We start from the raw sequence: 72089 nt of genomic DNA, 5'->3' as shown, positions 1-72089 counted from the left end.
TATTGAATTAGTCCAGGAGCTTTTGCTAAAGGAAGGCTGTATTGCCATGTCTTGGCAAGTCTTTCCGACAAGGCAAGATACGAAGATGAACCCGTGCCCTTTCAATGGTGTAAATGTGTCGTCGGGAATGGAACATTGATGATGGGTTGCTGACTGGACCAGAACTCAATTTAAAGAATAACATCGGAACTTGCCCATGTGGGCATACAGGATATGCTGATAAGTTAAATAAAAAACACCTCTACGTGATCTTGGGCGTAGATAAAAAATGTACTTTACAAATAGACACAGAACATTCGAAAGTACATCGTCAAGAGTTACAGCCATGAATCTTTGGGCTTTTTATTTTATTTATAATTTACGGCAAACCATGATGACTGAAACAGCTGCACTCTCCGTAAGGCGCGTGGATGTTTCAAATAAAAGCTTCGTCTTTATCTGTAAATCTTACCATTTCTTATCATCTTTGAAATCATAGAAACTTCCGAGAAGGTTGCCGAAGACATAGAAATACAAAACATGGCTGAAGAGTTATGTAGTGAACCGCCAGAAGGGCTTGGCGTAAAGGTAGGACACACAGACACCTGTTGATGCAAACTTGGCAATCGCATTTCGATGTCAGAAATGAAATCAACTAGCAAGATAAATGCATTCTGTCCTTATTTTTTAACATCTACTTTCGTGTATTGTAATTATCACATCGTTTTAGTTCATCTTATGTCCGCGTTCGAAAAGCAACTTCAACTTTGTGTAACCTAATGATTACAGGTGACCTTTACCACCTTGCTCCTGTAATCATGGAAACGTTTTCAGATGAAGAGGATTTAAAGTTTCTTGTCGATTTCAGGGTGTTCCAGGAGATGGCAGTTTCACTTCATGGGAAGATTAGATTACTGTACTCACATTCATTATATTTAACTGTACAGTCGGTCATTCGGCAACGAATTACACCCAATACAATGAGTATGCTTTCCCGCCAAATTATCCAGCTTATCTACGTGGTAAACCACCAAAAACCAAGGTCAGTATAAAATATTGCTAAATTTTTGGCTTGAAACAACTAACATAGTCATTCAACTGTACATTTTTATCCTTCTAATTTTCACCACGACAGAAATGATGAAAACAAACGAATAAAGCCTTGGTCATACTGCCTCTACAAAGATGAGATCAAAAGCAATGATACTACGTATAGTTTGTCATTTACATTACACATATGGAGCATTCATAGCAATGACAACTGTAGTTCCAAGTTTTTGCCTTGTAAGAAATAAAACCGGGATTCTTTTCGCCCTAACATGATAATTCCTTGACAGTGTCTTATTAATATGTTTTATTTTTCTCACTTCAGAAGATTATTTGATATCGTTGAGAATTGCTCTTTTAATAATCTACAGAAGGTTGCCTTACATTATACAAGACATCTGGATTATACAGTCTTGCCGAGCTTGAAATAGATCGCACAGAAACTATCCGTACAACAGCTTCGTTGCAATTTTCAATCCACACTTTGTTACTATTAAAGGTATACAGTCACCTGTAATCTAAATATGCCCATATATGGTCAAAGGGGTGTTCCCTGGTATTCAAAATGCCCATGTGAGGGCGTTGTTTTTAAAAGAAGCCACCCGCTTAAAATCTGTGATTGGTTAGATTTTCTCTTTCCATGGTAACTTTGGCAAAATTGGAACAGGTGACAGTATACATTTAAGGTTTTTGTCATATTTTGGAACGATACTCCTACCCCACAGGAAGTGTTAACGGAGAGTGATGTCCTTGACCATGTACCAGTGAAGGAGATGATGTTGAATATTATGGCGATGACGTATTGCCTCAGCGCTCCAAGTGCTGATACATTGGGTAATAGTGCAGTTACAACACAGTATGACTCCATTGGTGTCAATGCCTATCAGAAGTAAGGGTCTTATTGACTACAATAATTGAAAGTATAATGTACTGAAGTTTGTTGAATTTTTAAAAAATTAAAAAGCCATTTATAGGATAAGCTCTTCTAAATTTAGAGAGGAAAGCGTGGCTGTTTTGGTAGGCACTTTCATTTCTTACGCGAGGAGTCACGTTTTTACCTGCTCAAAGTTCCTGTGTGGTAAATGTTTGAAGGCTAATAGTTTTAGTTTTTAGTTTTGGCCTTTAATTCTTCAATCTTAAGATGGTGGACCTATTTTCTAGAAAACTTACTAAACTTACTAACAAAAATTACTACAAAACCAGTGACCTCTATCAAGGTCCATGTGTAAAAATATGACAATAACTACTGACCAATTTTCACGATTTTGCATGTATTAAAAATAATTACACAACGTATAAAATTAAAAATGAATTCACTTCAGGAATTAAACATTATTTAATGTTTTAATATTACTCATCAGATTTCTTGAAGAATTGGACGAAATCGGACAAGTGATCGACGAGCGCAATGAGACAAGAAGAAGAAAGTACCCATACTTGCAACCAGCTAGTGTTGCCAATTCCATCAACATTTAGAACGCGAATATTGATGTATTGGACTGGTCTGATACTCTCCAAAGCGAATATTGATGTATTGGACTGGTCTGATACTCTGCAACGCGAATATTGATGTATTGGACTGGTCTGATACTCTGCAACGCGAATATTGATGTATTGGACTGGTCTGATACTCTGCAACGCGAATATTGATGTATTGGACTGGTCTGGTACTCTGCAACGCGAATATTGATGTATTGGACTGGTCTGATACTCTGCAACGCGAATATTGATGTATTGGACTGGTCTGATACTCTGCAACGCGAATATTGATGTATTGGACTGGTCTGATACTCTGCAACGCGAATATTGATGTATTGGACTGGTCTGATACTCTGCCTATTCTTCCGGTCCACTTTGCCGCTGACTGTGTTTTAGAGAATTATGTTAAGCTTTGTATTTGCAGTTTATGTCATGTATCATGGAAATTGGCCAGTTTCAGAGGCTCTACATTTGTTGTGCGCATGCTCCTTCCAGCACATTTTGAAACAAAGAATTGGGTTATCAGATGGAACCTTTGACCCTTTGGAAGCTGTCAATCGTTTATATATTCAGAACATTGCAAGTTGGAGAAATAGCATGAGATAGCATTCCTATGAACTATTAGCCTTCAGTTTGAAATGCAAAGTGCAAACCCGTTATAAGAAAATCGCAAAAGTCTAGCTTGCTATCGCAGAATCTCTTGATATTTACAAAACATACAGTAGCTAGCTTATGCGGCAATACTTGCTAATACGTTTTATTAAACTTAACATACTTTAATCAAATCTATGTTCATAAAAGTGAGAAGGTAGTTAGTTGGAACATTTCAGGTGAAGACGTATAAATTGACATAATATCCACTCTCTTATATTTAGAAAAGTTTTCAACAGGCGTCCTTGAAATGTTCAAGGTTCCACATCAAATGTTACGAACACAATCAATATAATTGCCCCGGAGGCTGTCAAAGTTCATCATCTCACAATTTTGATTACATTACATTCCGGCTCAGCTTCTCACTAGATAATAAAAAAGTTTATCAAAAATTATATGCAAGGCTTTAGTGTTGAAGATGATCAATATTACTATGATCCATCAAAGTCAAGTTATAATTTTGATGGAAGAAGATTGAGTTGTACTTTGTTCGAATGTAACAATTATCAATTTTTTTATGAAACGATGTCTTGAAAACAACGTGCACATATCATACTTCATCGATTGACAATTCTATTGAAATCACAATACTACCTACATTGTATTTACTTGAATTATTTCAGAGGATTGTCAAATATGAAGTTTATTGGGAGTTTATTTTTAGTCTTTTTACCGTTAGTACTGTTGGGTTTTATGTGCGAATCTATTTAAAATAGAAATGCAAATTTGAATGAAATAAAATTTCAAGTCAAGATCTTTACATACTTTTTACAAACAATGTCAGTTTTCAAGAAATATTCCTATTCTGTAACCACAATGATATTAAAATGGGTAACCCTGATGGAGTTTACACCCCTTCTCCAGACCATCCCTTAAATCAACAGCACCGATAGCGTTATACAGCTTCAAGCACTATTTCTACGCATATATTGATAATACTGTCAGATCACATGATTTACATGGATACCACTTGATTCGTTCATTTATGGAAAGCATTGAAAGTCTAGCCATTGATACAAATAAATCATGTTAGAAAACGATTATCACTTGTCATATTGCATTATTTTTCTGAAATAGACTTGATGACCCAGAGGGATGGTGAAGTGACTCAAATTTCCTACATTTCGAGACTAACATTCGTTAACAGTGTAATTTTTATTTTCACCGGTAATAAATTTAAACGCATATTGCATTACGATTTTCTTTGCATAAAAGATAGTTTCACATTTCTGTAAAGATGCACGTGACGAGACTGGGCAAAAAATGAAGAAAATCTCACTTGTCATTGAAAATGAGTACTATCCCCTTTTCACTGAGTCATCGAAATAATGAGTGTTAGAATGTCATCAGCAATATATTATGACTAATTATTTTCAAATTTATGCAAAACAAAATAATCATTTTGAGTGATAACAGATTTTATCATTTGAGTGATATCAAGCCTTTCCTGTTCATAATGTTGACTAGTTACCATGCTTCGAACATCCATTAAAGTACAAAGTTAATTTTCCGATCACACTATTACTCTTTACTGGTGTCGACCTTCAAGATTCGACGACATCCCAACCAAAACTCTACTCTTTCTGTTTGCACATTTCTAGGTTTCAACACTGGCCCTGGACTGTGGTTTAGAGATGCTTGGGTCACGTTTTTGGATTCATCATTCAACAAATTCAGAGTCCAATCATTCATTGAATCATCACGTAAAGTATTGGCGAGTCATGTCACTGTTGACTTGAAATCTCAAAATGTTAGAAGTTGATGCGTGGATACTTTTCCTCGTATTAACTTTACCTCCATTCAAAGTAATCAAAATCGACATGAATCTCAGAGAACAATTTGTAAATATCGTAAAACGATCATCAAATGCTATTATTTGTTATATTTCTTGTAGTATCATCATTGTAGCGTTGACATCGTTTGGATCTCTGCACAGCGATGTGTTGTGTTTACAGGAACCAGGTCGATGTTTGTAAGCCGAGCCAACTAACTCTTTCTATGTAATTATCATACAGAGTTTTTACACATGGATAAAATGGCGATTATAACTTAGCTGTAATATAAAACAATGTAAATAAAACCAATTGAATTATTTTCCACTTCACTCAATTGCCCAAAATACTAGTAGTCCAAATGACGCTAATAGCAATTCTTTAAATTACTAAGGCATCGGTCAATTTGTCGCAAATTATTGAGTTTGAGCGAAATATATTTGCCTGTGTTTCTGACCACACACAGCATTCAGAGTTTCGCTAGTCACTGGACAACACCCAAGGTACAATGTTACCAGCGCTTGATGTGTGGTACACATATGGTCAATCCGTATGGTCAAGTCGATGAACGGGCATCAGTCAAAAATTCGAAATAAGTAGCTGCAATGTTTCATGTCAGTCCTTGCAGCTACAGATGCAAAAAAAATCTGAGCTCGTTCAGGGAACGATGCAGCGCATCGAAAGAAAGCTGTGAATCTCAAAATTCCGACTGTTGTGTACTCATTTTAATTTTGTTGCTCGTGAACTTGACTTCTTGGAGAATCAATCAATCAAACAGTAAAGTAGAAGTTGATATTGCGCCAAAATACAGAACAGTGCTTTGTGACACTTTATGGTTTGACCGCACTGTACGCTCTGCTGAACAGATGAGTTTCCAAGCTGGTTGAATCTCTGATGTAAAGTGGGAGTGAGTTCCGATGTGGCCGGCCATTAGACACGTATGGCTGGCCACTGGACCCTTGACGGTGAATCGCAGGTACACTAACGATTTGGGACTTCACAAAAGCAATTTATTTGCAATCTGTGAGCAGTTTAGTTATTTTGGTATGCACAGAATGAAATCGAGTTGATTTCGGCCGAAAATAGAAAAGGTAGTTTTTCGTGCGCGGTCCAAATCGGGACCGCGGTCGCCGTGTTTTCCTGTGAGAGTCAGCAGGGCTGTGGTTAGTCTGGCAGAGACCACAGGCGCTCCGTAGCTGGTTAGTCTGCTAAGTAGATCGATTTTCGGCTCGATTTATCGATCCCGTAGTCGATATGCCCGCCACTGCAACCTAAATACTCACAAGGTGTGCACACAATCACTCAAAAACACACCACCCGATTTGTCTACTGGCCGTGCGCTCACACTAAATATTCAGAACTACATTCCCATATACCTAGTTGGATCACAAATTTAACCATCTCCTCGAAAATCATGCCAAAGAGCATGTTACTCGCGTCATCTTGAAGAAATCGGCCGTGTTTTGAGATCAAGCGGGGTGAAATGCAATCTGCAGAACGATTCTACCATATGATGTAATTTTTTCCACTGCTGATTGGCTAATCAAGGGCCAAAACAAAGGTCACTGCAAGACGTCACTGGCGAAGTACAGTTGAACCAATCAGCAGTGGAAAAAATTACGTCATATGGTAGAATCGTTCTGCAGGCTGCATTTCACCCCGCTTGATCTCAAAACACGGCCGATTTCTTCAAGATGACGCGAGTAACATGCTCTTTGGCGTGATTTTCGAGGAGATGGTTAAATTTGTGATCCAACTAGGTATATGGGAGTGTAGTTCTGAATGTTTTGTGTGAGCGCACGGCCAGTAGACAAATCGGGTGTGTTTTTTGAGTGATTGTGTTGCACACCTTGTGAGTATTATGGTTGCAGTGGCGGGCATATCGACAACGGGATCGATAAATCGAGCCGATAATCGATCTACTTAGCAGACTAACCAGCTAAGGAGTGCCTGTGGCAGAGACCCTGGGATTCGCGTTCTTCCTTGTTGGAAACACGCGCCCTTCAGAGATGCGACGCGAACCCAGGCCGGTGTCTAGCAGCGCGTGCTCACAGCAGGCCCATCGTCATCAGCATCGTGGGCGCGCACAAAACAAGGCACAGCGACTGTGGAGAGTCTAGGCTGTGGTGAGAGGTCGTATAAGGCCGGGAACACACAGTATGACACGCCGGGCTTATCTGAGGACCTCAGTGAACAAGTGGTAGTATAATTCTGGAGCAGATCATTGAACATGTAGGTGTATGGTTGTAAATAGACTTGAAAGTAAACAGCAGAATTTTGTATACAATGCAAGATCCGAGGTACATGAATATTCCACATTGATAAAGAAAGGTCATTAGCATAGATTTTAATACCGAAACAATGCTCATTAATGTAATCTGCATATTTGAATATCATTATACCTCGCATCTTGCACTAATAGGAATTTTGTAGTCAATCCTAAAGGGAACAAGTAACCAATGCAACTTGATGAGAAATGGAGAGATTCAAGTGATTGATTACTCTAGCAGCGGTATACTGAGCTCGTTCAGTGTAGTAGACATGCAGTATTATCTAGCGGTCCATATTGAAGTGAGTTACAGTGGTCAAGGTATTAAAGTTTGACAGGTATCTTTAGTGATGTACCGTCGAGTGGACCCAGTCTGATGACTATAGATAGTTTTACCAGTGTACTTTATGTGATCTCTAAACACGTGGTCACTGTCAAAGATGACGTCAATGTTTGGAGCTGATGAAACACTTCATATCATCATTGCATATGAGGAAACACTCTCCTCAATCAGGAACAAAAGCTCTCACCGATGAGGTGCGACGAAGATTTCGCTCGTTACAAGAATACAACTATAGATGTTGTTTACAAGTCCGCCAAAAGAGCAATGTTCAAACCCCCCGCCCCCGAATATGAACAAGCCCTCCCCTTACTTACCTTCTTAAAGCTTACAAATATTAATTACAAGACAGTGATTTTCAAGTAGACGCTACGTCGACATACACCGGCAAACTAAGGACTGTGTCTTATCATTGCATTAGATATCTCACTATTGACAAATATCAACTGTGGTTAGTGAATGGAAGGGAACTGAGGGCAAAAATCAGGTAAATCTCACATCTGTGCAACTTATCCTGGTATATCGATCAAACTGACACTTGTCTCTGTCATAGGGAAGGACTTCGGCAAGTAGGACCATTAAACGTCTTTCCATGGAACATATTCGATGCATCACGAATTAGCAACCGCCCCAAAGCAAAACTAATGTTTTAAAGTTTGTGGACAAAAGTGATTGTTAATTCTTGTTAGAACAAATTCATAGGTGTTCAGGATCGTTAGCACATCAAATGCACGACAGTACCACACCTCAAACCTCTTCCACAGTATCTGTCGTGATTCGTCGATTTATGGTCACGTGATATCCCTCATTTTGGCGCTCTAAAATGTAAAACGCAAATATCAGAACTTGCCCGAATTAGAGCCTAATGCCCAGGCCTACGGCCTTGTGAAACACGCCCTCCCAGCCAGATGATAATAGAAGGTATTACAACTCCACCTCTTACCGAAGGATGACTGGGCTCTTACGTGACATTCATCGTCTAGTCTAATCATTGCAACAATGACAATTACATCGGGAAGTGCACAAATTGCAAATGTACATCGCATACTTTTACACATTTGATTCTACTTTGCTCACGTTATCAAAGTTCACACACTGATAAGCACTAAAAGATGCTGCCAGTAATTGGTACATGGGGTCAAACACTTTCTGCAAATAAGTCTTCACTATTTGCAGCTATTTCTACTGTTTTTACTTTGTTTTCTCTAACGCAGGTATGAAAATTCAGAGAAAATGCTAGACTTGGTTAGCACTTATATGACTTTTTGATGACTAAAGGACAACACTTTCTCTGGATTTTATCACCAGGGTTGATGAAAATGAAGGCCAAAAATGCTACAAGCAGCCGTCAGCAGTCTACTACACACACTGTAATCATACTATGAGTACGAGCATACCATACTTTGCACGTTGCTCAGCACAGGTAAGTTAGTGATATTTGCTGACGCCAGTTTTAACCATCAAAAGTAAAAACTTATTTACCTTTTCATGACAGCATGCAAGTCATTTATTAAAAATGTAATTTTCTACATCATTTTTGCCAGCTGACAAGACCAATCTGAGTATAGATAAGCATATGAACATTAACCGTAGATTTTCGGCTGAAATACATACAATGTAAGCACAACAGACAGACAAACGTAAAGGCCTGTGTTGGCACTTGATTGTCTCATCAGAAAATTCACCCAAAGATTACAATTTCCATTGAAAACAAAAGGCTATCACACCTCAATAATCCTCTTACAGACTAGAACAAAGCGATCCCAGTGATCTCAAAAAAGGCCTTTAAGTGACTCATGCATTAGACACTTTGGCTACCCAATGTATCTCAGGCACTCGGGGCGCTAAGATTGCAGCAAATTCTAGGACCAACAAGTCGCATGGCTGCTATACAATATTGTATGCGCCGATTTAGATAAAATATCGCCATTGACCTCGTTTCAGCATAAAATCATCGAAAAAAGTTGATGATTAATATGATTAATGATGTTTATTATAATACAATTCTTCTCTTTATACCATTTAATGGACAAAATTCGCTTTTAAAGCTCATTTTTGGTAAAAGACAAAATGGCAATTCCCGCTTACTTGCCCGACAGATTTTCCAAGTTTATTTCAACACTGTCTCTCAACAAGGAGGGACTCTGTTTCATTTAGCATTGATCTGCCGAGACTAAAGGTGATGATATAAGTTTTATGCTGAATTGTCAAAGGTATTTAAAGTACTGTGTTTTCGAAGATTGAAGCAAAGAGCTCGATTGATTGACTGACTTTGCAACAAATATGCGTATATCAGAATTTAATTTTATTCGAACAGATGTTCTACTGCCGTTCAGAGACGCATGCAGATATTGAACCCGCACTATATGCAATAGTTTCTACTTGTTATGGAAAAAGCGCAGGATATTTCACCCCGTAAACTTGCGTGTCGACACGCAACATCAGTTTTTCGCATCAGATGAAAGCGTGCAACACCAGTATGGCTTATAAATATAGAACCATGCTAGCACAGGATTTAAAATAGAAGCCAATGTTTGTAACAATTTGGCTCACTTAATACGCAATATGAACAATGCAATTCGGAAAAAAAAATTATAAAGATTCTGAAATATTAAATTTTTTATCGTAAATTTTATATTCAACACAAACGTTTGTACCAGAGAAACATTAAAAACTACAGATGAAGCATACATATCATGCTAATTCTGATCACGTGTTCCATTGCGATAAATATTTATAGCTTTAAAATTGTTTGCATATTTATGCGTTCAAAAACTGATGGATAACATTTCAGCATTTATTCCATACGCTGCCGCTTAGCTGAGCAAGTACTGACAAAGATTTCGTGGTGAGTTTTGCTAAAATATTCATCCAAATCTTGAGGCTTTTTCACAAGATGATTTCTCGTGTAACAATGACCTGTTCTACAGTTTTTTGGTCAATATCACTCTTTATCCTTAATTATTGTTATAATATCAAAATACTATTAGACCAAGGTCATCGTTAATGCCCTATCGTACTATTTTCTCTTGCTTTCGGTACAGTTTTGAAATCATATTTTTAAATCTTAAGAAAATGAAAAGAAAGAATAATAGCTGACGGTTGTTCCAAAGTTAAGAAAAATACTAACAATAACGTCGATAAAGATTGCCAAAGGATATTCTCCGTAATTTGAATTACTTTCAGACAAATTTCACTCCGTAAAAATTTGGTCGGTTTACATTACTGTGAAAACAATAACGATGCGAATGTGCGCATTGCAACTAAGCTTATTGTCGTTGTTGCTTTTAATTTACACCAAGTTTTTGCCATTACATACAATTTTAATATCATACATCATTGTTCATGCGTCAGTTCCACATGTGATGATGCAATATTTATCAGAATTAGAGAATTTTGGGAGTCGATGTTTTTACAGTACTTTAATTCTTTTACCATGGAAATGGCGGAATCCAGATTGAAAGGCATCTACAAACAAAGCCATGGGTGCTACTTTGACGGCACTCTTGCCAGATTTTGTCATCTACATTCATACCGGAGACATCAAAGGTGGCGGTACAGACGCAAATGTTCATTTGACTCTTTACAACGAAGAGGATGAAAAATCTCGTGAGATCGTACTAAAAGACCCACTGGGCCTGAACTTCGAGAGCAACCAAACAGACCGGTTTTACATACGGAACATGAGAGGTTTTGGAGGTGTTGCTAAGATCGAGATCTGGCGAGATACGTGGCTTGGAGACGATTGGTATGTCGACAGTGTCATAGTAGAAGACTGGCATACAAGAGAACGCCATCCATTTCCGATCCATCGATGGGTGACGGGTGATCATTTCTTCGTTGACAAATACGACTGCATCTTGCCAAGAAATGAACCAAATCTAACACAACGCCAAGAGGAATTAGACTACAACAAACGTGAATACGTGATGGGTACTGCAGCACATGGACTCCCAATACGGGTAAGAACTCATGTTCCATCAAATGTACATCTGTTTTCAAACATTTGTCCAACAATCCGAAACAATATCAGTAATAGCAGTAGACAAATAGATTTTCACCAACGAAACGTAACCAATGAAACAATGAATTCAAATTTTGTACCAATGAAAATTTGGAAACATTCCATTCGTTTCGATAGAGAACTAATTAGAAATAACCAGGTCAAACTAACCGGATGACACCTGTTGTCGTTTGTAAACTGAGGTCTGTTAAACTGACCCTATGTTTTAACACTTGCAATAACATCTCAATATTCATGAAAACATTGAAAGACTTTGCCTACATTAAATAAATAAATAAATAAATAAATAAATAAATAAATAAATAAATAAATAAATAAATAAATAAATAAATAAATAAATAAATAAATAAATAAATAAATAAATAAATAATAAGATGTCGTGGATGATCTAGCTTCCAAAGAAGGAATGTATATTCTTTTCGACATTGATCTGATTTACATAATTCAAGGTTGTCATGATTTTTCTCTCTTGTTGACGAAGAGGTGAGATTTAAAATCGAACTTTTCCGCTGAAAAGAAATTTGTTTCTCACCTCCACTGTTACTGATATGTATTTTGAACCAGTACATGAATTTTCTAAGTAATCTGTGACTGGCCAATTATTATTGTAAATAAGCTGAAAACCAGCCTGAATGGTCCATCCGCAATTAAAGTCAAGATACTATGTAATTAAGGAGGTCCCCATATCACTGAAATTGCTGATGACATAAAGTAAGATATGTTCTTTATTGCCAGAATTTACGCGACGTTTGTTATTTATGTGCTATCGGTGCTATAACTGAATAATGATATTATATCCACTTTTAGAGCAGAACGCTAAACACATGTCACATTCCGTCAGATCGTAAAGTAAAATGCGTCATTGGATGACTGTCTTTTTGTGTATTTAAATCAGGGACAATATAATTCTATTTTCGGATATTTCCCTAAAACGTGGCATTTTTAAAGCCATTAACCCACTAACAGCATTCAAAGGAGCGACCGTTCCATTTCGTCATCCGATACAATTTGGTTATCGATCCTATTTAGCTGTCAGTTTCAAAAATATCCGATGGCTTTAAATTCGCCGAGAAAGTGAAATACGTTTTTTTGTTCGCAAATTTAGAACTTGAATTTTCTCCCCAGAAATAGACACCATCATGTTAGCATCGAGTTTGCAGGCCTATGTTCGTTTTCATCCAAGATAAAAATGTATATTCACAGTTAACATATGCTCTTTGTTTTCCATCAAGATAGGTTGCAAGCCTGCCAAAACACGAAGACTTTTCATACGGCCATAAGGTAATTTCCATGAATTCTTCACCACCATTAACATAATATGGCCTTTGCTACTAAAAACATACGGATCTACTGGCCGGATGTTCCACAAACAATCTGTAGTTTCTAATTTTGTGTACCTGTTATCAGCCACTTGCCGTGATGTCGCCTCTGAATTCACTCTTTGATAGAATTCATCTGAAGTACAGAAATTAGGAAAAATGGATAAATATGATTGCAATGGCAGGTCTAATCAAGAGATCAATACAGTAAATGCTGTCAGCAATTAAGCCTAAGCACATAACTGTACTAACTGATTATGTCGGTTGCAGATGGACGTCAAGACAACTTTGCTGAAGACATTTCTCCGAACAAAATTTATCAAATGGGTATCTGCTGTCTGGCAAGATCTGAACGATATCTCAAACATCTATACCGATTTTTTCCCCAAGCCACAGGTAAGCATTTGAAACCTAATATATTATCATATTCGAAATTCAGCGTCCTCGGTCATTTGATGTTTGATATCTTGGTATTTTAGGTATCCTAGGGTGACAACGCTGTTGTAATTATCTTGCTTGTGTAAGGAAGATAGACCTGTGTGCGAAAAATGTGTGCCAATTTACTTCTAGCACCATGAGTGTGTTTATGATAATTCAAAAAGAGGTTGGTGTTGGAAATTTATAGAATTTAATAAAGGTTTTAGCATGGTCACTCGATAATGATGAATTTTTTTATTACAAGCACATGAGCTGTATCACTGGAAGTCATATGACGCTAACAATACAGCGCCATCATAAGTTGAGCATAAAGTTTTGTGGATGTCTCTCTTTTTCGGTGTTCGGTCATCTGATACATATTGAGAAGAGAAAAGCATTCTGTCGGTTTAAGAAACTGTTTGTCAGAGCAGACGTAATTTGATTTGGTGAAGTAACAAAAAAGTAGGTTCACAATATTGCGTTTAGAGTTTGTGACAGTTTTACATACTTCGACAAGTGTACATTTCATCATAATATTCACTCAGCTAAAACACTTTGTCATCGGTATGTAACATTGTCGTAAGTGATCATGCACATCGATAAATTCACTGTCGTGAATAATGGTTATACTCATGACATGATGAATTCTTAGAGATACAGCAAGTGACAATCTGACATAAAAGTAATACTCGTCTCGCATGACAAAAGTCACCCAGCATTCGATTATTGTGTCAAGTCGTTTTTATGTCTTATTTCAGTCGTTTGAAACTTGGAGAGAGGACTGGCACTTTGCATCGCAAAGATTGCAAGGTTGCCATCCGTACGCTATTCAGCTGTGTAAAGATATACCATCAAAGTAAGTTAAGAACTGTTATTCTTGGTTGAGTCAGCAATAATGAATTCGTTGACTTTGCAACAGAGACCCCGTAGAATTTGCCTCTGCGATAGATATTCGGTGTCTAAAACTTTTACAACACGTTTTAGAGCTACCACTTGTGAGGGCTTATTATGAAGCTTTATGGGGCTAATTTTTAATATTGACTTACTGAAATTAGATAATGATTCCAAACAATGGATTGAAATGATTGATAATTACCAATTTCAGCAGGTAATTGATGAACCCACTAGGGTAAACAATTTAAGCAGTACTCTCCTTGACCATATTTATTCTACTAGTCATCATGACATCAGAGCTGTTAAAGTACCCAAAATTACGTTGAGTGATCACTTTCCAACTTGTGTTGTTTATTGTTCTAATTTTGGCAAGAAACACAGTCACGTCACCATTAACTATCGGTGTTATAAACATCTTGACAAACACAAATTTTTAGCTGATCTAACTGACGTCCCATGGTCTACTATCGATCAGTTTGATGACCCTAACGATGCTCTCAACACCTGGTATAATTTATTCAAAACCATTGTCAACAAACACGTACCACTCAAACAAAAGAGGGTCAAGAGTTCAAAATTACCAGAATGGCTCACAGATGAAATTACAGCTGCATGGGTTGAAAGAGATCGTTTAAAACAAATAGGTGATGAGCAAGCTTCCTGGTAAAACGAACAAATGTGTTCGAATGGTTAGAGATGCAAAAAGTGATTATTATAAAACCTTAATCAAAGATAGTAATGGTGACAGTAGGAAAATTTGGAAATATCTAAAGGAGTTGTCTCCAAGTTCAATTAAAGAAACTCCGAGCAGTATTACGATGGGAATAAAATTATAACTGAACCGCAAGCTATAGCCGATTCATTAAATGATTATTTCACTAGAATTGTTGATCAATATCTACCTCATTCAAATACGCACCATTATGAAAATGAAAATTGACCAACTATGTCTCATCTTTAATAGCTCAGATGTTTCATTTAATATTCCTAATATTACATATGACTTTGTCCATCAACAATTAAATAACTTGGATATTACTAAAGCCACTGGGACTGACAAAATTAGTGCACGTCTTTTACGATTGTCAGCTCCAGTAATATCCCATTACCTTGTTAAGATAATGAACTTGAGTATTACTTCAAGTAAATTTCCATCTGTGTGGAAAACGGCACGAGTAGTTCCAGTACATAAGGGTGAAACCGTGATGATAAGTGTAACTACAGACAAATAAGTATTCTATGTGTTTTAAGTAAGGTGTTAGAACGACATGTTCATGATAGCTTTTACACATTCCTTACAGACAACAAACTGCTTTATCAAGCACAGTCAGGTTTTCGTGGTACTCACTCTTGTGAAACTGCTTTAAACAGGCTTGTTGATATTTGGGTAAATAACATGGACAATGGTAAACTTAACGGAATTGTGTTTTTGGATTTGAGAAAAGCATTTGACATGATCGATCATATTATCCTTTTAGACAAGCTCAAATATTACAAATGTAACAATTTTGCTATCAAATGGTTTAGTTCATATCTACAAGACAGAAAACAGTTTGTTTCCATTAAGGGAACATGCTCTAAAGTCAGTGACATTGTAAATGGAGTTCCTCAAGGCAGTATTCTCGGACCCCTTTTATTTATTTTATTTATGAACGATTTACCATTATCCATCGAATCAAATATAGACATGTTCGCCGATGATGCCACTATTAGTGAATCAGATAATAATATTTCGGAATTAGAAACCAAATTAACAGTTGCTATGAACGGGATCAAGTTATGGTGTGAACAAAACAAAATGGTTGTAAACGTAGGAAAAACCAAAGCAATGCTCATCACAACAAAGCAAAAACTTTCTAGGCTCTCAAAATCCAATCTTGACATCTATTTTGACAATTGTTTACTGACATCAGTTACATCTGATCAACTTCTTGGTGTCATTATCGACCAACACTTAACCTGGAAAGACCACATTCGAAAAATTGCTGGCACTGTTGGTAGAAATCTAGCACTGTTGCGTAGATTACGTTGTTTTCTGCCAACCGAAACACGTGTTCTTTTTTATAAAGCTTTTATACAACCCCACTTTGATTACTGTAGTACAATTTGGGGTGGCACGAGTCATATTAAACGCCTTCAGATTCTTCAAAATATGGCTCTCAGATTAATTACGAATGCCCCTAGAGCAACTCCATCTGCACCACTTTATGAAATATGTAAAATAATGCCGATAAAAAATCGTGTCGAATACAGAACAAGTTGTTTCGTGTATAAAGCCGTCAATAATATGTTGCCCCAATATATTACAAATTTGTTCACCAAAATAACCAGTGTATCATCTCGCAGTACGAGATTCAGCAATCAAACCGATATCTGTATGTCCCTAGGGCGAGACTTGTCGCAACGTCACAATCTCTTAGACACCATGATGCCGTCACTTTCAATTCACTCTCAGAGAGTGTTCGATCATCACCTTCGTTGAACACCTTCAAAACAAATTACATCAGGACATATTTGACGTCAAGTAATGTTTAAATGTTTTCGTCTTTAAGCTTTTAAGAACATTGCATTGTTTGTACTGATCATTTTACTGCCCTTTGTTTGATGTTTTTAGTGTATGTTTTTGTGCTTTATAATTTTATTTCTTTATGTACTTTGTATGTCATAGAGGGCCCTGGGGAAGATTAGCATTTACGCTAACCAGGTTTCCTGTTAAGGTGAAGCACTACGAATTACGTCAAAATTAGGTTGTGGTGTCATTTTCTTGAAACTTTGCACAAATATTCTTTGAAGTTGTGCAAGTGCAAAAATGAAATAAAAAATGGGGGTCACCACGCTCGTTTCCATGGAAACGGACGTTAAAATGGCGTCGTTAGAAATAAATAAAAATGATATAATTCACTTAAACTAAAGAAAGCAATTATAAAACGCTTAGCAAATGAGTTAATTTTAATAAATACCAAGGATTAAGATCCATATCTATCGAATGTATAGTTTTCATGATGTTTGTAAAGAAATTTTAACATAAGTATCGATTACAAAATGACGATATCGAAATTATATCACTACATAATTTTCGAACTTTCTTCCTGTCGCTTTGAATGGTGTCATTTCGACCAAACTTGGCGAATAAAATCCTGACATAATACCATTTAGTTTACACTTTTAATAAAAGGGTGTCACCACGCTACTTTTTACAATATCTCCAGGTGAATGGGTAATATCCGCCAAGTAAATGGGAGAGAAATGTTAATTTTGCGCTCATATTGAATAAAATCCAGCTTCCTAGGGGGTCAAATATGACAAGGTTAAAGGTCACATGTATTTCTAAGAGACTGGGTCAAAAAATTAGGTAAAAGCGCAATTTCAACAATGACAGGTGATGTTAAATACATGCGCTGCAAAATAACCCATTTGCGGCAGGCTGGAGTTAAATCTGCGCAGAAACGTTCTAAAGCGTGTGCGCGTCCGAATTCGTCGCCCTTTACCTTAAGGATGTTTACCCTCTTTAAATAAAGTTTAAATAAAAAATTTTTCAATACCATATTTTTGTGAAAGTTGCTCCACAGAGTTGACACAAGAACGGCAGCCTTTTTCAATTCCAAGTTATTTTTGGTGAAATATTGGATGTTTTCTTTCTGTCATACAAAATCTTGCACGGTAAATTCTGATTTTTATTCTTTTAATTCGAAAGGCAACGGTTTGAATTTTGTCATTTACGGAAGCTTCTAGCAAAGGTTTAGGTCTTACAATTTCTAGGCGCTACCAAGTCGACTCTCAAACCCACTGTTCAGGATAATGGAAATTTAGAACTAGTGAGACTGAATGCGATGAAATATCATATGACATGTATCAGGCAGTATCCTAAATCCTGGAGTGGGTCAGTCTTATAACGCGATGCCAATCACTTATTTTAAACTTTGGCGGCGCTGTACTGGCAAGAATGTTTGAATATCAGTTCATGTATTAACATTTTGATGGAATTCTGGTTTGTTGTTTCATTACTCAAAGGCCATTCAATTAGTACTGTACGTTTTTTTTTCTACATTATTCTATGACAGTCTTGGAGTAACTGACGAGATGATGAAAACACTTCTGGAAGACATGACACTTGAAGAATGTATTGAACAGAAGAGGCTTTTCATGGTCGATCACAAAACATTAGTAGATATACCAAGGGTTACGGAAGATCTAGTAAGTTAAATGAACTTTTTCTGGTCTTACCAGTATCATCAAGTAAAGTTTAGAATCAACAAAAAGAACATTAATTATGCAGTGCGCTTTTTATCTCCATGCCTAAGATTTACGATGACAAGGCGAGATGGGATAAGAGTATGAATGAGAATAACGATAAAGACAAGGATGAAAAATACAAGTTTTCACAGCTTTGAAGGACACCAAGCGTGACACAACTGATAACGACAGGTTGCTAACACGACGCCACTGTTGCCATTGTCACAAGTATCGGACCAATTTTGATACCTGCCTTTAATCCTTGTATATTAATTATTTGGGAACCTTCATTTGGAATATTATTTCCTCACCTGGAAATTGAATTCAAATTGCAGTTTTAAAAGAGTAATTCATGTGTTTGTATATTGTGTATTTGTATAAACATGATGACTAGAGGTTTTCCTGACAATTGAATTTTTTGAAAGTCTTATACGCTTGCCCTACCTCTACCGTAACGAGGATTTATAATGCAGGGACTGTCTACTTTATGTTTGTAGGTGGTGTGTTCCCCAATTGCTTTGTTCTTTATGAACAAAGACAAAGTACTGATGCCGGTGGCTATTCAGTTGTTCCAGGACGCTGCACCAGATAACCCAGTATGTATCACTTCAGTTCGCACAACTCATTCCATATTCATTGCCGTTTACGTCTTTGCCTATTTATTGTTATCAAGCATTTGTTGTTCACGGTCATGGGACAATTTTAATAGAGATTGACATATTTATTACGCGAGTGTATCTTTTTTTACAGCAGCGAACTTATCGACCAACTGAATGACCAAATTGCCCTGAGTTGCAGTGTCCTGTCGAAATATGGAAGCTGTCAGAAATACTCAAATCAGCGGTTTTCTTAAATGTTACATGACAGTTGTCAAACGGTTTCTTTGATTTCCATTTAAAATGTCATCATTTCAGGTGTTCCTTCCCACCGATCCCGAGTACACATGGATTGCAGCTAAGTTGTTTTTCAACCATGCTGATGCATCGATCCATCAGTCAGCTGTACACCTTGGATTTACTCACATGATCGTTGAAACTATGTCCCTCTCTGTGAATCGAAACCTGTCTCCATCACACCCTCTGTTCAGAATGGTTGGACCCCATTTAAAGTATGTCATGGCGATAAACAAGTAAGGATCATAATCCACTCAACTCCAATGATTTTAATCGTCTTGATAGTTTTTCGATTTTAAGTCAAAATGTATGGCCTGCTAAATGACTAGATCTCTACGAAATCAAATTGTGTTCTGTGTACTTGTGTAACAATACTACCTGTACGCGCCTTGTAATGCCTAAAGGTAATGTGAGATAATTATTTCCATTTTGACAAAATCATACATCTGATATTGATCGGCAATATGTTAGCGTTTGTACCGCAATATTGTAGCGTTCCCTGTCTACATAGGATCTGAATAACCGATGAACTTTGCGAAAAGCTTTCACAAAGAAAAGCCGGGTAACTATGCTTCTAGAGACAACAGCTGTCAGTTTTCGTATATTTCAAAATGTTTATTCTTTAAAAATATATTTTCTTCTCTCTAAAGTTCAATATGCGACAGTATAGTTGACAAATGATATGAAGTTAGCACAATGCAATTGTTTCCATTAATATCGGCCACTACACGCATACAGGCATTTCAGCAATATTTTCATCTTTCATCTTTTTGTGCGAAGTTCAGCGGTAAACATATTGATCGCACCTGGTGGATGGGTAGATAGCGTGATGAGCGTTGGTCGAGACGGTATGCTGGAAATTATCAGTAGACAATGGCGTTCATGGAGACTTGACGTCGATGGAACCTTACCCACTTACCTAAGAGACCGAGGTGTTGATGACCCGGAAGTAATTCGTGATTTCCCATTCAGAGATGACGCCTTACTCATTTATAATGCCATCAGAAACTATGTTGAAGAAATTGTGATGGCACATTATGGTGAGTGCATGACTCCCCCAAAACAGGTCTAAATTTTTACAACTTTTATCATGAAGAATAAGAAGAGAAATTCAACAAACTTTCCCTTTTATCATGCAAGTTACTATGAGCAAGGTAAGGGACTGGTCAGTTTCTTCGGCCTGGGGGGGGGGGCGGTGGATTATTTTTTGCCGACGTCAAAAAGTGGCTGACCCCCCTATTCCAAATTTTGAAAACAGGGTGACCCCCCCTATTCCAAATTTCTAAAACAGGGTGACCCCCCCCCCCCGGGCGCGACAAAGGTAAAACAAAAGATGGACATAAATTATATATATATATATATATATATATATTATATATATATATATATATATATATATATATATATATTATATTTTACATTTTACATATATTTATATTTTAAATAGTCATTCTATGTTTTAGTGAAATTGTTGACATGTCAGTTGTAAGATAGGAATTTCAAAGTGTCAATCTTAAAGTTTAAATACAGTACATTTTGAATGAGCTGTATTTTGAATGAGCTGTGAATGTATTTTCACACTTTCTCTGCTTAACCAGATGTCCTGAACTGTTGTACAGAAATGGATGTCAATCATTAATATCAAAGAGGAAAAAGCATGCAGTGAATCAAAAACTTTGATGGGTGTTAAGACTTGCCAACCATCCAATTAAATCTACTGAGGAGCCATAGAGAGCTTTTTTAGCCAAATCTGATGTGTACAGTGTCTGAGAGGACTTTTCTTGTGTAACATTGAAACCATAAAAGCACAGCTAATAATGACAAAAACTGCCTTTTTTAACTGTTATTTTGTTCATAAAAAAGCATCTTTCTACAGAAAACCTATGAAACAAAGGAAAATAATTGCATCAATGAGAAGGAAAGATATCTTGTCATTTTTCTATCTCTAAAATAAGTCACTGTATCAAATATATATTGTGAAATATTTGTGCTTGTTGCTTTCTCATACTGAATTCTCACAGAGAGAACAGAAAAGTATCAGGAATTTGTCATCCTTTTCATATGAAATGCAGATTTCATAATGGTACACTTTCACTTAGCAAACATCAAGATATCTCTGAAAGTATGGCGCCTGAATGGCGCGCCAAAAAATATGAAACATCCTGATATCTCTGATATATATGCCTTGTATATTAAAGTCATGCACCTGAAGGGCAGGCTGAAAGATGTATGATATATTAAAGTAATGAGCTTGAAGAGCACGCTGAAAAATATTGAACATACAGATATCTCTGATGTATGTATGCTTGATATGTTAAAGTTGGGCGTGCTGAAAAATATGACTGATTATTAAAGTTACGCGCCCGAAGGGCGCGCCGAAAAATACAACTGAATGATGAATTTTGTGGCTTACACTAGCATTTTAGGCAATGATGAGCCTGTGTCAAAATTCAAAAACACACTGACCCCCCCTATTGGGCATTTCAAAAACATGGTGACCCCCCCTATCACCAAAGTCAAAAACAGGGTGACCCCCCCATGAATCCACCGGCCCCCCCCAGGCTGAAGAAACTGACCAGTCCCTAAAAGATAAAGACATTTATGATCACGTGGTTACCCATTGACACCGTTTTCATAAATTTAGGAGATGTTCGTCGCTTGGTCAATTAGAATCTGATCAAGGTTGAGTAGTGCTTTAATCAAAAATGATGTTAACATAAAGCTGTCTATTTCCATCAGTAACTGAGTTTGAATTTCGTAACAGAAAGCGACTTGTACAGATTTCAGTTCACAAAACAATAACAATATCAAGGTCAAAGTGTTAACGTTATACTAAATGGAGCGGATATAGAATCGTGCAGATTTCACCTCAATGAACCATGGCAACATCATGGTCAAAATATGAAGGCAATCTCTAATGTTACAAAAGAGCAAAGCTGTTTTGAACTGAAAGGTGTGTGTTTTAAACGACAGAAACTCCGCAGGAATTGGCTGATGATCATGAACTGCAAGACATGGCTCGAGAACTGACAGCAATGCCTCCTGAAGGACTCGGAGTCAAGGTAAGACACAATAATTACAGCTGCATTCCAAATACGTAGAACAGGAGAGATTCCTTTGGAAACGAATATACTCCTTGAAACCAATATTCAAATAGAAAGAATTAAGATTGAAAGCTACAAAGAATATTATGAATAGTAATTGAAAAAATTATCTGAAGACTAATACAGGAAGAACACAATACAGAGGAAGATCTGTCCCCGGAATTGGATTTAAAGGCTCTGTAAAACCTCATGATCTGATAACTAATAAATGGAATCCAAATGAAAATCGGCGGCACCTGTGCGATTTTGTAAACCACTTTTCCCTTAAAATACTAGGTCTTTAATAGTTACCTGTTAGAGTGAAACTTTTCTACCTGTATAAAGTCAGAAAATACGATGATGGTGATGAGAATGTTCAATTGAGATGTCTATACGCTGTTAGTACTGTCGCCATTCAAATAAATCTGAAGTTTCAACGTGTTTCAGTAAATAACCCATGAGTATCCTTGAAATTGCTCATTTCTACACCACACGGAATCTCAGTGACATGAGCAAGCCCTTTGCATCGAAGTTCAAGTGTAACATTCCTCTTGACAAGTCAAGGGTTATTATTAGGTTGTTGTGGATTTCAGTAACGTTTTCATAAACGACAATATTATTTACAGGGAGTGCCCGGTAATGGATCTTTCACTTCATACGCTGACGTCATTCAAGTGTTCACATCAATCATTTTTATCAGTACAGTAGGGCACACTGCAGCAAATTATAATCAGTATACAGAGTATGCCTGCACTCCTAACTATCCAATGTTATTGCGTGGCAAACCGCCAACGACCAAGGTAAGTTTTTTTTCTCTGTAGAAACAGTACTCTCATCACAGAGTTAGGAAGAATGGTATCTTCAATTTGTTTTACATCGATATTTTGTTGCTACGAAACCAGAGTTTTGATCTCACTGGTAGGGGCGGATGTACGCAGCGAATCTAAAACATAAGGGAGCCATCATTATTTACGGCCCAGGGGTCGGAGGAATTTCATCGGAAACTCTGAGATTTCGAGTAATATCCCTGCCAACCATGATGAATTTGAGTAACCCCCTCTCTAACACAGACATTTTGACTGACCCCAACCATACACTTATAAAAATATAACAACAGTATCATTTTTAATCCTTTCAAATCCTGGTGTACCCTGCTAGATTATCATCGGTTATCTCATGAATGTTGAAAAAGGTGAAACCAATAAAATCAAATTCAGGACCACAACAAAATATAGATATAAAAGCTCATGATATAACCAGTATCCAACCATAGTAATGTTTCATTTAAATGGGTATCATGACAGGGGTTTCACTAGGATATCTGACAGGGCAGAATGTGAAAGTACAGGGGGGGGGGACACGCGAGAGGCTGAGGTTGAAAGTGTCAGAGGGGTGTCCGTTGTCTTGCATGGAAAATTTTGAGAAATTGATGTGTGCAATGGTGCAGTCTGGTGCAATCTGAGAGGTGTTTTCATTTTGATTTTTACTAAGAACATCCCCTCTAGCATCGAAAATTTTGAGAAATTGATGTGTGCAATGGTGCAATCTGAGAGGTGTTTCAATTTATTTTGCACCAAAAATTAAGTAACTCCCCTTCTTTCTCTCCACATTTTGAGCAACCCCCTTGTAGCTTTCAATTTTTTGGGTGACAACCCTCAGATTCCTCCGACCCCTAGGTAATTAATAACGACGGCCCCCCCCCCCCCAAAGTAGTAACGCCTCGAAATTGAAAGACTTAAACTTTTGCCCAACATTTGCTCAACCTCTGGAAATCGAGAATAGAAATCAGGGGTCGCATATTCGGCTCTATAGAAACAAATTAACCAATGTTTATCGACACTTGAAATTCAAAATGGCCGCAATCTCTGTGCCAACTCTATGGAGAAAACTGAACAATGCTGATCACCCTGGACGGTATTCTCTATGCTCGTTAGATTTGTCTTGCAGACAGCAACAGGCGATTTGAAGAAGGGAAATTAAAAAGAATTATGGGATAGCTCACCCTCGAAATCACATCATCGAACGTATTTTTTCGTAAAACAGTTTATTAATTAAAGTGACACCATCACATGCATCTGTGTCAATAGGAACCGATGACAGAAACTGACATCATGAATCACATTCCCGACAAAGCAATGACCTTGAAAGTTGTAGCAATGGTCAAAGTGCTTAGCAACCAGAGCGAAGACATCTTAGGGAACAGCGTTGTCACCTACCAGTACGACCCCATTGGTGTTAAAGCGTACAAAAAGTAAGTAGTGTTAGGGGAACGCAACAAGGCTGTTTGGGGGCAAGTGGGTTCTTCGGCGGGCCTAGCGGGCGAGAAAATTTCATTCTTTTGCTAAGATTTGATTAAATTGAAAACACAGGGAATACGGTTCGGTTGCTTGCGTGTCGAGGGGGGGGGGCGGCGGAAAGTAGGTAATTTTAGTGGGAGAGGACTTCGAGAAAATACGGTACAAACATCTCTACGATTTGTCAACAATAATTTCTTTATGATTTCTCAAAATTTGTCGTTAAGCTTCTCCTGTCGAGTCTTGTGTTTCGAAAACTTTGAGATTTCATTTTTCAGACTTTTTAGAATGGTGATTGTTGATTCAAACCTAGCAGTGAGAATGGTGAAATCTGAATGAGTCAAGGTAATTAACCAACATCAAGTTCAAATACTGGAATCTATCGCTAATAACGACTGGGGGAAATTTCGAATCATTTTTAAGCAAGCTGAAAAGAATAGAAGATGGTCTTTGACATGATTATCTGCAAATAATTTGGAAATTTCTTTGATTTGCCGACAGGTTTTTGCGCGAGTTGAAAGATGTTGGACGTGTCATTGACGAACGAAACCTTACAAGGAAAAGGAAATATGACTTCTTACATCCCTGCAGAGTTGCTAATTCCATCAATGTGTGAAGATTGCAAACCAAAAGTCAATTTAAAGTTGCACAGTTGCTAACTCCATCAATGTGTGAAGATTGCAAACCAAAAGTCAATTTAAAGTTGCACAGTTGCTATCTAACTCAAAGTTTGAATATCAAATGAAAATTCAATTAACTTAACATAAAGGTGTGACAAGCACTTAAAACCATAGTTGACAGACAAACCAGATAAATCACCGCATTTGTCTCTTGCCTAACTCAAAATGACAGACAGAGATTAGAATCTTTTTTAATTTATGTCGTGATTTGTAAACTTTCAACTTCTCTCCTATATATAGAATTTTAGAGCGAGAAATATGATCGTTTGATATTCCCAAAAGCCTGCTTTGTATATGAAGGAAGGATAGAAAGGAAGGAAGGATATTTACTTGTAATTTTGTATGCTGACTTTGCAGTCTCACGTGATCACAATATTTATATCCCTGTATATTTAGGAAGGATAAAGTCATTCATCGAATAAGTGTAAAATATGCCTTTGAATCTAAAGGAACAATGTCATAAAAGATCTCGACTCCTAGCAAAGACCTGTCAGCAAAAGAGTACACAATTGTCGTTTGTTTGTATGATAATTTATATTGACTTAGAGGGACTCTCTTTAGTGTGTTTGATATGGAGTAGGCACAAAATTGTGATATCTTGGTAGCTTTTTGTCGAAGGAGATGTCTTTGTAAAATGAGACACTGTAACTGCATTCTTAAACTAGTAAGTGCTGTAAGAGCTAAGTTTCAAATTTACTGAAGTCTAACCATCGATGTGCATAAACTATCGGGAAGACTTTATTTTGTGACTTTCAACAACTTAATGGTTATTTTACCGTTATTGGTTTCAATGTTGTAATACGTTGATAAATAGTGTTAAATCACTCTTCGAAACCAATTGCAACTAGTGCGATAATTTCTCTAAAATTAACATAATCATATCGTAAGGACAAATGGACGTTCCTCTTTATCACCACGGTAACAAAATAATACCAGCAAAGTTTGAAAAGTCTTCTGGTCGTCGTTATTTCATACATCATCATTATCATATTTCGTTATGACGTTATTTTGTCATTTCTAACTATTGTTGTCATTTTTTTTGTGAAATAAATGAATCTAAATGCACGAAACATCATTTTTTAATTTTCAAATACAGTAATTTAGGTTGTTAATCCCCGAAATAATGTGACGATGCTTTTTGAAAACGGGAATAAAGGTGTAGTGGTGAAAAAAGATTGACTTTTGTGTCATCATTGCATATACTGAATTAATCTGATTGAAGTTTTGGTCAAAGCCGATCAACTTGCAGAAGTTACAACTGAAACATTAAATAAAGAAAGCGGAAATCTGTATGAGTTAACAATTACTTGCCTTGTAAAAAGCAAGCAGACGTAACTATTAAGTCTGACAGACATTTATTAAAGTGTCAGTCCATTAACGTAGCTTTCTCACGATGGACAGATTATTGTGGAGCCGATGACTGGTGTTAGTGTTAGTTTTTCCATTGGTACAGAGGAGTGACGACTACGATAGTCATCGAAACCAGGGAAGCGAGTATTAAACAGCTATTGCCTGGTCATGAGGGCTATAGCGCCCGTCTGTTACTCCGAGGGGCCGTGTGTTACCAGAAACACATCGCTATTCCCCGAGGCCGTAGGCCGAGGGGTATAGCGATGTGTTTCTGGTAACACACGGCCACAAGGGTAACAGACTGGCGCTATAGCCCGAATAAAGACCATAGGTGTTTTATAACACACCACATGCTCATGTTGTATTATTATACAGTTTTTAATGTGTTTTGATATTTTGTACCGCAACAGTCCATTGTGACAAGTTTAGCCTACCAGGCGATGTTTCCACAGCGGTTTCAGTTGTACGTAGTACGCTTTCTTTCAAAAAATATTCTAAGCATACCTAGCGACATCCTTAGTTGTACTTTAATCTTTTCCGTCGATTAGCTGTTCAAGTTCCTACGCTGTTAGAATGTTGGAAAATGTTGGAAAATCTGTGTCAGAGAATGTGTGGTCACCTATCCCGGACGCACATTACGTTCTAGTCACCCGCCATTGTTGCAAAGCTGCAGACGACACTACGGTCACGTGACCGGGCACTTTTCCAAATTTGGTCAGAACTATTTCTCTAGGGAAATAGCTTATCAAAAAATACCCTCTGACGTTACTTTTGTCGATCTGGTGGGGACTTAGACGTATCTATTTTCTCGTCACGTGACGTATTCTGGCCAATCGCGACACGGAATGAGCATGTGGCGTGTTATAATAAACACCTATTGCCTGGTCATGAGGGCTATAGCGCCCGTCTATTACCCCGAGGGGCCGTATGTTACCAGAAACACATCGCTATTCCCCGAGGCCGTAGGCCGAGGGGTATAGCGATGTGTTTCTGGTAACACACGGCCACGAGGGTAACAGACTGGCGCTATAGCCCGAATAAAGACCATATAGGTGTTTTATAACACACCACATGCTCATGTTGTATTGTTATTCAGTTTTTAATGTGTTTTGATATTTTGTACCGCAACAGTCCATTGTGACAAGTTTACCGGGCGATGTTTCCACGGCGGTTTCAGTTGTACGTAGTACGCTTTCTTTCAAAAAATATTCTAAGCATACCTAGCGACATCCTTAGTTGTACTTTAATCTTTTCCGTCGATTAGCTGTTCAAGTTCCTACGCTGTTAGAATGTTGGAAAATGTTGGAAAATCTGTGTCAGAGAATGTGTGGTCACCTATCCCGGACGCACATTACGTTCTAGTCACCCGCCATTGTTGCAAAGCTGCAGACGACACTACGGTCACGTGACCGGGCACTTTTCCAAATTTGGTCAGAACTATTTCCCTTGGGAAATAGCATACCCTCTGACGTTACTTTTGTCGATCTGGTGGGGACTAGACGTATCTATTTTCTCGTCACGTGACGTATTCTGGCCAATCGCGACACGGTATGACCATGTGGTGTGTTATAATATGATTTATAGGGATTATTCCAAGTAACGATGGTGATGCCAGTTACAAATTTCAGGCATACTTGACATGTTGCAATAAGACACCAGGTTCTTAGTCAAGTAACTCGATGACTTCATCACGCAACGACAGATAACACCAGGGGCACTTCGCAAGATGAACTCCACTGATACACTCAGCTGATTGAATTTAATATCTTAAATAGTTAATTGTATCCCGTAACTGGTCAATTCTTCTGGAGGTGTTGATGAGGCAACTCGATAACGTATGAAGTGTAAGGTTAACACAGAACAATGCACAGTGCGTAAATAGTTTGATAATATTCTCTCTATGAGGACACACAGTAACCATGGTATTGAAGTGGATCAATTGTGACATTTCATCAACTCCCTGTGACAGTGTTGTAAATATGAACACCTCGCAATAAAGATTTCGAAATTTTGAAGATAAGACGGACCCAAAACCGTAACAGTTTTGTTAACAAAATATTTAAATAAGGTGTACACGGTGTCCATTTTTCAGAAGATACCCAGACACATACTGGCATTGCTCAATCTGTATAAATTTAGCATGTATAGAGATGACGGCGTTTCCATTATCTGCTGGTTCTCTGCCGTTGTCGTCAGCTTTTGGCCATCTTTAAATCTGATTTTACTCAGACTGTGAAATTGGTTTTGAGTGTATTGTTGAAGACAACGACGCCACTGGAAATAGGCTCTGCTAGAAGCCGTAACCAGCGCAGCGTTTATGAAGCTACACAAGCTGCTTTGGGCGATTCAAAATACTAGAGTAGTTTGCATTAAAGTTAAGTTCGCGATAAAGCCAGTGCTTATAAGGAGGTATAATAGCTATCAACGAAACTTGTCCCTGTGTTTATGGAAGAAGCTATATAATGAACTACAGGAAGTTAAAAAATACTCCACATGGCGTGATGAGGTATCAGTTGAAGTGTGGGAAAATAAAACATTCGACTTATCTCAGTCTACAAAAACACATCCCCGTCTCGTTTGTTAATCAATGCACCATCATCATGATATCTGACAAGAGAATATCAACGGACTGGCAAGGCAGATGGTCATTGCTACCCGTACTTTGAACGTCATGTGTCTAACTTGATAAAGAGATATGCCTTATTAATGAGAAAAAGTCGTGATGTCCGGGTTGGCAGTGGATTTACAGTTGGAGATAATTCCGTTTGTGCAAAACTCATGTGACGACACGACGCTTGCCAGTGAAGATGTGATCTTTTACTCGGTAAGAAAATTGTTTGCGACAACAAGTCAAAGTCAGGCAGGTAAGTCGAAAAATTTAATATCGCTATTTCTGCTTCAGTCCTTTGAAATTTGTCCTCGTAGAGTAAAGAATACAGTCCAAAAAATTGGAACAGGAACTGAACTTTGGATCCTTACTTGTTTTAGTAGATATATTTCAACGCCATTGTTCTTAATCAGTTTATGACACGCTAACGGGAAGCCCATAATTTACAATTTCGCTGTAAATCGTTGTTTTTCAGATGCCAAAGGTAGATCGACTTCAGATGAACTTTTTTCAGTCTCTTTAAGTGTCTCATAAAAAACTTTGTATTGAGTATTTCGTTTATCAAATGTGATTGTCTTTCACACTGGTGCTTCAACAGAATTGAATTACAAACTAATTTATTATCTTTATAACATAGCCCTAAGTCCTCGCACCATACAATAGCGCTTGGTTTCCGATTCTCAGAGGAATTGTACGAAATCTGCCGATAGTCAAAATGCTGAAGCACGGTTATCTTCGACAATGGTCGGAAATAATTCTCAAATTTAATGACACAGGAAAGCATAAAGGTGTGAATAAGTCCGGAAACCTTTTACAGGTTCCATATTAAGTGTTCGGTTCCAGTTCTTCCGATGCCTATGTAATAAGAATTGTTCATACAAGGAAGTTTAAGTATATCTTCCTATCTGACTTCCCAAGCGTCAGTTGCTACGCGACACGATCACGTGCCATTAATCACATTTTCAAAGTCCGGTGCTTACATGGTAAAATGCTATGAGGGTGAAAATGAGATCCCCGCATAATAATTGTCAATTAAGATGGGACATGTTTAAATCTCACTGGGATATAAGCGTATCGTTGAACAGAAAACACATTAAATTTCCATCTTTTCTTCTAGACTTTCAACTTTTTATACCGATGAGTTTTTGTATGAAAAAATACACATAAAATTGTGCGTTAAGTGAAAGTGATTCGCTGTCTTTTCTAGAATTGTGTAAGAAATGATCATAAATATACACAAGGTAACAGCAAATACTTCAACACAAACTCCAGCCAAACTTTCAAAATGTAAACATCCGTCTAAATTTCATTAGCGATAAAATGACACAGCCATTTGCTGCTAGCAGGCAAATAGATTTTATTCGATATCAAAAAGTCAAATATCAAACTGGCGCTAAAATGGAGGAACCATCTGTTTGTAACTAGTTACTACAAAACTTTGAGAACTTCCACACATCACAAACTGTGTTTTTATACAATGGTGCCCCATAGACTACAAGTTGACCCTGGACCATTGTAACTACCGGTAGTTATCACAGATTAGTAATGGATCGGACATTTAATTTGGCAGTAACCTGCCAAACGATAAAATAAGAAATTCGAAATCCACGTGGAAGATAAAATCGACCTGACTTAAACGCGACTGATTAATTAGAAGATTGAAAACAGTTATGGTTTGAGCCATTGGACAGTCGAGCATTATTCAACAATTGAATGAAGTGTAACTCATGTTTACAACTAGATCATCCTTCTTTTTTCTGCCTTTCCGGTCCACCTTTTCTTTACCTGATATATAAAAAACAAAACATGTCTGTTTCCGGTAACATTAACTCGGAAAATTAGAGTAGCTAGGTCTCAGGATTTGCTTTATAATTTCACTTTTTATTGGCCGAGACCAATAAAATACGGTAAAATCTAGAGAATTTTCGATTTTTTTTGAAAATGCCAAAAAATGTCGATGGTCGGCAGGTTTTTGCTGAGATAGGTCGGGTTACCGGCAACACCGTTTTTGCATTTGACCTAATTTTTTTTATTTTATGTGGATAGCATCCGTCAGAAATCAATTCGTACTAAACTATAGTGTGAAGAAGGGACTGCTTGTATTCCAGTCATTTTATGAAGACAATCGCCTGACGTTATCAAACCCTATACTTCATGTAACAACAGGAATTGGCATTCTGCCAGACCATACAAACTTTGAAATGTGTTGCTTGGAGTCGAGTACTTTTAGGTCAACCCACCGAACAAAAGCTTGATCGATCACGTGATCTATGGCTATACCGAACACCGCCAGTAACGAGGAACTGATATTTGTTCGTGTTTGGATCTAGTTGGATTACTGAATCTACCCTCGTTGATCGTCTTATTCTCCTTGTCACATTGTTATTAAAACCTCTGTGCAATAATCGTCATGGCGGAAAGAGGTGGCCGTCGTCCGGGAGGTAGGTAGCCATGTTTATCATCATATGTGACGATCTTTGCACATTGTACACTCCCGGTTCACTCGCACCGCTGATCAAGACCAGTAACGTACGGACCATATTGCATGTACGCACGCTATTTTCTGGCAAGCTGACAAGCAACAATAAGCTTATGAAGTTGTAAGGTTCGTCCAATATATGTTGCGTATCACTATTTTGCCAAAAACGCTTACAATAACGTTGACCCAGCAAGTGACCTAAATAGGTCACCTTCATTCTTCCTGATTGGAAAGTAAAACATTTTTGTGCGTTTTGGGGAAAAAATCAGCCACCTTTATGAAGCATGAACAATTCTGCGTAGGTCGATAAGACACATCAACAATTGTTATAATGATAAAATTATGAAAGTACGCCCTGGATTATTGAAGGAAATACAAAGTATCATAACAACTCATTGTTTTAAATATTTTGCGTACAATGTCATTGGTGTCATAAGCTTTGACAAAAAGACGTCCAAATTGACTGGTAAGTTGACAGTTATTTGTGAAGTAACACTCAGATTAGAGTCTGATACATGGTTACTCGGAAACTGTTATACCGAACACTTGGCTGCAAAATCTCATCTACACAGTTTGGCTATTCGGAGCATTAACTTTCAACTAAATCGTCTAAAGGAAAACAAAATTATTGAAACTAACTGTATTCCAGTGATGGACTTTGTTGACTTCTATATTGAAACAAAGTCTCATTGCTTAAGGTAGTTCGCGCCTCCAAAGTGAAAGTCTTAAACTTTTACTCAAAGTTTCCTTAAGGAATCTTTTAACCATTCTCATTCAAAATCAAAAATAAAAATCGGGGTTCACCAAATTTTGGTGCTAGACGGAGAAACAAGTAACCTAAGATTTACCGATATTTAAAATTTAAAATGGCCGCTATCCCTGTTGTTAACTCTATACAGACAAATAAAATTTTCGATTTTCGAAAAAAAGCCGGTAAAAAGTTCTCTTAGACCAACAGGTGGTAAGACACAGTCGGATTGAATTAAATATCGTGGAGAATTATCGATCTGTATTGTAGTCGTCTACTATATTACCTGGTGTTACGATGCATCTTCAAAATGTACATATTTTCGCGGAAAACCAGTTCATAATCTAAATACAAAATCTGAGAAACGCATGTGACACAGGAAATAAATATGCACTAATCCGACACAAAGAGGCGGACATCTTGTACTTACACATAGCAGGGTTATAATGATTGTAACAAGGAATACACTCAGACTCCAAGTTCATGTACTTCAAACATTCAAGGGTAGCATTAAATTAAACCTTTATCGGATTTTAGGTTGCGATACTGTACTCTTTCGATTTCTTATTTCTTTCGTATACTCTTTCTCGATTTTCTTATCTTTCTTATTTAACAGATAATATGAACAAGGGTAATTCAAGTCTAGGTATTTTCATTGATTTAAAGAAGGCATTCGATACTATCAATCATGACATTCTTATACAAAAACTTCATTATTATGCATGGGGTTAGGGGTATTCCACTAGATTGGTTTCACAGTTACTTATCACAGATAGAAATCAATTCGTGGTGGTTGATGGGGAACCCTCTACTCAAAGAAAATCAGGTGTGGAGTACCTCAAGGATCTATACTTAGTCCAACTTTATTTTTGATTTATATCAATGATATCTGTAATGCAACCACTTATTTTAATTTTAGGCTGTTTGCCGACGATACAACATATTAAGATCTGTATGTGCCCAGCAAATAAATTTGAATGACGTCACTTTTCAACTTAATGAGATCGACAAATGGTGTAAGGAAATAAATTAACCATAAATGCAGACAAAACAAACTATATGATTATCAAAACACCCCAGAGAAGGGTTACTTTTGAGGGTAACTTGCGTATCGGTACTACAGCTACTAAAAAAGTTTCTTAAGCAGGTTATCTTGGTGTAAATATTGATTCTTCATTTTCTTGGAAATCACACATTCAGAGAATTGTAAAAGCTATTACACCGAAAATTGGTATTATTTCAAAAATTCGACATTTTGTTCCAAAATCTGTTCTTCTTCATATTTACAACGCTTTTATTTTACCTCATTTATCCTACTGTATTGAAATTTTGGGAAACACCTATCAGACTTACCTTGAGCCAATTTTCCTTCTTCAGAAAAAGCTAGTTCGCTTAATCACCTTCTCCGATTTTCATGCTCATTCTGAGCCTTTGTTCCGAAATTTACGTATTTTGAATATTTACAAGTTAAGTAAATATTACTCATGTATGTTTATTTTTGACTTAAAGCATAACAATTTACCCCAAAGAATTGATCGTTATTTTGACCTTGTATCTCATGATTACCTAACACGTTCAATTACTGACAATAATATTCGAGCCCCACATACAAGACTTAGACTTATTCAACATAACATGACGTATGCAGTTACCAAACATTGGAACTCTTTACCACTTTCATTAAAGAAACTAGAATCCAGAAGTTTTTCAAAACGGAATTGCATTCTTATTTACTAAATTAATTTTACAAACTCTAGTGTCATATTTATTTTAGTGTTATATTTATATATTTGTTGTTGCTGATTGACACTTTATTTTTTTATTACAATTACCACTCATTTGCTGTCACCCGTCTGTCTCATATACGTACGTATGATTGCTTTGTTATGCTTTTTCTTTGAGATTCGGGCCATGGACTAGATTAGTCTGTATGGACTATTTCCATGGTCCCCACCAGAAACATTGTAACGTGGTATACTTTGACATTTGTTTTTGTGTTGTAGTTGTTTTTTCTTTCTGGTGAAATAAATTTGATGATTGATTGATTGGAATAACATTCATAAAATAGTTCGCATGCAGCATGTGTTTATTGGTACATATGTACACTGAACGTCTTTCAAACCCAAAAGTCGTATACTGCTTGTATTCAGAGGCCATCGCTAAACTTTACTTAATAGCGCAGTTTACATAAGTTGGACGTCACATTGGTGTCAATATCACGCCTTATACACGATATTCTCTTTCCATTGAATAGGTTTAGGTGACAAAATCTTCACAGCAAATCAGACATCTGGAACAGGAACAAAACTCAAACCTAAAATGGGCAACGGACAAGGCATTGCGCCACCGGCATCGAAGGTAACAGATTTCTTTTCACAGGGTCAAGGCAAACGTCATCGAAACCTTGGCAACGCGATAATTGGCGCTTTGAGGGAAGCACACGACGATGGACGTGACTGTAAAGTGGTGACGTCACAGCAGTTGGACCACAGCTGGGATCAAACAGACTCGTCTACGAACTTCAAAATCCTCGAAGACGGAGTCACCGCACAACGTCTTGAAGGAAAGGGGAGTACAGACGCAGTTAGGAGTAAGAAGGCCTACCAATCAGGATGCCACGTGTTCCAGATATATTGGCCGAAAGATGAGTGGGGCTCCCATGCTTCTATCGGCTGTGGAACCACCGAGGTACCCCTTACCAGTCCAGGCTATTCGGTACTCATAGGAAGTACCGTAGACTCATGGGGATGGAATGTTTGTGAAAAGAAGCTGTATCATGGAGGGAAGGAATGTGGAACTTATCCAGCAGGAAGGTGGCAATTAGGCGATATATTTTACATGATATTGAATTTACAAACTGGTAATCTTAGGTAAGTTTAAATGGACAAATGAAAGTATAACACAAACGCTGTCCCCGTTGTTGGAAGACTGAATAATACTGTGACCACGATTTGCTCGTGTATAATTCAACACTATCTTATGGAGCGCGTTTGTATTTAGGGACTGGTCAGTTTCTTCGGCCTGGGGGGGGGGGGCCGGTGGATTATTTTTTGCCGACGTCAAAAAGTGGCTGACCCCCCCTATGCCAAATTTTGAAAACAGGGTGACCCCCCCTATTCCAAATTTCGAAAACAAGGTGACCCCCCCCCCCGGCGCGCGACATAGGTAAAGCAAAAGGTGGACAAAAATTATATATATATATATATATATATATATATATATATATATATATATATATATATATATTATATTTTACATTTTACATATATTTATATTTTAAATAGTCATTCTATGTTTTAATGAAATTGTTGACATGTCAGTTGTAAGATAGGAATTTCAAAGTGTCAAGCTTAAAGTTTGAATACAGTACATTTTGAATGAGCTGTATTTTGAATGAGCTTTGAATGTATTTCACACTTTCTCTGCTTAACCAGATGTCCTGAACTGTCGTACAGAAATGGATGTCAATCATTAATATCAAAGAGGAAAAAGCAGTGAATCAAAAACTTTGATGGGTGTAAAGACTTGCCAACCATCCAATTAAATCTCCTGAGGAGCCATAGAGAGCTTTTTTAGCCAAATCTGATGTGTACAGTGTCTGAGAGGACCTTTTCTTGTAACATTGAAACCATAAAAGCACAGCTAATAATGACAAAAGCTGCCTTTTTAACTGTTATTTTGTTCATAAAAAACATCTTTCAACAGAAAACCTGTGACACAAAGGAAAATAATTGCATCAATGAGAAGGAAAGATATCTTGTCATTTTTCTATCTCTAAAATAAGTCACTGTATCAAATATATATTGTGAAATATTTGTGCATGTTGCTTTCTCATACTGAATTCTCATAGAGAGAACAGAAAAGTATCAGAAATTTGTCATCCTTTTCATATGAAATGCAGATTTCATAATGGTACACTTTCACTTAGCAAACATCAAGATATCTCTGATTTATTAAAGTATGGCGCCCGAAGGGCGCGCTGAAAAATATGAAACATCCTGATATCTCTGATATATATGCCTTGTATATTAAAGTCATGCACCTGAACGGCATGCTGAAAATGTCTGATATATATTAAAGTAATGAGCTTGAAGAGCATGCTGAAAATATTGAACATACAGATATCTCTGATGTATGTATGCTTGATATGTTGAAGTTGGGTGTGCTGAAAAATATGACTGATTATTAAAGTTACGCGCCCGAAGGGCGCGCCGAAAAATACAACTGAATAATGAAATTTGTGGCTGACACTAGCATTTTAGGCAATGATGAGCCTGTGTCAAAATTCAAAAACACACTGACCCCCCTATTGGGCATTTCAAAAACAAGGTGACCCCCCCCATCACCAAAGTCAAAAACAGGGTGACCCCCCCATGAATCCACCGGCCCCCCCCCAGGCTGAAGAAACTGACCAGTCCCTTAATGATAACGGAAACCTTCCTCAGACAATACCATATGGAAATTGACCAAGTGTTCTTAAGATGTGTCCTGTTAGTTAATATGATCGTCGCCATTCTAGTACTAACTGTTCATTTCATTATATTTCTCTAAATCTATGCATCCATAACTGTGGTTTTGTGTATTGGATAGAATACAACACGATTAAAAATGAAAACCGTAATAAGTAGGGTCTGAAAAAAAGAAAAATCACACAGTAAATAAAATGACAATACAATACAATACAAGAAATACAGAATATGACAAAAAGGTATTAAATCGATAAAAGTAGCAGCACAAAAAGAACAGTTGTAAAAGTTAACCATTATCGTAAATATAATGGCGTTGTTTGGTGTAAATTTATTTGGATGTATATGGCTTATTTGGGCAAAATAGAGTACATTTGCCATTGATAAGGTCGAAAGTTATCAGCAAGCCAAGAATCCGGCAAAGTAGATAAATTTGGTTCAATATCGAAAATTTAATTCATGTAACCTTGAGCAAATTGGTCCTTGATTTTGAAAATAAATAAGGTAGCAATAAAAGTACATGTAGTATTTAATTAGGCGACAATAAGACACGTTTTAAGTGGTTTGTTTCGCGACTATCAAGATAATCACGGACATCTTGTGTTAAATGTAAGTTGATATGTTAAAGGCTGAATCGATCACTTGCCTTACTCAGACACTTAATCGCCTTTTCCCACTGGAAAATTGCTGCCTTTTCGCGAAGAAAAATTCCTGGTAGTTTGCGTCGTACAAATAAATCATTGTTGGTGTGTGAATGAAAATGTTCCATGAATTTATACAAATGAGCTATAATATCATAAGACTGAACACATCGTTTGCGAGCATTATGTGCTTGGAACACTAATGTGATTAGGGTAAGAGGTAGACGATTTATTGATTAATACATTTCACTAATTTATTCATATTTTTCATATTTAAGATTGTGTTTATTCGAAATAAGGTTTCTTGTGAATTCTACCATTAGTTGTGAATGGTGTTTTTGTGATTCCAGTTTCAGAACGAAAGGTAACAAAGATTTGGGAATTGCCTTCAATAATTTGCCAAAAGGCGACACAGCACTTTGTGTTATGGCAAGTGCGACATCAGGAAATTGTCGAATTCGAATGAAGTACATAGGAAGTGAAGGTAAGAGATCCAAATCCTAATACGCACTCACTTTCACCTTCGACTTGTTGATATTTTTTCAGTTTTAAACTGAGGCTATACACTTCATCGAATTTTTAAGATCAAGCAATCACAAATCAAAGGTCTCGATGAAGATTGTATGCAATTTAAAGACAATATACTATATCATGAAAAGGTGATTTGGCTCCTTACAATTTTTTATTTTTCTAAATCCATTTTTGATAGATATACTCCAAATGAGATCATCACAAAGGAAAGACACTAGATCATTACAAGAACCAATGCAGCAGACGTATTATACGTTCCATTCGAGATGCGGTAAAAATACAGAGGTACTTTTCGGAGGAAAAATGGCCAGACGCAAGGAGTAAGTTTACGTATAATTTGAGCCCGAATTTACATATCTTTATTTTTTCAGCGAAAGCCTTACAGTTTTGAATTGTGTAAGTTTTGCAACAAAAAATTACTTAACAGCAAAAATAGGCACGCCTTGACATTTGAAGAGTGAATCACTAACTTCAACACTTCTGAAACAATTATCTCGATATATTTTCCAGAGCTGAAGATGAACCAGATAACGGAGTTGTGCTCACTTCACAGTCCCTGGAAGATGGCGAACCATTTCAAGTTCGACTGAATTCTAAAGTGTCAAGATGGCGGGGTTCTCTAGAAATAGGCGTCACCACAACACCTGCCGACCTTCTGGATTTTCCATCTTCGATGACAGACCGCACGATTGGGATCACTTACATGTGGTGCGGTGATGTCGTGTATATGAACGGCGATAAGATTCTTGATCTGGATCGAGATCTGGACAATATCACGGTTAGTTCATTATGATAAAACGATGCAAGATAACGCTGTGTTTCTTACTTGGACGCGGCTTTGTTTTTGTAAAATATGAAAGTTTTCGTTTAGAAGAGCAATTGTCATCAACAAAACATCTCAACAGACATGTAATGCCAGGGCTCGAAATTAACTTTTTTCCTTGGTAGTCCCTTGGGCTACCATTTTCTGAAGTTGGTAGCCCAGTGACAAGGTCTGGTAGCCCATGCATGAATGAAGAGGGTTTTTTTTGTAAAGGATATTTTTATTTATATCTAGACAATGAACGATTTATTTTGCATGATTCTATGCAGTAAGTGAATTTTCTAGTCATTTGACATCATTACCTGCAGATCATAGCCTTAGGAGAACGGTATAGCATGTGCAGTGGACAAAGGTGATGCCTCAAAGTTTGACGACCTATTCACACATACGCAGAACTTATATGCAAATTTTGATGTTCGCAATGACAAAAACTTTTTCACTCAGCATGTGTAAACATAACATAGCTAAAAATATATTGGCTATGAATTTCAGGATGACAACTTGGTATGGTCATGTTCCTAATACTTTCGTGGCAATTTTGATTATATTTCCCCCCCATATCATGAGATGATCTCGTACACTTCGGAAAGCGAAATTTGTGGATGGCCCGACAGCTTTTTCTTTGCAGTTTGAATAATTTTGTGTTTAATTGTGATTGATAAATTGTGATTAAATAACTATGAAAATGAATTTTCATTGGCCATCATTTCTCGACCCTGTTATCCAAGTACATCAGTTCAGATAATATTTTATTGAAAGTTTGTCGCAACAAAGTCGACATGTCCTTTCTGTGTTCAGCTGAGTTGACGGTATGAGCGTTGGTCATCTCACAGCGATCAACATCATGTCGCCAACTAAGTAATTTCATGTCCCAGGCTTTGGTAGTCCGTGTGGGCTACCATTTCATTCGTTTTGGTAGCCTCAATGAAAATTTGGTAGTCTGTGGGCGCGGGACTACCGCTACTTTCGAGCCCTGAATGCTAATCACAGCAACTCCTTGTTGCCTTTCTCTGCAGTTCTTTCACTTCGTCCGTGGCCGTTACTTAGTCCTACAATCTGTCAACATAGTGGCAAAACAATCCATATACATGAGTCCAATAAACACTTACAAAGGGTTCGAGGACTTTGAATTGTTTATCGATCAAATTCTTCCCTCTCTACTTAGTCACTGATCAAACCTTGTAAAACTTGTTGTAAATCATTTGACTGGAATCAATCATGAAAATAACAGTGACACGTTAAATGTGCATCTGTCAATTTTACTGACATTGCTACCAACTCAGTCTTCAATCCAAATTATGAAGGAACGATGTCAACGTCACGGTGAAATGAATTGAGTAACAGTTACAATTGTAGACTGCAAATCGCTGGCCTTGACTCCATTCTCCGCTTTTGGCCTGAGGTCAACACTGCGGAGAATGGGGACCAGGCAAGCAAATCGTCGGCACCGGCTCTAAACAACAACTAAGAGTTTTATTGCTGACAATGAGACGAATGTTTAAGTTCTTCATTTGAATTAAAACCACCAAGCAGACTTGATACAGAATGACATGTTAAATCTAAAATCCGTTCTGGGTTTAAATGGGCCAGAATACTTTGCTATGGGTGCTGTCGCTGAAATTGAACGTTTTGACATAGCAAAGTTGAATTGTCTAATCCAATCTTACTGACGAAGATAAGAAATGTCATTACTTTACATTGTAATATTGAGGATAGCTGTCATAGATTTCCCCTCGCTTGACGTTATATTTCGTCAAACCAAAAAGTGTTCAACCATTTTAGCCGAAGTCTTCGCCGAAGATAAGAGAACATGTTCATGACATATTTCAATCGTTGTCATATTTACTGCCTTCTGAGTCTTATAGCAAGATGTTTTCTTATATTCTTACGTGATAATAATGGTAAAATTTTGTCTTTTCTGATAGGTTGGTGATTGCATAGGTTTGATGGTTGACGGAGACAAGTTGTATTTTTATCACAATGGTTGTCGTCTTCCTCAAGAAGTTTCCGGTGTTCCAAACGTGGTATATGGCGTTGTGGATGTCTACGGCGATGCGGAATGTGTGACGCTAGTTGGTAAGGTCCATATGTCCAATCTGATAAAAACAAGGCCGAATATAAACACCTTGTCTTTGTCCGTATTTGATGAATGCCATATAGGTGCACAGAATTCAAATGTAGCGTCTAATGTCAGCGGTATTTATGAAACGCAGTACAAAACAACGACCCAAATCTGGCCCCAGATTAATGATTTTCAAGCAAAGGATAATAAGTTCCGTGTTAGATCCTGCCCTGGCGTTCTACACTGTTCTTGATTTGTCGTCCAAGACGTTTATGCGTAAGCGATTCCAGTTTATCCACTTTAAAAAACAAGAATGTCACCTCAATCCTACGAATCCTACCCCGGCGACAAGTTTGGCAAGTCTTAATCAAGTTTAACGCAAGTAAACGTTCAATAGCGATGATCGCGATTTCAGGTTTGTTACTCCCAAATTTAGTTGCACGGGCGCGACTTTCGGACAGCACCGCCTAGATTCGGACAAACTTTTGTTGTTGCATGCGCGGCTATTGTTGCAGCTTGTAGTCTGAGCTATAACATACCACGAACCAGTGTGACTTTTAGTAACCATTGTAACACCAGCAGGTTTTATTTTCGTTTTTCGTTTCGTTTATGCGGAAAATGCAGACAAATATTTACTTATGCATATTAATGAAGAGAAAAACATGACGTCATTTGCGATCAGTGCTATATAAACGAGACTATATAGCTGTATGCAGACCGTATTTCAAATCACAATCTCAGATTTGATGTTCTTGAAGAATTGTAGACCCTAGATTTGACCAACTTCGCGAAACCTTGACCAAAAGCGCGGTATACATACGGTTTATCCTGTCGTAGTTCAAGACCTGAACCTAATCTTGTGATAAGTATTAGTCACAATATTTCAACTTTTAATAACTTTTGAAAAGTGATGGCGTATTCTGAAAGCATTGTTTTTCGAACACGCTAGCGACTAGCGATTTTTTCTTTGCAGTTGACATTGGATATCTCACATGATTTTGCCTCAATTCACATTTGGTGAGATTTCGATAGGTATGAGATATTGTAAGACCTTTACCATGTTCTTATTTTGCAGGGACAGACCGATCTCTAAGCAGACTCTCAACTATCCCTGGACGCAAAGAAATTGTTCACTTGTCTACCCCGTTATCGACCATGATGGCCATGAGATCCACAATAGATACACTTAAAAATACAGAAATAGAAAGTGTTACCATAGCAACCGAAATTGAAATTACCATATTAAAGCCCTATTACGCCAGTGATGGTGATAGAGATTTGCGAATGGCGTATGGTGACCATCTTGCAGATCTTGGTGCGGCACAGGAATTTGCTAAGCTATTGAGAAAGCTTTCAGAGGGCGCCCTTAGCGAAGGAACCAATTGGCAGCTAGAACAAACAGTGAGACTTGCATGCTGGAACTATTCCAACGTCAGTGTCAAGGTGGCTGTTCAAATTGGCATGGCGGGATTGGTTTCGATCTTCCTCGAAGATTTAGATAAATATGGAATTCCAAAGACTAAAAATGAGGTACAGTGCAATAGTGTCATATCTTTAAATTCGAAACGACAAACTCCAGGAATTTTACAATGCCTTTCACTATTAATAATAGTGCGGTGAAATTTCTTCAATTTCGCATGTCAGCCATATTTATTTGAACATGAAACTCTTGTACCTTTTAAATTTATCTAAAACAGTGAATGTCAAAGTCTTTTTACATCCAGACTTCTTATTGTCAAAATCGCAATGTCTTACTATGATCGTAGTCGGAGAAATTATGGGAACAAATAACAATTGACTATCATAAACAGGAAAACAAGGGAAATAATCAACTCGTTCGACTGATGAAACTGAATGTTGGAATGTACGAGTCATAAACACCAAAATATTCTGCAGAATTATTTGAAACTTTATTCAAAAAAAAAGGCAACGGAAAGACGTAGTTAAGCGATGGATTGGATCGCTGTACCGGCTAGTTTAAATACAGGTCACGGGGCTCCTAATTTCCAAAATAACCTCTAAATAGGTTACGGTAAGTTTTGTAGGCGATTTTTTTCTCTTTCCAATTTCCCCTTTTTTTCAACATTTCCCGCAGAAACAAAGATTCGTGGTTCTCTCAGCTCTCAACATCTTACATAACTGCGCCAAAGCGTCAGAAAACCGCCAGATTTATCGTGATCATCAGGCTCTGGGAAGAATTTCCAAATACCTGAAATCTGACGACAGGGAATACGTGATGGTCGCTGCCTTGACTTTGTCTTACATTTCTGAAGACGACAAATTGGATTTGGTGGAGATGGACACCAGGGCTACAAAGCAAATTTTGACAGTACTGAAAAAGGGTCTGGAATCACCAGATTTGTATGGGCGAGTGGACGAAAGTGGTTACTCTGTGCTGGAGTTGACGCAGGGACTGAGCTGTCTAGCACTTAATCAGACCAACAAAGCAAACCTGTGGGAGTGTGGAGCACTCTCTTTGATGATGAAGACCATTACTAAAGGTGGATTCATGGAAAAGGAACACGCTGCCGACGTGGTGTGGAGACTGGCACAGCATAGTGACAGTGTCAGGACAAAAATACGGAATAACACTGCTGCCATGGAAACTCTGACAGAGTTGATGCAGTGTCATAGCGTACCCGTACAACAAGCAGCTGAACGTGCGCTGTTGTGTATACATCAAGTTATGAGACAACAACACATCGGTAATGTTAAAATTAGACAGGGGGCCGTATCTAACAGTGTCTGACGAATTTATATTACTCATAAAAATCAACATCATTCTTTTCCCTTACTACACGTTTTTCAAAGAGCGTTATTTCACCCATGTATGTGATAGGCCCAAAACAGCCCCCATGAGCGACGAGGGTTGCAAAAATAGGGACAAATATAAAGTTGTTCTCTTAGTATTTTGTGGCTTTCTAGCCGTGATACATTTATAGTGGTATACATGCTCTTCTAAATATTCCTATTAGTTTATAGAGGTAAGGTGACAGTTATAGTATTATGCTGGTCTCGCATCCAAGGTAACCGGTCACTAACTTTTCTTCTATATGATGAGCAAATATATCATCTCCCAGGGGTATGCGGTAACATTCATCTGTTTAAAAATAAGTTTTTAGCGAAATATATCCATCATTTTACAGGGATGCCTGAAAAGAAGAACGATGCCCTTCTTACTTGTGATTACAGGTCCCTATGTAAACGATTCATGGATAGTCTTGACTTGCAAGGTAGGAATGTTTCACTGTATCAATATACATGACGTGAAAATAATTGTTCACAGCAAAGGACAACTGTTTCACTAATAATTTTACTTCAGAATGTCAACGAATAAGTAACCATTCCTTTGGATTTTTTTCGCAAAAGTTCTCTTCAACTATTATCGTTCAATCCATTTTTTCACCATTTTTAATTATTTCCGTATTGTTTCACACATTGTTCACGTGAACAGCCGAGTTTTTCAACTCCAAATACGACATGTGTTACTGTAACTCATGTCACGTGACGAGAGCTGACAGTTTGTACTACACACGTGGAGAACCAGCAATGGTTTATGGTCTTCCAATAGGATGGTGCCGATTCGGTTTGCAGTGAGTAAAATTTATGACTGTAAAACATTTCCTGTGTAATTAGCCGTAGATATTTATTATTCGCCATTTCTTCGCAAATAATATTTTTTTATAAATATTGATCATCTTCCCGTCAATGTGAGGGATGACGTCAAAATGACGCCCAAGGTTCACTCTTTCAAAGTAATATTTCCGTACATTACCATCGAAAACACAGTTTCATCCCCCAAAGACAGCGATAGTGTGTGTTCACTCGATACGCCATAGCATCGTTTGCGAGGCATATAAATAGAAATTGACAAAACGGCCTGATCAGTTATTCTATTCATTATGGTTATCCAGAATAGTACGATGTGAATTCCTAATTACCTCCCTGTAATCCGATAATTCCTCCCCTGTACTGACTGATTTTCGAAAATCTTTCAATAAATGTACTTAAGAAATGTGCCATTGATGGTTGGTGCGATGCCAGTGACATGTTGCTTCGTCTGTCTATGAATTCATAGCATACATAAAAGCCGGGCTAACGCTCTCAAGGTATTTCAGAAGTGGCACGTGGCTTATCACGGGACGACTGTCGGGGCCATTAAAAATATCATTGAAACCGGTAACTTACTCTTGCCAGGTACGTCAAGTGTTCCAGTGTCTTACTTTTGACAATGTCTTGTATTAAATAGAAGAGGCTAGTTTACAAGGATAGATTCACTCAAACAAAGTCGTCGCTGGATGCTATATTTCGAACGTTACTTTTAAGCAGTGGAACAGTAGAATCATGTACAAATTAGCCATGATGTTTTCTGGAGAGCGTCAGCAGACAGCGTGACCAGACAGTGCCATTTCTTATTCAAGGGATGATAGTTCCTAACTTGTGTTTATATTTCCATTATTATTTTCGTTCTATAAAGATTTTACTTTTCTCACAAACATGTTTAGAAACAAAGTCTGAGTCTTGCCAACACAAACAGACTGTGTACTGAATGCGCTGCAATGTTGTTGTTAATATTTTGATTCCAGTCTGGATTTGAATTCAATTATCAACATACTTGGTATTTCAAAATATTTTTTTGACGAAGAAAAAAATACTGCGTTTTACATGTAGAAACAAAAATACTGGAAAATACATTAAAATCACAATTAATGAAGCTTTTATAAAATTATGTCAATATTTCACTGAATTGCGATTCAACTGTCTTGGTAAATCTTTGCAACCAACACGACAAGCCGGTGAACACTAGAAACAAACCTAACTGAAACGTACGCGAGGCAAGTCAATCCCATTAGAGGTGTTATCGACTTCATCTGCTGTTGTCATAACCTCAAAATTGGCGCAAAAATTGATATTTCACGCTCTCGATATATTACGCGATAAACTCAGTGGAAATCCACCGTGACTGGGTTTGGACTATAGTAACACTGGCGCCACCAAATACCGGCACGGAACTGACAAGAAAATTTGCTTTTGAATGAGAGCGTTTACTCCGATAAAGTTTACATGAACTCAAAAGTGGACTTTGCAGTCTCACTTTAAGCTTACTCAGTTCTTATAGATCAAACATGTACACAGGACACAAAATACCGGGATTTATGTCCGAGTACATGGACGCCTAGCGTCGAGGACAATACCGAAGCGTAAGATGTACGAGGACATAAATCCCGGTATTTTGTGAATAACCTTATTATAAATTGTAGGTCAGCAGCATAATTTCACTCAAAGTCACACGTTTTGGACTAACCACTATTAACTTTGGTATATTTAGAAATATATATATATTTTAAAAATACGTCATTTCTCCTTTTCCCCTGTTGACGTAAAGATGTTTTGAGGTCAAAGGTCAAATGGCGTCCAATAACACCTAAAGTTATTGTACTTCGCGTCAAAGTTATTGGATTCCGCGTCCTCTGATATCGAATCGTACTGTACTGCGAAACTCCATAGGTTACAGACGCAGGTGTATAATAATGTCGGGTACAACTAAATTAAATGAAATTCAAACTGTTCCTTTCGATGACGTTTAACGTGCCACACGTTGCCAAGTCAGAAAGTGATTGTTGAATGCTTTAACTTGAACTGTGTTGACAACACGAAATGTTTCAATTTTTATGAACATTGGTTTGCTCTCATCATTGCGTAGGTGACGTTGCATATGGAGGCATAACACTCCGTGAAGGCAAGGGACATTTCAATGACGACTGGAAACCAAAGGGATTCGACACCAAAAACGTATTCCTATCGCCATCTATTCGATATGCTGGAATCGAATGCTACGCCAGACCAAAGAAGTAAGCCATATTTCTATCCTGCTAAGACAAAAAACACTTTGAACACAATTATCATGACAAAGTTACGTCACATTTCAAATCAGTGAGACTGTCTCGCTTCTGTACGACTAATTGCAAATTCACTGTATTGTCAACTGAAGTCTTATTTAACCTTTGGCACCCACACAAGATGACCTTACTCTCGTTTAGATTATTGTCGACAGACTACAAATTCTGTACATAGACTTGGCTGATACTCTGATTCCAAGACGCTCAGATTTGTTTGATTAATATTTCCTAAAGTGGATCCCCGGTACAAAATTTGTTTATGATTAACATGAAGGGATACTTAGTCAGATTTTCACGGACAATTATCAACAATAACAACAACATCATCATTTGTTTTATTATATTTTTATATTGTTTCGCAAAACAGATTCAAAGACGCCCAGAGCGGGCAAAAGTACACAGCCAGTGTGGCATTGCAGGTGTGCATAAGACCCAATAGCTATAAGGTTGGCAAGGACACCGTAGGAGCATCGCAACCATTTGACCCCAGAATTGATAATCAGAACATTGAATGGTTTACCAAAGAACGCGGTTCTATCATTCTGTATGGTTTGTTAGTCAAACTGTGCTGATGATCAAATGAATCAGTGTTATCATTCAAGTCATCCGTCCAACTCTATTGATGACGTCATTGATACTCAGTTTCGACACACACACACTCACTATTGAAATTGTCGTTGAAAGTATGAATAGAATGAAATATCGGAAAGGTATATCACCGTCACAGAGCATTCAGCCGGTTTACTGACGATACTCAGTGGAAAAATCAAGAAGTACGAAGATGACCGCAGGCAAATGAATGGATTCTTAGTTTTCTATTGCCACACTAACTATTTAGTACATTCCTTGATATTAAAGTAGACTGTAATTAAAGTTACAACGATAATTACAGGACAAACAACTAGAATGAACAAAGAAACAATCACAAGTGATAACGAAACTTATGAGACAATTTCATTCGGAAGAGGTTATCTACATTATTGTCTATATATGATATTTTTTCTACTGTTCTACTGTCTGTGAGTATCATAACAGACTCTGTTGCCCAACGGGAGGTTTTACTTGTGTACATAACATAAGTGGAGTTTTAAAGGCAATTTTCAATCATGTGACCCCGCGGGGGGGGGGTTATCAGTCAGGAAAACAAGACACTTTTATGAATCTCCAGGCCCGCAAGACAGAGAGTAATTTCTACAAATTCATTTGTTGAATGAAGAATATCTAGAAAGCTTTGAATATTTTAATATTTAGAGTGGTGCCGTCCTTTTTCATAAAAACAGGTTTTCCATTTCATAAAAATAAACCCTAGCAGAATCATAACAATAATCTTCCTTGAATCTCCAAATCGCCCTTGTCAAGACAGAAACATAAAAAAATGTAAAACTTTTTATGAACGAATTTACACTCAGCTTGCATTTAATACTTTACACTAAAACAAGATTAATGGCTGCAGCAAATGTCAAGTTGAAGCTTTAAGCACATCTCGTATCTAAAATACCTAAGTTTTTCAAACTGATTTCCAACACTGATGTTTCTCATTCATGACGTCTAACGGATTAATCAGACTATTATTACTGCTAACAGCAATATATCATAAAATAAAATGATGTCATAAGTTAAATTTGTTTTGTTGCAATTTAAAATGATATGATATATTTTTCTACAACATTCCTCGATTTTTTTTCTTTTGCATTGCGGGTACTAGAATATATGTGGCTTTCAAATCGCTGGCCTATCTTGAAGCCATTTGAATTTTTAAAGTTAAAAACAACCAGAATGAACAAAGAAACTGTATCGGTGATAACGAAACTTATTTCAGTACATCTACTATATAGAGGAATAATGATGCTACCAGGCAATTCACACTAAATTACTGCATAATGACGTCATTTTAATCACATCAGAACCAATATTTTCAGTTTTTAATTATTATTTTTTAATTTGCTCGTTTTTATTCGCTGCATATTGCTCTGCTGGTAAAAATAACAAAACCCTACCATTCTACTCAGACTTACCAAATATTAATGCTTTATTAATTCTCACATGACTCTAGAAATTCGATGTTTCATGTTTTTCGACAGTTTAATAAAATGTTCAAAGCCATCCAACATTTTTGTATCCTGAAAAATAAGTATCTGCTTTGTTACGTTGCTCCCGACAGTAATAGCGGCATTGTACAAATTTTATCACATTCATTAGTTGAGACTAAGTAATTAAAGTTACACTCATTTCTCTAGACTTTCCATTTACAAATCTATCTGTGGACAGGAATCTCCTACTCTTGAATTGTCACGACTGATACAGAGAATTTGGTCAGACAAATCGGTCCCTCAGGTCGTCTAGAACTGACAACAAATTGGATACCAATACTTGCCAACTTTGTCATACTTGTCACAAAACATTTATCTATGTTGTGCGATGCAGAAAAGTATCGGTTCAAGCCATTGATTTAAGTCCCCCAGGAAACCGATTGCGTTAATGTCAGTTTCTGGTTTAAACTGTATTTGCAAGATAGCTCCAGATACCGCAATTTTCGCAATCCCCTTAAGCCCCTGTACTCCACTTGAAATTATCAACAATGTTGATATTTTCGTGCATAGAACCATGAAATATTCTCTAAAAACACGGTGAGACGTGACAAGTTCTTGCAAACGACTGTTTTGGTTCATCGATGTTGATTACTTTATTTACAATAGGAAAATTGGACAATTAGGAGTTATTGGCAAATCATTGATCAAGATTTCCACCTTTGTTTACTGTAAAACTATCTTGTAAGTGCAAAAAGATTTACGTAATTCAATTTATCAATGAAGACTGTAATAAAAATGTTACTTGTACCAACAAATCCTGCAGCTGGTTAATGAATTCCCCATTTTGCTTGCACATTTTCCGCAATAGTGTGTGGTAATCTTAACAAGTTGACTCTGAACTTGAAACATTTGTTTGTAAAATCATAGACTCAGGGGTCCATGGTGAAATACTTTGAAACTATGATAATGTTGTGCCCCGAAGCTTACTTTTCATTTTACGTAAAATGGCATTGCCACAAGGAGATGCATGCACATGTATATGGTTTGTACACTACTCCTGGTCTTTATTCCTACAGAGTGCTACAAAAATATATCTAATTTCATCTATTCGTCAGGTGAGCTGTCATTGGTCTGCATGTCCGTAAAAAATTCATCATTGAAAAATGACATGACAACAGAGCCAAAATATTGGTTAGATCGAAGAGCTTAGGTTATTCAGATTGAGCTCAGTGTGGACGGCGATATTTAGACTGTCACAGTTATAGCGCCCTCAGCATCGTGATGATGGCAACAATTAGAGTGTAAGAACGAATCACGGTAGTGGAAGCCCCGTTGACGCCTTCCAAATCCCTGGCATAATTTTGACAGACCTGTGAATAATAAAGAGAGAAACCTTTAACCATGCTTCGATTTTTCTTTTATTGCTCCAAAAAGGCGATGTCAAAAAAACTTTATTCACTAGCAAGCAAGCAAACAATAAATTAATATTATTATCAGTACAGGCGAGCAAACAAATAATCCGACACACTTTCACTGGATAATTACGGTACAGTCCCTCAACGACGGTTGTATTAGTTCCTGTTTACCACCACAGAAACTAATATGATTAAAAACACACAAGTAAATATATATTTTTAAAATTCTCACTTGATCGTTAGGATTTTCGGGACCCGCAAACGTTAACGTTACACAGCTTTCGTCGTCAGGTGTATATTTCCATGAACCAAACAAATTTTCACACATCCTTCGAGAACTTCCAAAATACTCTCGAAAAGTTCTACAAACTTTGTCTTCTGGACATTTATTAGTCCCTGAAGGAGTAAACAGATGTCGGCATGCTTTACAATATCAAATGATGATAATTACATGATTTTTTTGTTGATGAAAAGATATGAAACAAAATGAAATACAAAACAACCGTAACCATAGATCTGCAACATATATTTTTGGCCACTGAGATCTGAGTATTCTATCAGGAACGGACTTGCTACACTGCGTCGTGTCTACACGTACATGTACTCGTCAATTCTGAATATCATACATTGCCAGTACAGCAAATCATTCCTTTGAAACACAGTTTCATTGGAGTTATGTACTTGATGGTAAGTATCACAATTAAATCCAAACATCACAATGAAAATAAAGAAATTGGCCAAAAGCAGCAAGAGATATCCAGAAATAAGCATTCAAATGCTGCTGTGATTGTTGCTGTAACCAAGGGTAACATACTGAAGTTCAAAACGATGAGCGATTCCGCGGCAAAGTGAGGATTGTGTCAAAGACAGTCTCGCTTATTATATATATATATATATATATATATATATATATATATATATATATATATATATATATATTATATATATATATATATATATAATATACAGCAGTACACCATTTCGTAGTACAAACAAAAAAGACACAAATCGCAAGCAACATGAGATTGTTTGTCTATCCATCGTAGTGTCATCAAGAGATTAGTATAGTAGTAGAGTTATTAGAAGCACCTCAAAATCCATTTCGATACGTGCGACGCGCATTATGCGACATGCACTGTAGATGAGCTTAAACAACACTTTACACGTAACATTTTTGGTGACTACATATACAATTCTTATTTCGTATTACAAGTTTACCTGTTGACCAATCCCAGCCCGTATTCCAATCATCTGAACATGTGTAGTCATCGCGACAGGCTTCCCACCATGCATCGCACTCACCAGCACACAAAGGTATGTTGATATAACGCTGATCCCGAAACGTTTTGTCTTCCTGTAAAAAGTTTAACACAGAACTTTAAAAAATGAAAGCCTTTGAAATGCATTTTAAATTAATGAGCTTTTCAGGCAGAGAATTCTTACCTCTTTCAAAGAAACTACAGTGTCAAATGGAATGATTTTTTTCATTAGGGTCAGAGGAAGACTTAAACATCTATCCTATTTTCTCGAGTCTCTACTGAAACTTTGGGACTCTGATATTATAGTTAATCTAAATTCAGTGGTCTGTTTGGACGATACTTTTTGCATAACGCCTACTGACCATACGTAGTCTTACTTTATTGTAGACTGTAAGGGATACATACATACATACATACATACATACATACATACATACATACATACATACATACATACGTACATATGCGTGTGTCTGTATGTCTGTGTCTGTGTATATATGCATTTCGCCTGTGGGAGTGTCACAAGTAAGTAAACAAACAAACAAATTTTTGTACTGATAAGAATAGAAGGCTGTGTAACTAGGTCACTTGTAATAGGTGTAGTAATTGGAAATATTTGATAAATGGATGTACATTTCTGCAACACGCTTCGTTTCGTAAAAAGTAACCATGGTACTGTCTCAGTGAGAAAGTATTTTACTAAAACTGAGTGTGACTTACGTAGACTAACCACGGTCCAGTGTTTGGTGAACATTCATAAAAACATAGATCTTTCATCATCCATTTCCAACATGACTGGGATATATTACCACAATGATTCCAATCAAATCCATGCCATACATCGGAATAATGCATATCATTTGTAGTCTCTGCTTCGCAGCACGCTCTACCTGACCAAGGCTGACACTGAAATACAGAGAGTTTGACCACAGTGTTATTTCATTCTAAAACGCTGTTGTAAGACGGTATCAAACTTAGGGAAATCATATGTAAACGACAACACATAATTGCAACTGGCTACCTCCACAAACTACCAACAGATTGCATCAAATTTGTCTAATAGGCCCCAATGATCAATGCAATGAATTTAGTTAGCCTGAAAATAAAAGTGGATGTCGCCCCTTTTCGTGAATATTAATCTTTATTTTCTCTCAACACACAATGTATACACAAAAAACGTTCATACATTAAATATATCCTAATGACATTGAAATTACAGGTTGATGAAACAATTTGCATGGACATTTGAGATATAAGAAATACAGAGAGCCGGATGGACTAAGCCAGAACTGATAATAATATATAATAAAGGATAATATATGATAAGAAATAAACATTTTAACTAAAGTCGTCCCTATTGAAGATGTCTACGTCCCAGAAAGTAAACCAAACTCCAAAGTGATTGTATGAAAGGTGGTTGTGTACATGACGATGAGTAGAGCAACGGGGCAAATGATTGACCGGTTCACAACACATATATGCAATAGCGAGAGCATATATGGAGTGAACTGGTAAAAATATCGAGTTATACCTGTTGCTGGGGTGGTTTAAATCTTAAAAATTTTCTCCAGAGAAGAGTTTGTGCGTGTTACAACAGTGCTATATCGCGAATATAGCACGTTTTTTTTTCACTCCTCGACCAATCATATCTCTTAAGTTGCGCTATCAATATACTGGTATGATATCAATAAACACTTGATGCGAGTCTTGATGTGAGGGCCTAGACAAGGATGAATTTGTAAATGCTAGATTTCTATTTTCTTTCCAGAGTAATGATCATAAAAATGTGTGCCTTTATAAAGCACGGAATGAAAAGAGGACCTGGTATACTATTGTATTTTATATTCACTACACTTTCTTTCCCCTTTACCAAATAAATATCTTCATCGATATCAATCACAGGTTTAAAAATGAGGACAACGCTAATGTGTATGTGTGTGTCTGTGTGTCTGTGTATGTGTGTGTGTGTGGGGGGGGGGGGGGGGTTAATCTATTTGCGAAGGAAACCAAGAAAGCATTAGCGGTAAACTTGAACTGTTGCAAAACTATGCACTGCGTAGACAATTATAACAACGACTAACTTGACGACGGCATTTTCGTGCAGTCAAATAATCTAAGATAGATTAATACCATAAAACAAATAGAAACACAGAAACAAACATTGTGCTAAGTTTACTTTGATTCCAATGATTGACGTCGGAGGGTACAAAAAATTAATGGTATCAGTCGACAATAAAAAACTTTGTAAGCTTATTCATTGAAATACAGAGATCTATTGAGCCACAAGGACAAGGTTCGGTGGTGTTCTATATACAAAAATTCGTCAATGTTAAATCAGGTACATAGTGACATTACTTACTATGCCGTGTAAGTCTGGCTCGGCTCCAGGTACAGATTTATGGTAGGTGCCGACAAGGCAGGTGTTGATGTTCTCTTCGTAAGTGCGGTTCTCTGCAACACTGATGTATCCAAACGTAGACGATGAAAATGTCAGTGAAAACAGAAAAACACACGATGCATGGTGGTAAAAAGTCTTCATCATCGTAAGCCTTGGTTCGTTCAGTCTGTTACATATCGAGGTACTAGCCTGCTATCCACTATTCTTCCTCGCAAATCACTGAAAACGTGTATCAGAGACAGTTATGTAATATCATAAGACCAAAGGTCGTGCTTTATTAACGTCTCATGACTTTGCATTTTCGTGTCTGTCCTTGAATTCGCCATTCCAAGTATATGTTACATTTTACATTATCTGTTCGTTTGGTACAGTTTGTATATTATCTTTCTATAAACCTGTGCGCAAACATACGTTCACCCCTGGCACATAATGCCGCATTTACAAATATTGGCCAATAGTCAAGTCACACAGCAATCTGTACATTGTGAGCGCGCACTTGCCGAGTAATATTTGTCTTCATAGTATCAGCAAATTAGTTGCACGCGTGGATCCTGATAAGGGTGATAAGGAAGCAGTCAGGTGTTTACGTTTAATCAGGTGAATTGTGTAATCAGAGAGCTGAAGTCTAAGCTCTGCAATGCATCAGTCTACAGCCAAGTTGCCAAAAAAATAACAAAGCCTGTTTCTGCATTCGACACATTGAATTAACCGACGGTTCTATGATATTTTGAGGGAAAGATGAATGTTATTGCTTGGTGTCCTTTGTACAAGGATCTTATTGAACACAGACCCCTCCACTGAATCTACAGTGACCTTTGGCCTTGCTCTCCTCCAAGATAAAGTAATGACGGAATAGACCTTTGAAAACGATGGCAGGACTCGAAAATGTCATCATTCGACGTCGACAGCAAAATAGTCTGAAATGATGTACAGGTGTCACCTATAAATTGTAATTTTACAATGTGCAGTTTCGACACATGTAATATCATAATAATGTCCTCTACATGTATAAATCGAACCGAATTTTCCCCATTTATCGTATAATCCAGAGAAAAGCAGTGTATTTGTAGTTGTTGCTGCTAAAATCGATCCTCACACGATCAATATATCTCAGTGATGCGACACATTGCAAGCTTAGGGCGCCCTCAAACGCTACTCACCAATAAATGACGATGGAAATATAATATGATTCTGAGAAGTTAAGGTGCACATACTCTGTCTTTCAATTTAAACTCCATACCTTTGAGGAAAATTAGTGGTAAAGTATCATAATCTGTTTGGAATAACATCGCAATGTACTATCATCGTCGTTTCGTTAGAGTCGTCGTGATGTCATTGTCAGAGTCTGTCGGACATGAAGGAAACATTCCCATCGTATCGTTTCAATTGTTGCCTTTGTTAAGTATTTTCCGAACAGCAAGGTCTGTTTTTTATTGTTCCAGAAATATCCTATTCGCTAAGCATTTAGGCACCTTATTAACCCTGATGGACTGTGGCCTGCATAATCATTCCATCAAGTTAGTGCTCATTCTTCTGTAAGAAGTTCACAGAATATCTTGTTTTAATTTGTTTTTGTTTTTTTAGTGCTCGCTGTTTAGTAGTAAAAGGCCTATGAGCTGTTTCACTGAGTAGTTGACATTCATAAGGGTGTGAGACAATGGTGTCCCTTATCACCATTACTGTATATTATGGCAGCAGAAGTGCTAGCCGAAAATATTCGTAAAGATGACAGCATATCGGGATTCATACTACCAGACAAACAAGAGGAAAAAATTAAGAGTTTTGCAGATGATACGACTCTTTACTTGGAAGGGAAATTTGAAAAGCATTACAAAGTCGTTGAAAATGTTCAACAAATATGAAAAAGCAACAGGTGCAAAGCTGAACAAAAAGAAATCCAAAGGTTTATGGGCTGGGAGTTTTAAAAACCGCACTGATTCAGTGGAAGGGATCGATTTTTCAAACAAGGTTTTACAGATCTTAGGAGTTGGGTTTGGAAACAGTAACACATCTAGAGAAAACTGGAAAACAGTGATGGAAAAATTTACGAATTGCCTTAAGATCTGGAATACTAGAAATCTGTCGTTTAAAGGCAGGGCAATAGTAGCTAATATGCTGGCTGCATCAAAATTATGGTACCTTGCATCATTTGATCACGTACCTAAGGAAATTATTAATGAAGCAAATAGTAAATTATGGAATTTTATTTGGAGAGGCAAACGAGAAGTTATAAAAAGGGGCATTTTCATTCAAAGATATGATGACTGTGGCAAAAAAGTTGTCGACATTGAAGAAAAAAATAATGCACTCCAATTAAAGTGGCTTATGAAATTATTTGAGAAAAATCCAGATAAAGGGACCCCTAAATGGGCCAGCTTATCAAAATATTTCATCGCGAATTATGACAATAAACTGAATAGTGATTATCACTACCTCCATCTCAATTTCAAAGTCAACAACAAACGAACCCCGATGGTGTATGGGATATGATATATACCTGGAAGTCACTTAGACTTACAACAGTGAATCTACAAACATCAAAACGGAATCTTCTTAGAGAAGTTCTGTGGTATAATGACAATATTAAGAATGAAGGAAGTGTCCTCTTTTATGAAAAATGGTCAAAGAGTGGAATTTTTAAGGACATCTGGAATGATGACAGAAATGACTGGCTTCAACAATTGGAATTAATTGCAAAAATTAGAGGAGGTACAAATAGACATGTGCAAGAGGAAATTAAGACAGAGTATGAAACACTCCTCAATGCTATTCCAGATTCCTGGAAACAAATCATCACTTCAAACATCCAAAATGAAGAAAACTATGATATTTTAGACTTAGAGAATTATGGTCTGACAAAAATTATGTCAAAACCAAGTCATTTTATTGGAAATTAGTTGATAAGAAATGGCATGCAGTCAAAGGTCAAATTGGTCAACAATGGGTTGAGAATCTAAGTCTCACTGACAGTTACAAAGCTACTTTATTCAGTCATCTTAATTCAACAGGAATTGTTAGCAATTCAGTAAATGATTTAAATTGGAAGATTTTCCACAGAGGCCTAGTCACAGGAAGCTTGGCCAAAACTTTAAATTTAAGTGATGGGAAATGTCACATTTGTGGCCAAGAATAAACACTGGAACACATCTTATTAGAGTGTAAATATGTTAAAGAAATCTGGAAGAAATTGATTTATTTCTTTGTCAGAAAACACAACTTTGATAATAACATCAATATCAAAAGATTAGCAATTGCAGGAATCGAAAATGATAATAATGCAACATCTGACATTATTTACTGTATTACTTCTTTTGTAAAATATACAGTTTGGAATATTCGAAATATTCGTTTGGTTATTTTCTCGAATGTTTTCATCACAAGAGAAGTGAGGGCAACAGGACGAAAATCGTTTTGCTGCTTTGGATTGTTGCGTTTAGGAATTGGAATAACTGTTGAGGTTTTCCATAAGGCCGGAATAGAAACATTATTTAATGAAAGTTGAAAAAGGTGTTGAAGTACGCTGCTCAGTTGATCGGCACACAATTTAAGCGTTCTGCCACATATACCATCAGGACCTGGACATTTCTCACATTGAGTCGTTCTCAACGACTTAGCCACTCGATCCTTACTGATAATTATGTTGTTTTCCAACTGCAAAGAAGCTTTTATATTATTTACCTCAGCTGAGAAATCATGTGACTCAAAACGAGTAAAGAAGTCGTTGAAAACGTTCGGTAAGGTCAGTTCCGTTTCACCAACAAGACTAACAATTGAGTGATTACGTTCTGTGGCAGTAATTATCGCTGCCATCTTCTTGAAACCCTGCCAGGCTGTACGAAAATTACACTGTTCAAATGTGGATTCAATTTTACTCTTATATGTCAATTTGCTTGCCTAATGGCTGCCCTAACCTCCTAGTTTACTTGTTTATTTTCTATCTGACCACCCTGGAAAACACCCTTTTTTTCTTATGAAGGACCGACTTAAGGTCTTTAGTAACCCATGGCTTGTTATTGGGAAAATTTTGAACTGTTTACAAGTATGATAGAGTCCACACAGAAGGAAATATACGAAGATATAACATCTACAAGGTCGTTCAAGTCCTTGCCAGATTCATAAAATATCTGTCAGTCTGTCATTCAAAGCATCCCTGTAAGCTCTGTACTATCTGCAGTCCAGTTCTTGACTCGTTTCACTATGCTTTCAACACGCTGTACGACTGGTTTGTAGATTGGTGCAAGAAGAATTGCATTGTGATCTGACGAACCAATAGGAGGAAGCGGTATTGATTTGTACGCACCTGGAACTGTGCCAAAACACTAATCAATTGTTATCAGGCGTGTCGGGCAGGTGATGTACTGATGGTATGATTTCAGAATTCTGTCATGTGCACAATGGTTGAAATCACTGAGAATGAATTTTGGAGCGTCTGGGGAAATAGATTCCAATTTCTGAATATTATTTTCGATATGTTCAATGGCTCTTGACGTATTAGCGCGGGGTGGATGTACACCACAGTGAAAAACAGCTGAGGAAATTCCCTCGGCATGTAAAATGGACGCAAGGAAATCGACAGAAGTTCAATGTCAGCTGTACAAAATGCTTCACGGACAATCACTGTGTTACAAAATTGCTTATTCACATAAAAACATACACCGCCACCGTGTAGTTTTCCTGTAGTTTCTTCATCTCTGTCCAGACGAAAAGGAGTCCCGAACCCTTCAATAAAAAGATCTTGATCACAACTCTCTGAATTTAACCAAGTCTCAGTGAACATTATCATTTCAGCTTGAAGCTCGTCAGTTTTTGAGCGAAGAGACCGAACGTTTGCTAACACAACAGTTGGAAGTGGTGTTCGGCAACTTTTTCTCCTTTTCAACCTCTGTCTAACACCACCTTTCTTACCCCTCTTCCTTTTCCGAATCCCGTTCTTCTTCCCCACAAAATTCGCATTATGTACATTTTGAGACGCTGGTATAATTTCTGCTGGGAAGGAGTCATTCAGTGTAAATGACGACACCTGTTCAGATGGCTGGCGTAGACTTAGTAGAAATTCCCTTGTGTAGGTGGTAAATCCATCATGGCCGGTATTGCGTACGGCACACACTGTATAACCAAGATGAGAGAGTCCAAGCAGCACAACCAGGAGTACAACAAACAACTTAGAAACGTTCAAATACATAGTAGACATCTAACTTATGTGTAGGCAACGTCCAGTGAGGTAAACACACCAAAGACGAACGGAAAAACACGCAAAAAACAGGAGCAAGTGTCCGCCACGTCGCCACTAGTGCAGCGCCGCGTGTCATGTACAACATGTACCTCAGAAAAATAGAGAAACAGAGTAGCAACGCGGCATGCCTTTTGTTCCATGGTCGTCTCGGTAGACTATGGCCTTTTCATTGAAATGAGCTTCAAAGGTGTTAAACTTTTTGGAGACTTTGTTTGTGGTTGATAATTGCACGAGATTATGCGAAAAATACGACGAGATGGCATCGTGCTGCCAGTCACGTAGCAACCATAGTTACTTTGTGAGCTCTCAGGGCAGAAACACTGCTTCAAGCCAATCAAAACATAACACGCCAGCAGCAGTTTCATAAACATGTCCTTCCTTGACGAACGTGTAAAGGGCGGTATGACTGACCGTAAACCATTGAGTAAAACCAGACAGTATCGATAAAAGACTTTCAAATTTGGTTCAAACACAATCATATATTCATAAAAATATGAGAGGAATTCTTAAAATGGTAAAACTCACTTTCCTGAAGCTCAAAATACTCCCGTTTTCGCCAGCACGCCAATTCCGCTCAGCACCACACGACAACAACAACACAAACTTTGCCGAATATACTTTCGCTTGACAATTGGCGAAAATCCGAAAATTACCGAATGATGCATGGTCGGCACTCTTCGGAAAAGAGAGGCGAGAGCTACCTGAGGCGAGGCGAACATTGATGGGTTACGTAACCGCTTCACTCCTTGAACAATATCCGTTGCCAGTCTGTTTCTCTTTGTCTGCGCATGTACCTGACAACGTTTTACTGAGTACATTATGCAACTTGTTTCCGTGAGAAAAGCTACTTGCTTCGAATTCGCTACAACTATAGACAGTAGAGGGGGAAGAGGCCTGGGGTACCCTGGCCCCGTTGTCATTTACTGACAAGGGAACGTGTGTCACTGAAGTGGGGATGGATTAGCATGTCATTTAATGTAACATGAAAAGTGACTGAGGTCGAAGTGACTAAGGCACCGGGATTGATCTGACCACAACCAACGACTGTCACTTAGGTCGAAACGGACAGGGGTCAAGGTTACCTGCTGCCCCGGCCCCCAGCTGCAGGCCTGGCTATGTTTACATAAGGCGTCCACATTTTAGAAAATCGCTAAAAGTAGGCAGAAAGAAAGCCCCCTTACGTGAAAAGGCAAGGGGTCGATAGGGGTCGGCTGACAGTTTGACACATTTTGTACCATCAAGAGTCGAATGATACATTGACTGAGTTGACCATACGAATTTCATCAAAAAACGTCCTGGGAAAAGTGAATGCATTGGATGTTTGACCAAACTTCACAAAGCATCAATTTTTCGATCAAAAAATTCATGCCTAGAACTAATGAAAATTAGTAAAAAACTACCACTGCCTTGTACATCAGGCAATAAAATGTCGTAGGCGTGAAAATGAGTTTACTAGAAAATACATAGTGGCTCTTAAAATTAGTTTGAAAATTTAGCGTCTTTACCGCGGTATCGCTAGATGGCCGTCATTTTTGAAGCGCAGATGAAGTGGTGAATTCTGGGATATCTTCCAGGGCGGCGTGTGGACGCTCACAGTATTCTCGGGCTAATCCCCTTTATTTGCGAAGATTCAACACAGACCCTGCAACGCCCAAATATCTCGCAGTGAGAACAAGACTATATTTAGATAGGGCACACGTTTGTCATTTATCTTATGTATCTATTATCTATCTTGTTCAAATTTACTCTTCGTTTCGGTTAGAAATTGATGACGCATCAGTTAATAAACGTCTTTTCTGGGTACATGAAATGAAAATCACTTTAGTCTGAAATCAAACAAGGCGATTTCAAGAAAGTCTTAACTCTAAATCTAGAACCTTAAATGCTGATTTGCAGAGTAGTAGTATCTCCATCCGCCAGCCAATATTTCAATTCCCATACATGTCCACTACTCTGTCCCATTCAGAACATTCCCCACTTCCATCTACGCATTACACGAATTTTGTCTCTCCCTCGCCGACCAGTACAGCGATAAATTGTTAAAAATATAGTTATACGTGACGTCATCGTTTCAAACGCCTAACTCTGCTGGAAAAGAACACAAATTTGCCCGCAGTCGACTATAGCACATTTACCTCTAGTCCTTTTGGGTTTATTCCTAGTTGTTACTGTGAAGTTATTCTCTTTTAAGATAAAAATATTGCCCTTCCGCCGAAGCTCCGTTTAACACATTTTCACATCTGCAGGTTTGTTGGCTGCACCTTGTCTTGACAACGATGCAATCGTTTTTTAGAGGAGAGGGCGTTGTTCGTATTGTGACCTACATCAACAATGCGAGTCAAGAGACCCAATGGGAGCAGTCACTGAACAATAAATCGAACGATCCATACAAGGTTCTCTGATTGCTCACTGTTTTCATGTGCTCACGAGACGCGGCACAATAGAGTTCATCTAGGGTCAACGTTTATGATCGGGAATTAAATATTAAACCGTATCAGTAGGCATGAACAAGATTGCTTGATCAGCGTTTCCACACGGGTCTCAAACAAGTCGAAAAAAGAAACGCTCACACTCTTCAAGTAAGTTATATTTTCCTTGTTACGAGAATTAATTTGTAAAATTGTCTGTACACTTGAAACATACAGTATTATCTTACGCAAGCTATACTAAAATACATAACCTTGAACGTACTGCTGAACGGTTCTCAATGAATTTAACGATGCGTCATGTACTCTTAATGTGGCAAAAGTCCCTCTCAATGGTGCATCTATTGATAAACCTACTGATTTCATTTCGGAAAAATCTTTTACAATAAGGGAAATGGAATTGCACAAACTCAAGAGGAGCTAAATTAGTTTATGAAATAGAAATCGATTCTGCTGAAGCTTTACCTCCCATTGTTTATTTATGTCTGTCTTGCAATATCACCTTGTGCCTTATTTACTGTTCTTATGTATCTTCAAGTTGAATAGAAGAAGAGAAATGAGATGTTTGCAAATTGCACTCATTTATAGCGTCTTCACTTTACGCACGATTCGCGCCATCATAAGACCCCTACATAGGTGGCGTCGAGTTTTAGAAGTTTTCTGCAAACCACTCGTCTTGCCTATTCTTTCCATTACTAGCGAAACATAACGTCAACAAACAGGTGTTATTGTGTCAAAAAGAAACGACCTTTGGTCGTTAACCTTGGGAACTCTGAGTGCCCAGGGACCTATGTTTGGCCCGGGGCTTAAGTTAATTTGGAAGTTTATTTCATTTGGTGTGAAATTTATGCCAAATTTGGCGACATGTGGAAGAGATAACACATTGAAAACAGGTAAACGAGAGGACAAGCTTTTTGGTTTTCATACTCATTCAGGTGATCTTTCCACATGTGTACTCTAGTACTAAAGTTACTAAATGGTGCTGAACAAGCACTTGTGTGTCCTGTTTAACGTGTACATAATAAATAAACGACAAAGGTGGAGCCGATTTTTACAAATCTTACCAAAAACACGATAATTCAGCACCCATTGCTAATTTTAGGGTAAACCAGGCATATTTGCTTATATGACCCTTTTCTTGAAAACTTTGTGACGAATGCACAGGCGATGGACAGGTAAGCTAAATTATCGTGCTGAACTGGAGCGTAGGGTCTCGCTTGGTGTTTTGTTGATAAGGCACATGACGGATTGGATGACAAGCGGGATACAAAGTATAAAGTTTACAGCTCAGATGAGTTCAAGGACGCTGTGTTTATATTTATATCATGAACAACAGCTTTTGTGTAGAATCACTGCGCAATGACTTAGAGTAAGTGTATTTTTTCTCGTCAACTTCGCTTTTGTGCAATGAATCCAAGGAGTCAGCACCCGTATCGTCAACATATCAACGGTGTTATATACTAATGGACATGATAAATAATGACGGACTACCTAAACAAATCTGAATTGTAGTGAAACTTTCAAAATTCACAACATTAATAGCGCTGTTCACGGTTACAGGTTTGTTTTTTGACACGCTACATAAAACCATCGCGAAAATGAATTAATGGTAATGACCATTAATTCATTTTCACGATGGTTTCATTTATCGTGTCTCAAACCTTGGTCGAATATATGCATGGTCACCCATTTATTCAATATCTTTCAACATGTAAAACAATATAAATAGTGTCTCGCATCAAACAAAATTCATGAAAAATGGCCGACTTTGTCCCTTTAAATAACCTCTAAATACAATGTAAATACGATCATAACATTTCATCATTAACTGCACTGTCGCCAGATATCTGTACCCGAAATATTTGACAGTTATTCTATTGGGTTCACTAAGAGCAGGTATTTCACAATACAATGTCATGATGACAGATATATTCTTCTTCACTATAGCATTTTGTTCGTAAAACAGAGAGGAAGATGAGAGATCTACTTATGGGGACGCTGTTTATGCTAATAGCTTCTGGGTCATCGTTCTCTGAATCCAGGAATATATCAATATCTCGTTCATACGAGGAAAATATCAATATCTGCATAAAGGGAAAGAATCGTAAGGAAGTACCAGGGCCAGAGAAAACTTTACATGGACTGGTGAGTTCATTTACCCAACTTGTAACGTATTGAGCACGTGCAATTATGGCAGGACATGCTATCGTTCATGTAACAACTAAAGAGACACACAGACTCATTGACACACACACAGACTATCTCTCTCTCCTCTCTCTCTCTCTCTCTCTCTCTCTCTCTCTCTCTCTCTCTCTCCTCTCTCTCTCTCTAGGCCTATTGCATTAGTTCCTGTTCACATTATGGTCACACGACCTGAACATTTTGTGTTAATTTTTTAAAGTTGTATCAGCATGTTTTTTCTCAGATAAAGCTGATAACCTGTGCATTTGAAGTGTGCAAATTATCTATAATAAACACCCAAGTAGCAAGCCATCGATAACAATATCTTAATCACAAGTTGAAATTTCCTTGCACATATGTATCTGACATGTTGCGCTCTCTCTTCAGCGACAAGGTCTTGAAATTCGCATACAAATAATTGATGAATATTCTTGTGCTAAGGAGGTGCTGATCATTATCATATCTGCATCACAGGTTGAGCTCAACATGCAAAGTACTAACAGATATCGTAACACGGCACTTCGGTAGATATAGAAAGAGCATGTCTATATACATGCACCGATAATCCTTTTCCACACTGTGGTGCGATGGATGGACGACCAGACACCGTACTTACATATACACAGCCTGGCAATTTTACCGCATCGCTTGTTTTTTTCTCCGCCACACATTTTTCGGATGACCATTTTAATGTTCAAATTAATGCATAATATAAAAGAGAGTATTTCTCAATTATGTAGTGCGAATCTTGGAAAAGTCGGACATGTTGCGATGCCAGTACTACAAAATACTTGCATGAAGTCGAAACATGGTTTCAATTTGATTGGGGTCACTGTGGCCAGCTTTCACGAACATGCATGGATTTTATGTTGAAAGATGCCTGCTTCTACGAGTGTTCGCCAAACTTAGGACCATGGCGCGTGTACACGATTGACGGCAACCCTTCTAAGGTAACCTTTAACTCTGTTCATCTTTAATTTGTAGCCAAGGAATATTACACAAGTATATGTTTTTGTTGGCTGGTAGTAAATCATTTAAGTCAGTTCCTTCCCTGTGAAAACTACGTTCGCCATCTAAAAACTTGTTAGCTTTTGAACGGTGAGATTTTGAACGTTTTCAATCGCAAGATTCGCAACTTAAGCTATCAAACATTCACAATTTTAGTTTATCACCAACTTCACGATTTCAGCAAGTCGAAATCACAATTTCAGTTTATCGCCAAATTCATAATTTCAGTTTATCGCCAAATTCACAATTTCAGTCCAACAAAAACTACCCCGATGAAAGATTCATGGGTGTACCCATCTGCGAAAGGGATTGTAGGGCATGGTGGCACTCATGTAGACACGACTTGACTTGCAGTGGTAACTGGTATGTAGGACCATGGAATTGGACATCCAGTAAGTTGAAAATGATTTACATCTCTTGTGGACTTTTGGTTTCTCTTTGCCTGTAGCAGATGATTTTGCAGAAGATTCTCGATGAACGACTTTTCAGTGTTCACTTCTTTGGATATCTTTCACGGGCAGCCAACAAACCTGTTTGGTGTTATAAGGCTCTCGTAAGCAGTTCCAGTTCCTTGTCAGACAGGCGGACATGCTTCTGGAGCATCAGCAGTCTGGCAAAGTGCCAGTGGGCAATTTTATTCATCTGCTTTGCGGGGAAATTTCAATCATTTATTCAGCGGTCAATTTGGAATGAAAGACCAGCGAGGTGGTTTTGAGAAAAGTTCAGCTGTTGGAGAGAGTATTTTAAAGGAATAATACGGGCGGCGAGTGGGCAACTTCTCCGATTGGTGGTTGGAGATAGAAAATAATTAGGGCGGGGGTTCCAAATTGTGACGGGAAGCTTTCTATCCCTGTATGCATTAAAGTCATTCAAAATACACCTAGAATAGTTTTATTTGCTATAAAGTATCTCGGTAACAATCGCTTGGCATTTCTCTCCATTTCCCCCGTGTAACTTGTGAGACCATTCGCTTGCATGTAAGATTATACGTGTTGTATTCTATCATGCTTCCTAGAGATAAACCAATGTATCAAGGAATGCAGACCAATGGAGGAATATTTTAAAACTCCGAAAGCCTTCTGTGAAAATATTTGGGGAGGCGCTTACAAAATGGCTCCAAAGGGCGACGATCGCTGCATGCGATTGCATTTTACCGGGGAAAACCCGAACGACGAGGTAATGTCAAATAAGATGTTAATCTGATGCGATGAACCAATATGTGAAGACATGTTTTTTTTGATATGGCAGTCATCAACACTGATTGCCAATCATCGTGGGCACTACGCTGTAATGCCTTACACTTTATGAACATGTCTTCATTGGAATATGAATGTCTGTACTATGTCATGAGGTAACAAACTTATTTGGCAATGGAAAGAAGAATATACGGCCATTTTCTTATAATTAATACAAATTTTTGCAAAAATTTGTTAATATATATCTTACAGCACTTCAGTTTTCCCTTCATATGTACTATTGGAATTGTTTATTCGTTTCCAGATTAGCTTATTATTTGCTAATATTTCTTACTCCAACCCTATCGCTGACTGTGTCATGACGAACGTAATGTATGTGCAGTTGTCCCTGTATAATTGTTTCAGATTTCGGATTTCTCTTTTTGTCCCCACCCCCCTATGCATCAACATTACAATTTTTTCTGACTTGGAGTGATGTATATGTACCATAAGTTACACTTTAAGGTTTGTCTGATTTCAGTTCTCTCCCAACTCCAACATCTTTAATAATATTTCCTAGGTACCTACATAAAAGACAACTAGTATATCTTCAAGTTCTCAATGGATGTAGAGTTTTGATAGGTTGTAATTGTACTGAATTTTTTCCTTTTCTAGGTTTGCCGTTATTATGCTAAAGCTCTTGAATCCAAAGACGAAGATGCAAGGCATGTTAGTCACAGCACAGCCAGGGTTTATGGTCATACAAATGCCGCTCTGTGCACGCATTGTTCTCTCTTGTGGAGTTGCTTTGCCGTGTTTTTCATGTTTATGATAGGGACGGAAAGTACATGAGACCTAGACATCGCCCCAGTTCGACAATACAGTGTAAGGCTGTTAAATATCTACTCTATCTAACTGCCAATGGTAACCGTGCATGTGAGTAGATACGCAACAACGGCACGTTTTAAGTCAGTCTAGACGGATGGTGCAAATTCAAGTTTGCATAATTCTTAAAAGGTTGAACTTCATTATTAATGGAATGCCTGCAATAAGTTTTTACAATCCAGAAATCAACTGATGTTGGCCGTGTTTCTGAAAAGTTACATACATTTGGCCGATTGATAGAATTTTGGTTAACTTTAACAAATTTGGTGTTATACGTTCTGAGCATCGTTTCTGTCTTACCAACTTTTTATTATAAATAAATTTTATTGGAAACTGCGCTAAGGCTGCGCTGACGTGTAATATATCGTGTCCATGGCACACTGCACATAATATGATGTACTTTCACCGCGACGCTAGGGCATAGTTCTCAGTTTACCCGACCTGGGTCTTACATTGATTGTCTACTCTTGTCCACCAACATCAAAAATAATACACCGATTTTCACATTTAAACAAACGATATCGAACTGGTGATGTCAGGAAAGCATATTAGAGCAAGCGACGATATTCAACAACTAATTTTGAAAGAAAACATTGATTGTGTGAGCACATAAATGCCCGCAACCTCTTATTGACTGTAGCTGAATCTGCTCATAATATTTTGAAATCAAAGATAAAGAGAACCGAACAATTTTATATCAACGATTTCGGACAAAAATCTGAACAATACAACGTTAAACACACATGAGTAACAGAGACCCACGGAACCTGCGAAACAAACTTCAAAAGAGGGTATCTTGACTGAAAAGTTAGTTAAAACCGATGTTAAGCTTATGAATCTGCCCTTGATAAAGAACACATAAAAATTAAGAGGGCGCCTTTCGCATCCATAAGAAAGTCTTTACCAAAAGTAAGCGATCTATAATGTATGAAAAATTTCATAACTATTTGAACAAACTTGATCGAGCTCATCCTGCAAACAACTTTAAAAGTTGTTGGCATAATCAGCCTGTTTCTGAAAAGGTTTCAAATCGACAGCAAGCTGAGAGATATCCTCAGAAATGCCAAAATTTACATTCAACAATCGTTGAAAGAATTCTGGATAATGCCTCCTCAGAGATCACAAAGCAATAGGTTGAAAGCTGTATGACAGGCAATTTCTGGGTGGGACAATTTTAAATCACGACTTGTGAAATTTGCTAAGTGTCCTGTTGTGCCCTGTTGTCACGACCCGGCACTACATGATACCGCGTCATGGTTTCACAACGTTCACAGGTGGTATAGGCACCGTCAGTAAATACGTTTACAATCAACAATTCTTGTATCATGAGATGGTGTGTCTTGCAATAAAATAGATATAACCTTTCGAGTAAGCTTGTCCGTAGTTACTGCATTCGATGCCACCATCCTACTATAGATAACTACACACCATTCTCGCGAGCCAGAGCAATAATTTCCGCTCTGCTGACCTATGCAAAAATCAAGCTCTGGCAGATTACAGTAGGAAACCGCGGAAGTGTGAATGGGGGTTAATTAATTATTCATGAGAATATGTCATCAGAGTTAGCCAATCATGAATCAGTTTTACAAAGTCATGTCGGGTTGTAAACCACAGACAAGGTCCTCGTTGTTCTCTGCTACCTCCATGTCTGTGTGTACACGATCAAACTTTCAGGCTCTGAGATCCTCTGGTTCTGTTGCATTAAATCCGACAGCTTTCAAAATTTTGAGTTTTTCTGTCATGATCGAGAGCAGCGGCGATCCCATGTGAATACTATGGCTTGGGTATGGACACAAGAGATGTCAGTCTACAGCGAACCCGGCGGCCCGGTCCCACTTCAACGTTTTCCCGTACGCGTATATACGTGTACGCCACAGGCGCTCCTTAGCTGTGTAGTCTGCTAAGTAGATCGATTTTCGGCTCGGTTTATCGATCCCGTAGTCGATATGTCCACCACTGCAACTTAAATACTCACAGTGGCGGGCATATCGACTACGGGATCGATAAATCGAGCCGAAAATCGATCTACTTAGCAGACTACCCAGCTACGGAGCGCCTGTGGTGTACGCACCCGGCTGAACTGCAAACCCATGGAACAAACTAAACCTTTTGGTTTGATTCCGTTGTTAGCGTAATTTTCTGATGAATTAAGGAAACATAATCGGACTTGAACAAATGTGCAATTTGCCGACGAGGACTGTCATTTCGGCTTTAGAGACGATCAGGAGCCTAGCGTACATTTGTACAGCAGAGTAGATGCACTTGCTCGAATGAAAGGGCCCCAGTATTTATACCAATCATATATTTCTAGCTTCATGTAATACAGCACGATAAGAAAGCTTTCAGTGTGAACCTAAATGAAGAGATCGATACATAAACGTTTATACATAACTTGTAGTAAAGGAAATTTATGATCAATAGTTTTGACCAACGGGTTTTCCTTCGGCTCGTCCAATACGTCACTCACTGAGCCCGAGTCCATACAGGGCCGTATTTTTAGTATAACCTTATTATTATACACCTCCTCCATTAATCGTTCGTATAAACTAATTCTATGGTAAATTTTGAGGGATGCGGCACACGCGGATATGAGTGGAACGCGCGCGATTGTTGAAATAAAATTGCTACAAACCCCTGAAAATTCGTGTCGCGCGTCTCTCCGTATTCGGGACTCCATACTATACAAAATACGGAAAGTTATTGGACGGTCAAACTCCCATAGGTTACGGCAGTAGGTGTATAATATGCTAATTACAATAATTTATGCGCGTTTAATGAGACCTACTTTCTGATTGGCTCCGTTCAGCCAGCGCTGGAAACCAGCGATAGATCCGCGAATCTCTGCGTAATCAACCACGGTCTCTTGACAGGTAGCGCTAAGCTGTTGCCGTAAAGAGGCGCATTGTTTACGACGATGCTACACACAGGTAAGAGATGCTTCAATATTTGACAGAGTTTATAGGAAACTGCATCTTTACAATGTCTGCAACTAGTCGGAAACTGCATCTTTACAATGTCTGCAACTAGTCGGCTGCTAACATAATATTGTCACAGGGTTGCAGGAGGAAACCGGGAATGGGAAATCGTGTATAAAATGTGACCCCTAAGCTTTTCCAATTTATTAATATGGTCCTCTCACTCGCCACTCCAAATTTGAAAGTTTGAAATTTGAAGTGTGAAATACTTGTATGACCTTGATGAGCGGTTGTGTTTGAAATATGAACAGTTTTACCTTGTTATCAAAATGGCGTTAATATAAAAGTAGGTGCGGGCCTACCGAATCGTTTTTCGTAGAATTGTCTTGAGAAGTTATTTAATAATGTGGGTAAAAATCGAAAATTTGTTTTCATCATATATTCAGCAGATCAAAAAAATTATACTCCCTCATGCTAGGTTTACAAAACGTGTTCCTTCGGACCACCCCTCATTATAACTGAAAGCTTCCTTATTTCTATCATCTGCTATTTCTCCCCTTTGTCTCTCTAGAAAATGAATGTCTCATTGAGATTTCTATGTAGTGAAGATTAGCATGACTTCTCGGTGAAAATAGGTCGAAACTACAGGTCATGGAGCTGGTATTTACATGTAAGCATTTTGTCTCGTGTCAATTAGGAGGCGACTTTTTGATGTTCTTGGCTTCGACTTACCTTAATAACACCGAGAGGAAGTAGGCTAAATCACGTCACCGACATCAGTCAATCAATCAATCAAAACATTTATAAAGCGTCAGGATCGATAACCAAGTTATTTTCAAAGGCGCTGAGTTTTAACAAAAGTGTTCATGAGCTTTTGAAAATAAATATGTCTTGAGTTTTTGTTTAAAAATGTTAACACTTTGGGCCTGTCGAATGTCAGAAGGTAGAGAATTCCAGAGTTGTGGTGCAGCGACGGAGAAGCCACGTCCACCATACGTTTTAAGTCTGTAGTTGAGTACACATGTAGCAGGTTCATGGAGTCAGAGAGTAGTGAACGACGGGGATTGAACTTGTCGGATTTATCATTCTAAGCCAACTTGAGTTAATCAAACTCTGGCCAGGTCAATTGCTACTGCTGAAGAGCACACAAAATGACGATCATGAGAGAGTAGGCAAATTGTGAATTCTGGCTAACTGCCATATTGTAAAAAACTGAGCACAGTGACCTACCAAAAATTTGTTTCAAAAGTACAAGACATATATGAATTAGATGCTACTAAAAATTGACAATACTGGAAGGTTACAATATTCCATCAAATAAATGTTATAATCTCTGACATGTTGGGTGTAACACAGACCCTCGAGAAACGTTTTTCTCGACGGTCTGTTGCTGTAATAATGGCAAATTTGGTTAAAAAAAATAATTCCATTTAGTCACACATTTTTTCATTTTGTCTTAACTGTTCAAAGTTTTACTTTTGTATTATTTTATGACGAGAACGTGAAAATTATGAATTCAAGCATGGTGACCCCATATCTTTTTTCTTTAATATTTGATTATTCTCATATGCAAGAATTTTCCCGAACCGTCATAAACGAAAATTCTTTCTCAACAAAAGACATCAATCAGTGTAAGGGACCGTCTTAGATTGTCGATAAGTTCAAGAAACGAGATTCCTTCGCTTAGATCAAAACCCCCTCCCCTAAACGAAAGTTCAAAACTGCGAAATCTTGATTTCTGTCTGAGAGTACACAATGTAGCGTTTTGCTCATAGCTGAAGAATATCACCGACCACATTACATCGTCAAGTAATGACAAGAACGAATTTGAAACAGTTACAGCAAAATTTATCGGTACGAGCGTGCAGTTTTTTACCCCCAATGTAAACTAAAGAGAACTTGTAATCACAAAATAAAAGTGCGAAAGTGAAGTTCAATAATTGAACAGAGGTCAAGACCTCTGCCCCCGTAAACTAATGTTATGAAATTTGTAGTGATTTGAATGCTGTGTGCAGCTCCATTGGGTAGGAACTTTGGCAGTATAAGCCACGGGCGTTTAAGTAACTGTCACACAGTACAATAAATTACCCACAATTCTCTTTGATTTGTATCCATGAAGGTTACTTTTCTAAAAACTTTTTCAGTTCTGCATGTAAGCACTAATGTTCAGCATCAGAATAAT

General features: G+C 37.7%; 4 protein-coding genes and 1 long non-coding RNA gene across 10 annotated transcripts in view; 4 read left to right on the top strand and 1 right to left on the bottom strand.

Annotated features, from left to right (window-relative positions):
* The window catches only part of LOC139130741 (polyunsaturated fatty acid 5-lipoxygenase-like), a 20041-nt gene extending 15845 nt beyond the window's left edge, over positions 1–4196 (top strand). For all 4 annotated transcript variants that reach the window (XM_070696526.1, XM_070696527.1, XM_070696525.1 and 1 more), the window contains 4 exons: positions 479–567; positions 848–1021; positions 1752–1915; positions 2388–4196. In XM_070696526.1, coding sequence (XP_070552627.1) covers positions 479–567; positions 848–889 — 131 coding nt within the window. In that variant the 3' untranslated portion in view covers positions 890–1021; positions 1752–1915; positions 2388–4196. The remainder of the gene's footprint in view (positions 1–478; positions 568–847; positions 1022–1751; positions 1916–2387) is intronic.
* Positions 4197–10307: 6111 nt separating this feature from the next.
* On the top strand, positions 10308–25826 carry LOC139130740 (polyunsaturated fatty acid 5-lipoxygenase-like). The gene is made up of 13 exons (XM_070696523.1): positions 10308–10385; positions 10994–11499; positions 12798–12842; positions 13151–13276; positions 14056–14153; positions 18253–18385; positions 18922–19020; positions 19339–19553; positions 20098–20357; positions 22291–22379; positions 23027–23200; positions 24488–24651; positions 25196–25826. The coding sequence occupies exons 2-13, from the start codon at positions 11020–11022 to the stop codon at positions 25308–25310; spliced, it is 1998 nt and encodes a 665-aa protein (XP_070552624.1). The 5' UTR covers positions 10308–10385; positions 10994–11019; the 3' UTR covers positions 25311–25826.
* Positions 25827–31595: 5769 nt separating this feature from the next.
* LOC139130739 (neuralized-like protein 4) lies at positions 31596–49090 on the top strand. Its single transcript, XM_070696521.1, has 13 exons — positions 31596–31773; positions 34814–35429; positions 38017–38150; positions 38376–38517; positions 38708–38975; positions 40946–41096; positions 42158–42612; positions 43178–43787; positions 44229–44315; positions 44537–44675; positions 45161–45279; positions 46787–46934; positions 47350–49090. Exons 1-13 carry the CDS (start codon positions 31743–31745, stop codon positions 47552–47554), a joined length of 3105 nt encoding a protein of 1034 aa, XP_070552622.1. The 5' UTR covers positions 31596–31742; the 3' UTR covers positions 47555–49090.
* A 3315-nt stretch (positions 49091–52405) lies between these two features.
* Positions 52406–59936, bottom strand: LOC139130738 (uncharacterized). 2 transcript variants are annotated; one of them, XR_011551949.1, is made up of 3 exons: positions 59843–59936; positions 54046–54303; positions 52406–52592 (listed from the first exon to the last, which is right to left on the bottom strand). It is a non-coding gene; the product is annotated as an uncharacterized lncRNA (long non-coding RNA). The 2 variants fall into 2 exon arrangements; XR_011551950.1 differs by lacking the exon at positions 59843–59936 and adding an exon at positions 58990–59409.
* A 1860-nt stretch (positions 59937–61796) lies between these two features.
* Positions 61797–67328, top strand: LOC139130736 (folate receptor gamma-like). Of its 2 annotated transcripts, none has more exons than XM_070696519.1 (6): positions 61797–61896; positions 63691–63888; positions 64665–64874; positions 65186–65324; positions 65948–66108; positions 66783–67328. In XM_070696519.1, the coding sequence occupies exons 2-6, from the start codon at positions 63718–63720 to the stop codon at positions 66957–66959; spliced, it is 858 nt and encodes a 285-aa protein (XP_070552620.1). In that variant the 5' UTR covers positions 61797–61896; positions 63691–63717; the 3' UTR covers positions 66960–67328. The 2 variants fall into 2 exon arrangements, with proteins under 2 accessions (XP_070552620.1, XP_070552621.1); XM_070696520.1 differs by having other exon boundaries at positions 61813–61896; positions 63710–63888.
* Positions 67329–72089: the final 4761 nt, after the last annotated feature.

Source organism: Ptychodera flava, chromosome 4, assembly GCF_041260155.1.
Source record: "Ptychodera flava strain L36383 chromosome 4, AS_Pfla_20210202, whole genome shotgun sequence".
NCBI classification, from domain to species: Eukaryota; Metazoa; Hemichordata; class Enteropneusta; family Ptychoderidae; genus Ptychodera; species Ptychodera flava.
This window is presented reverse-complemented; position numbering and strand designations above follow the sequence as displayed.

What these genes read in the sequence shown, in the direction of transcription:
- LOC139130739 (XM_070696521.1), top strand. Translation starts at nt 31,743, where the DNA reads ATGGCGGAAAGAGGTGGCCGTCGTCCGGGAG. An exon ending in GAAGTACATAGGAAGTGAAG is followed by an intron (nt 38,151 to 38,375) that starts GTAAGAGATCCA and finishes CATTTTTGATAG; the next exon opens with ATATACTCCAAATGAGATCA. An exon ending in TATGAGACAACAACACATCG is followed by an intron (nt 43,788 to 44,228) that starts GTAATGTTAAAA and finishes ATCATTTTACAG; the next exon opens with GGATGCCTGAAAAGAAGAAC.
- LOC139130740 (XM_070696523.1), top strand. Translation starts at nt 11,020, where the DNA reads ATGGGTGCTACTTTGACGGCACTCTTGCCAGATTTTGTCATCTACATT. An exon ending in ACTTTTCATACGGCCATAAG is followed by an intron (nt 12,843 to 13,150) that starts GTAATTTCCATG and finishes TGTCGGTTGCAG; the next exon opens with ATGGACGTCAAGACAACTTT. An exon ending in AATTGTGATGGCACATTATG is followed by an intron (nt 20,358 to 22,290) that starts GTGAGTGCATGA and finishes TTTAAACGACAG; the next exon opens with AAACTCCGCAGGAATTGGCT.
- LOC139130736 (XM_070696519.1), top strand. Translation starts at nt 63,718, where the DNA reads ATGAGAGATCTACTTATGGGGACGCTGTTTATGCTAATAGCTTCTGGG. An exon ending in TTGACGGCAACCCTTCTAAG is followed by an intron (nt 64,875 to 65,185) that starts GTAACCTTTAAC and finishes TCACAATTTCAG; the next exon opens with TCCAACAAAAACTACCCCGA. An exon ending in ACCATGGAATTGGACATCCA is followed by an intron (nt 65,325 to 65,947) that starts GTAAGTTGAAAA and finishes CATGCTTCCTAG; the next exon opens with AGATAAACCAATGTATCAAG.